The sequence below is a fragment of the Sorghum bicolor genome, chromosome 2 (assembly GCF_000003195.3).
Source record: "Sorghum bicolor cultivar BTx623 chromosome 2, Sorghum_bicolor_NCBIv3, whole genome shotgun sequence".
Taxonomy (NCBI): Eukaryota; Viridiplantae; Streptophyta; class Magnoliopsida; order Poales; family Poaceae; genus Sorghum; species Sorghum bicolor.
Window position 1 is genome coordinate 8,012,404 of NC_012871.2, and position 69,776 is coordinate 8,082,179.

Genomic DNA, 69,776 nt, shown 5'->3' on the forward strand with positions numbered 1-69,776 from the left:
TGTAGCAAAGTAGACAGGACGTGGAGCACGCGAACCTATCCTAAAGTGAAGACTTTATTTTCAGAGGGAAATAAACTTATGGATAAAGAAAATGCCCTTGTTCATCACATACTGATACAAGAAATGTACTGAAAATTGTCCATGATTATGTACATCCTTGGTGAACCTATCCTTCGCACTCATTAGTTAAAAAACATTTAAGCTACTAGGTTTTGTCAATCAATCAATTTCTCCCCAACTAATGTTCCATGAAAAGATATGTTCAATGGTACCTGATTCAAAACATTTGCCACTATGACAACATGGGGTAGTTCACTACATTATTATACAGGTTACGGAATTGCACACCGTGTATCTTTCATTTCAGGAGTGACAACTTGAATACATGACCTAATAACCTGGTTAACCACTAAAATTCAGGGTTTAGTACGTCTATGATCTCCGTTCAAAAATTATTGAGTGTGTTCAGAGACTATTTGAATAGCGGCGCACATCTTTCGCTTACTCTAAATAACTCCAATCTTTGCAATATTCTCATCATGTGCTTGTTCCTTTCTTTCTCATGGCCTCTCTCTTTTCTGTTATTCGTTGCCCATTCCGCCACCTGATGTGCTCCATGGACCCTGGTCAACCAACTTGCGCAAAATGCACTGCTTTTTGGTTTCAGCTCGTGATTGTGATTCTCTAAACACGGCATTAGCCGCAAGAGCCATAGCATTTTGAAGCCTATCAAGGTAGCTCATGATAAATTCTCTAAGACCAATGGACTGGTCACTAATGGAATACACTTTGGCTTTGTCCATCAAGAATAACTTACCCATCCTAGAATGCAGGATATGGTTCCCGAAAAAAAAAAGAATGCAGGATAATGGAACAATATTCACATTGTAGCTTGATTCTCAAATCTCAACCTTTTCAAGATTAGTCTTTGTTGAGAGGACATTGTGCCAATCTGAGAGTGAGGACTAAATTTTGGCCTCATAGATTGACCTTTAGCAATTTTGGTCCTTAGTATTCATCTAGACGTCTACTAATGTGTGTTTTCTTTCAACCTGCACAATCTGCTGTATGCCATTATTTCAGTATGTAGCCATGTAGGTGTTTCATACAAGCTCCACTCACAAAATTTCCAGCGAGCAGTTCTCTAGACCCTCCACTCTCAATATACTAGATTTGAGGCAAACTAAGCCTGTTTGGTACACCGTACATTGTTCCAACAGAATTGAACCGTTTCCTGCTAGATTCCAAACAATGTACAAATGGGGCCGTATAATCAGTATTCATGATCTAACACAAGTATCCTGTTTATGCTTAACCATAATCACCACTAGAGATGTTTAAGAAAGAACATGACTTTCGGCGCACCTTGATAAAAGGAAGCAAGTTCATCATTATAATTAATGGAAAACCCATTATGCCCAATAGGACAAAACAAACTTTCCGTGGCACCAAAAGAGCATGGGCAAAGAACGAAATTATGGTACTTTTTGGCCTTTTGGGATGGAATATCTAGGGTGAAGAGACTAAAAAGAGCCTCAAATAAAGAGAACATAATGGTGGACCATCAAGTGAAAATGCCAAACAATTGCAGCAGATCACAAAAGTTGTGTGGAGATACGAGAAAGAATATAGAACAATTGACCATACTCTTTTGTTTGTTTGGGAATAAAGACGATTTATGCTGTCTGGCTGGCATCGGGCGTATGTGCAACACCGCGAATAGTGGAGAGCTTCCAATACCTCACCGTGTATGATCACAGTACAAAACTCCCAAAAATGTAATGATCACATTGCAGAACATGGAACAGATATGGCGAAGACAATAGATGAAACGTAGTTCGATGAAGTAGGCAGTCAGTCAAAAAATGTTCAATTGATAGGCATAGCACATTCATGTCATAACTGAAGGTTGAACAAAATGAAATTGGTTAATAAATTATGAAGTGCATCAAGACGACCTGTTCTGGAGGTTGAATGTTGATACTTCCATGGAGCAGTTGTAATCACTAAACTGATCAGGTTACCAAGATTCGGAACGCAATTGCAATTTACAAATGTGATACATCATACCAGAATGAGAACATGATGCATGCTAAGGAGAAAATGAGAAAATTAGCATATCATTGTATAAAAAAATGGACCAAGAATAATGCAAAACAAAGATGATGTTACAATTGGAGAAAAAGAAAAGCAAAAAAGCACAAACTAGTTACAAATGAGATATAACTGCTACATCTAGCTCCATGGATCATCCCAGCCTTTGGGCCCCTCCCTCTTGACAAAATCTACAATGGCCCGAACTGCTTCTTGCACTCTATTGGACAGAGCATGGTTTCCCCATTCTATCTCAACTTTCTCTGCACCTCCCAGCGCTCTACATAGTCTGCAGTGCAGAGATGGCACGAGTTCAATATAATATGATATCACATTAGTACTAAGCATATTTAGGTTGTGTCGTTTACCTGTCTACTAGAGCCTCCTTATCAACATATTCAGGTACATATTCATCCCCCATTGAAAAAATAACCTGCACAGCACCTGAAGCTATTAAATGCAAGAGTCGAAAAATGAGTCAAAATCGAATTGATAACTGAAATGTATGCAATGCTCGAGTTTCAACGAATCGCATACAACTCACCATCATACAATACAACATGAATGAACAATGTTTAGTCACAAGTTGGTGGGATAGGCTAGAGTAGAAACCCAACATGAGCCACCAACAAAAAGGAAAAACAAAAAAAATAATGCAAAATTATTCTCTACATCCATGCAAAATTTCATGATCAAACCCAATTTGGTTTGTGAGGAAAAAAAATTGCAATAGCACAAAAAGGACCACAAAAGAACACTGTTCACACTAATAGAACTGAAACTTGTCCTTTTCCCCCTCATGCCAACAAGATTGAATTTGATCATAAAATTATGCATGGATCTAGAACATAATTCCACCTATAGCTGAGTTTTTTTTTAGAATTTATAGAATTCTACATATCTTTTTTGATTGATTGGCCATTTGCACCAGAATTGCACCCTATGAGAATACTAGTTCTATCAAATGAGATCTTTCCATGGCCTGTGCAAGGATTTTTGCAACAATAGAACTATCCTGGACAGCAAAGCCAACATAGGAGTAGAACAACAGTACATACCTGGCACTGTGTGGTTGACATATGACCAAGTCTCTGCCTCAGCTGATCTTCACTTAGATCTGAACTGAACATGTCATCATCACCCATATATGAACAAAGGGAGTGGTACCTATATATTTACTTGTATGCATTAGAATACCACAGATGAGGAAACATTTTTAGTCCCTTGTTGCTAATTTTTCCTTCGTAACTTCTTCGATTGATTATTAGGACACATGCTGGAAATCTTGAGCCTAGTTCCAAAAAAGAGGGTTGACGAATAAGTTTTTCTTAACAAGTTTAAACAACACAGACCTAAGCAATTCCTTTCAATATACTCCCTCAGTTCCAAAATGTGGCTTGTTTTAGTTTGTCCTAAGTCAAACCTTTCTAATATGACCAAGTTCATAGAAAAATTGACCAACATCTACAACATCAAGTAGTTTCATTAAATCCACCATGAAATGTCTTGATATCGCATGTTCGATATTGTAGATGGTTTTCTACGAACTTGGTCAAAGTTAAAGACATTTGACATAGTACAAAACTAAAGACATACATTTTAGAATGGAGGAAATAGTAGATTATGCTTCATTAGTTCATTGCTTTGTGGGTCATAATTGTATTAGATGGCAGTTGGTCACAGAAACAGGGGAAGGGCATAGTGAATGCTGGTCAGTTGACCACAAAAACAGGGGAAGGGCATAGTGAATGCTGGTCAGTTGGTCACAGAAACAGGGGAAGGGCATAGTGAATGCTGTTGGCGGTTGTGTTGGTTTCAATGATTACCATGGCTTCCCATTACCTATAGAGGAGCCACCCCACTACTAACTAAAGTAGGCAGGCTACTACTCCCCTGGTTCAGAAAGGCACTTAAGTTCAAATGCCAATCAATTACTGAGAAAGTGTGAATACAAAGAAATCCATGACAGATCTATCAATTTTTTGGATCAAGAAATGGGTTGAATTGAATCGCTAAGTGTGAATACAAATAAATCCATGACAGTTTTTGGATCAAGAAATGGGTTGAATTGAATCACTCAAAGTGGTAGTCTCATAACATCCACTAATACCAACTCTTATGCGAGCAAACTCGACAGCTTGACATGGAAAATTGCAAAAAGCATTAAAACACCAGAAGTTGACTGATCAGACACCATAATACAGTGACATTCATGGCCAATGATGCCACTAATGGACACGCTGGCCAATAAGAGCATCTCCATTATTTTGCTAAAACTACTCCCAATCTTAAGATTTTAGCAAAATGAGAAAAAAACAATGCTCCAACAACTCTCTATTTCTATTCCAAATCTTTCTGAGCTTTGGAAAAAATGAGAGCTTCACACATAAATATCCGCGGGCGCTGAGTGCTGCATATCCCTCGTCTGGTTCTTTTTTCCTCATTTCGCTCATGAACTCTCTGTGTTAGACGCATTGAGCTCCGCCGCCGTGGGCAACGGGCACGTCGCCAGCACGCAATCATCGCCAGCCAGAAACAGGGTTGTAGATGGAGCCGACTAACAAGTCATGGAAGCCATTGCCTTCGTCGCCCTTAGCCTCATCCTCCTTGGTGATAACCGTTTGAGCCTTGATGAGCAAAGCACCAACACCAGGCACCAACGAGGCCGGCTTGTCCATCTATAACCAGCTAGGGACTGCGGATGGTGACTGGTGGCCGCAGATGGCTGATTCTGGATGAGCATGAAGGAGCAAAACTACCAAAGAAAAAAGTTTGGTGGACTTCTTTGATTTTTTTAGAGAAAAATATTGGAAACAGTTGGAGACAGACAAAAAATCACTCCCTACACTCTTTTAGAAGTTGGAATAATCATAGGTTTACCAAGTGATTTATCAGGAACTCTTGGAGGTGCTCTAAGCACTATCTCTTGCAAAAAGAATAAACAAACTGCTTACATCCTTAGAGTCAATTTGTGGTCATTGTATCGTGGCATCTGGTTAATTAGGGGAACCTTTGCTAGTTCAAATAGGATTTTGGTATACAAATACGCATTCAACAACTGGAATCCATACCATTTTTGAACCAGGCATACCCATTTTCCATTAAAGAAACAGAAACAACTGTCTTAAAACAGGAAAAGCACCCAAAAAGCATAATATGCTAAATTAGAAACAATTAAGTGTTTTTGAGAAGCTACCAACAATGCTAACAAAACCTCAGTACAATCTCTAAATTCTGTGACTCAAATCATAAACATTGTACCTGTAGGCAGTAATAGGAGCATCTGGGTTTGCTTCTCTAGGCATCAATTCCATTCCGCGGCCCTCGCTAATCATTTTCGCTGCCAGGTCTATCATTTCAGCTGTTTCTGGAAGGGTTGCTCTATACTCCCTATCACTTACTGGAGCCTGAAGAGTGAAGAATAGAATAGGGTAGAAGTTACAAAAAGATATCACTAAAGATATTAAGTTAGTTCCAGCAAATGTAATCAGTTCTTTTTAACAGGTTGCAAAGTTGATCAGTAAGCTTTACATTGAGAGAGAGAGAGTTAGCACACATAAAATTTAAATAACTTTTAGTCATCTACCTGTGCATCCAGAACATGAGCATGGACTTCGTGAGAAAAAATAAAAACAATAACATGACCATGGACAGGGAGAATACCTGTAATATGACCCCAGAAACTGCTTTGGAACAAGCAAAGTTTGTGCGCATATAATGCACAATATCCTGGCACCCACGGAAGAGTCAGTGTACATTTTGTGACTGTAAAGTAGTAATCTCTAGCAGTTATTGGTAATAGTATACCTGGCATCCAGTACTATGACCAAGCAATATTACTCCTTCAGAATTTTCTTTATTTATTAGGTAACTGATGAGCTGATCTAGTTCCAATGCATCCTTCAACAAGACAACAAATATGAGCAATACAGAGATCAAGAATATGGAAGAAGTTAAAAGCAAAAAGGAAAAACTAATAAAACTGAAAATTTAATAAAAATAGGGGAAACAAAATCAATTATATAATTAATGGCATATTACTATATCCAAAAGGACAGCATAAAGCAACGGTAAATCTACGGGTTAAACGAAAAACACACTATCACTGACACTAACTAGCTTCACATGGTTAAAGAAATCTTCCATAGCACAGAAGGGGAATGACAATATAATGAGACCAATCATGGAATCCTAGGATTATCTATATTCTAATCCATAGTTCTTACGGCGTAAAGGCGAGGCACGGCGATGGGGGGGGGGGGGGGGGGGGCGCCTGGACGCCTAGGCGCCCGCCTTGCTCGCCTAGGCGCCCGCCTTGCCCGCCTAGGCGCCCGTTCTGCAAGGCGATGGGGGGGCGCCTGGACGCCTTGAGAACTATGTTCTAATCTAATGAAAACAAAGAAGGATGCCAACGCAAATCCGCTCTAAATCTACAAAATAAAGGTTTCTAAGAGAACCCTGTTAGTCTGGTAAGAATACAGAAGCAACATACTTGCAGGATCCAGATTTTGTCCTGTGTCCTAAAGAAGTACTTATGAATATGTTCTTAATTCTTATCACCTAATGTTTCAAAACTGCATTTCAGAACTAACTGAACTCAAAGAAACCTATCAACTTCAAATGCTATGCTGTAGCTAGTTATTTAGATATCCGTGGATTCTATTTATTTTAAGGACAGTGCTTCTAACCTTCAACTTTGATATCTGAAATATCCCACATAGTATTGATTATTGAAGGGACCTTAAGGCTCAACAGTTTAGGTAAGTGGAAGTAAGATAAGGAAATGCATAGAACTTTCCATAGCAAAGAAACATTCACTCAGAAGTCAGAATATTAAAAATTATGAATCATGTAGAAAATTAACTAAACTGATGCATCAAATTTCAAAGCATTAATCAGTTCTTCAGCATGATAAATCTATCATGCCATCATAACATAAGCACACCAAAGATATTGATATACAGCATGTTCTATTCTAAAGTCCCTCTCCTTCTCAGTACAAGAATAAAAGCTGATTTAAATTCCAGACTAAGGATCATACTTGCTCTAAGCTGGAAATTCCATATCCAGTGTATGATGAAGAAAGCAATGGCTGTACCAAGGACCATTTCTCAACCTCCAATGCAAGTGACAATGGTTCCAAGTAACTGTAGATTTTCAAAATTCAGTTAGCTGTAGTGAAATGAAATTAAATATAAATTAGCAATACAAAAAAACAGAAGGTATGCATCAAAAGTATATTTACAGAAGAGCAATAAGATGCATTGGCTTTGAAGTTATGTCACATCTTAATATTTTGATTTAGTTTCTCCATTAAAATTTTTATCAAATGTTGACATGTATCATTATGAGCTTAAAGAAACATACCCAGAGTGATGCTGGAAATTTGTAACACTCTGAGCATATGTTACATCCAGAAGAGTCATAGCTAAATTTTCAAAGAATCAATCTATTAGGTTTTCACAAGGCATGATTCAGATTAGGCCATTTGCAAGGTAACCAACCTTGAATAGGTCTTATAAAGATGAAAAGATTCAAAAGCTAAATTTACTTCTCAGCAAATCGTTTTTATAAGCACTATCTAAGTTCTTGCAATGATGGAAAGAGCTTAGCGCCTTAGCCATAGAAACATTACAAGAATCAAATTTTCAACTATAAGGTAGTATCATCACCTAGATGAACAAGGTTGTTACTCGTGTGTGCGCATGTTACCAACGCTACTAGCCTAAATTCCATAGCTTTTGAAATTGATTTGGTACTATTATTATGAAGTTAATTATAATACACAAGAACCACCAAATGATGCAAGAATACCAGAATATGTTGGCATGATACATAAATTCTTCAGTTCTCATTCAAAAGAATCAAGAGAAAAAACCCATTGCCCATTTCACATTTATCTTATTTATGGATATAAACCATGATGTATTGATGTGACATAGTTAGATCATGACAGCCTTTATTTCCAAATTCAATAGATGTTAAATTGATATATTATGACCAAATTTAGTGCAATCTCAATTATCAGGGGGGGAGGGGGTGCAGAAAAGACTATTTTGACTTACTCAGTAGCTAAAAGCCCATCTGTGAGGCCACCAATGAAGATCACCTGATGGTTAAAATCACCAGTCCTGAATGCTACCTGAAAGAGGAAAAGTGAAGTTATTGCACAAAGCTATTAATAATGCAACACTAGCAAAATGTATCCAAAAAGAAGTTAGTTTATGTATAGAACGGGTTTGCTCTAGATTTTTCAAAATCGATATTATAGAAACCACACAGCACTCAAAAGAACCAAACATAGAGGCTTCTGTATCATAACTTCCAGGGGATGCAAATGTATCCAGATCAAAAGAACATAATACGAGGTGTTTCCGTGAAGAATAAGCTTCCCAAGAATACTGCAGTCAGATCTAGTGGGTATGCTTGTCATGCTTAATTCTAAAAGCTAAGAAACAATTGATCTTATTGGGGTTGCAAATGGCATTTCAGGTATCCCAAGTCCAAAACTAGCAAAATTGCCAGAAGCATGTGTGAGGTCATCTTAGTATAGCCCTAACTATAACAACAATTAATTAATTAAAATACAGTTTTCTGCCAGAAAATAGAAGCACCAATAAAACCTATAACAGAAGCTGGTAATGGCAAGCCAGAATCTGCTGGAAAGTGAAAACTAAGCATGGTTACAAAATGTCATGGTGATAGGAAGCAAGCAAACCACAAGAATACCCATTGTGCCTAAGGACCACCTCTCACTGCCTATAGGGTCAATAACTAAAAGTTACATACCAAGTAGGCTTTCCTCAGCCGGAAATGTTACAGAAACTAGAGACAAGCAGCAAAAGGGTCATAGTCGTGTAACATCACCAAAGGAGAATTTAAACCCCAAATCCAAACAGCAAATTGCCAAGCAAGCCGTATCCATAAACGCAAAAATCGCCACCTTTTTCCGAGTTGTTGAACATCATAGAATCTTCCATATCCTATAGGAATCTAAACATGCACCGAGGCACGCTTTAGACATGCGTGAGAAGAAAACGTAGTATAGCCCCACTCGCTCAAAAAAGCAGAATTCCGCAACTGAAAAGGGAGATCCCGCATCTGGAATGTCGCAAAAGATCCCCCTCCTTACAGAGGCCGTGGCAGCACGCGGTCGACATTCTGGAAGCTTCCAGAACATCCCAGCCACGGAATTCCCCCCCGTCTAGCGGATTCTAAACTACTTGGCGAAAGCAACCGCGAAATGCGGTGACGAGCTCCATCTCGGATTCCAGAACTTGGCAGGGGAGAAAACTTCGCCTACAAACTGGCTAAATCCAGGCAGCATCGAACCAACGATCTCCAGCTCGTATCCGCGAGCGGCGGCCAGCGGCGCGACGGGGAGGGAGGGGGGAGGTGGGGGGACGACTGCCCGTACCTGCGCGGATTTGGGGCCGTACTTGAACAGCGCCCCGCGGAGGTGATTCCGCTTGCCTCCTCCGGGGCCGGCGCCGACCACGGACGACTTGGGCGCGTCGGGGAGGGACGCGGACGCGGAGGCGGAGGCGGGGGCGGAGGCGACGCCGCCGGCCATGGTGGAGGAGGAGGAGGAGCGCGCGAGGCCGGAGAACCAGGATGTGGGGGCCGGCGAGGTCATAGTAACGGCTGCGGCTGCGGTGGCGGTGGCGGCGGCGGCTGCAGCGGCGCGCCTCACGGGCTCACGGCGTGGGCATCGCGGACGTGGGGTCGGGTCCGGTGGTTGGCGGCTGCGACTTTTCTGGGCTTGTTGGATCGAGCTGTGTTGTCAATCAAGACGAGGATGGATGGAAACGGATTCATTTTTTTTTTTTTACTAGTACATACAAAGAAATTCGATTAGGTGCTGAATGATTGGCACTGATTGTCCTGTCCTGTGCGGTTGGCAAGTTTGGCAGTCATCTTCCTGTCTCTTTGCAATTGTTCGCTTGGTTTTAGCAAAAATTGTGGTCAAGTATATAGTTGAAGCTGCCATTTTGATTGTACTCATTCCCTTCCAAATTACAAGACATCCCAAAAATTTTGAAGAGTCAAAGCATTAAGTTTGACTAAAATTATGGAGAGAATTACGAAAACTTATAACATTAAATAGACATACTATGAAAATATAATTAATAGAGAATCTAACGATAGTAAGTTGTTATAATAAATATTATTATCTTATCATATAAATTTTGGTTAAATTTGAGATGTTTTGACTCTCTAAGATTCATATAATGTCTTAGGATAGAGGGAGTATAATTTTCAAGTTTATTTAGGCCTTGTTTAGATCCAAAATTTTTGGATTTTTATACTGTATCACTTTCGTTTGTATTTGACAAACATTGTCCAATCATAGATTAACTATGTTTAAAAGATTCGTCTAGCGATTTACAGGTAAACTGTGTAATTAATAAATTTTTTATCTATATTTAATGCTCTATGCATGTGTCGTAAGATTCAATGTGATGGAAAATCTTGTAAATAGGTTTTTTAGTACATCTAAACAAAGCCTTACTTTATTATTATTATATTACTCCTATATAGTAAATTCTTTGGTTGCTTTTGAAACCCAACTAAAGATCGTCCCGGGTCACCCATGAAATTAGGCCTCCGTCTGATCCTAAATATATAAGGCCTTGTTGAGCATCTCCAACAACTTGGTATTTCAACATGCTATCCTACCAAATTTGCTAAAAGCATAAAAATCCTCCTCCAACAACTCCTTATCTCAACTTGCTAAATTTCCCAAGTTGCTATCCAGAGGTTTCTACTGCCGAGATTTGTCAAGTTGCTATCCCAAGTTGCTATCCCGAGCGCAACTTGTTGGAGACACATATTCTTTTAACAAGTGAACGGGTCCCATCTGTCATCTTCTATTTTTACCAAGTGAGAATAGCAACTTATTGGAGACATATCCTTTTTTTCTTTTGCTAAACAAATTAGCAACTTGCTATAACTCAAGATTTGACAAGTGAATTTTACCAAGTTGTTGGAGATGCTCTTAGTTCCAAAATATTTTGCAAAATCGACACCGTAGCTCTTTCGTTTGTATTTGACAAATATTATCCAATCATAGACTAACTAAGCTCAAACGATTCGTCTCGTCAATTTAGACCAAACTGTGCAATTAGTTTTTATTTTTGTCTATATTTAATACTTCATGCATGTGTCTAAAGATTCGATGTGACGGAGAATCTGAAAAATTTTGCAAAATTTTTTGGGAACTAAACAAGGCCTAAATATAAGGGGCTGTTTGGTTGCTAGCCACAATTTGCCACACTTTACCTTAGGCAAGTTTGACCAAGTTGGCAAGTGTTTGGTTCACAACTAAGCTTAGGCATGATTCTTTTGGGCTCCACATGTCATAGAGTTAAAAAGTGTGGCAAGATTCCTTTATGCATGGTAAAGTGTGGCAACCAATTTGCTAGCCACACTTTTTGTGGCTTGCCACGCTTGCCTAAAGTTAGTTGTGGTAGATTGCGATTAGCAACCAAACATCCCCTAAATCAGCCGTTTGTCGAAGCACTGCCAAACGCCAACAAGAAAACCAGCTCCGCAGCCGAAGCTGAGAGGAGCCAGAGTACTTTTTGTGCTGCGGGATGGAGAAAAACAAAAATCAGTTCCACATGCACCGTCTGAAAAATCATGATTAAAATTATTATTGACTAATTTATTATGAAAGAAAAATACTACTAACTGCCAAAAAAGTACGGCGAGCAAACACTCTTGTCTCTGCTTCATATACGTGCGAGTGGTTCCGCGTACAGTGCCTGCGCGTGGCCCAAGCGGGGGCGAGGCCACTCAAGCCCGGAAGACATCAATATGGACAGCATCAGATTCTGGTACACTACTAGTCTACTAATCATCATCACCATATTTAAACGCTTAATAAAAACAAAGTATGCAAAGCAACGGATTCCTTGTACTGCTGCAAGATATCAATCAGTACTTGAACCTATGAAAGCTCGTGAAATTTGAAACAAAATCGTGATTCTCTTTTCCAACATTATACACATCTTCCATACCCTTTTACATTGCGCATTTACAACAACCATATTATAGCTCTAATAAAAAGAACCAGAGCCAGCCATCTTCGCTCACCTTTTGCACAGCTAATACTCAAAACTGGCACATTAAACAACACATCAAGCTATTTCAACATATACACACTATAGTCAGCCACCACAACAAAACACAGAATGCACCCAGCACTCTCAATCGTCCAGCTGGTCGTTCGTTTGCGCGATCGACCATAAGCCCTTGAAATAACCCGCAGACTGGAGGGAGAATTCCGACACAACGCGGAACAGCTCCGGCAGGTTTGACCGGAGAAGATTGAGGGATTTATCCCTTACTACCTTGCATTGGGTCTTATAACTATCTTCCAGGTCCTTCAGTGCATTCTCCAACTTATCCACCACGGCTTTCCTTTCAGCAGCTGGATCAGCACGGGGTGCGGGATTGTCGCCATCAGGAATACTTGCTCCTCTGTCCCAATTTTTCTGTGCCCAATCATCGAACTGCCTTCTCTTCTTCTCAAAGTCCCTCCTAGTCTCTTCAATTTTCATCCTCAACTTCAGTTCTTCATCCTGGTGAACTAGGATTGTGTGCACCACTTCCGCAAATGTGTGTATGGCCCTTTTCGTTGCATCAACAGGGAGCTTCTCAAGGATATCATGCCAAGCATGCAGCAGCCTCTTGATTGGAGGTGTGGTCTCATGTGGCTGTGACGAGTTAGGCTTCAGGTTGGTATCAATAGGGATCACATTTAGCTTGATCCAGCTGTAGAGGCTTCCTACGTACTCCTTCTGATATGCCATGAACCTGTCAAACTGCACATGCCACTCCTGAACAATGTTCCACAACTGCACAGTTCGCTCATTGTGTTGCTCACTTGTTTCCCGTGTAGAAACCGAGATATCAGACGCTTTGAGCTCTGTAATGATCCTGAGCTGCGCTTTGTGCTGAGTGTACATGACATCCCACATGTGTGACAATCTGTCAGTGTGAAACAAAATAATTCGTCACTTGCAATATGCAGAAGTGTAACATTCACTTGGTAATCTGGTTCTTTAGATTTAGAAAAATCAAAAAAAATGATAGAGTGTTAGACTGATGTTGGGTGGCTCAAGTCCTACTATTCAGTGTCACAACTAGCAGAATTTTACCATAACTGAAATCGTGCTGAGAAAATATGTGGAAGGTACACTATGAAGGATGTATAGCACTTCTTCAGATGCTCCTCCATTTCAAATTACAAGGCTTAATTTGCTTTGTTAGGGCAAGCAAAATTCATGAGACAATATTCATACAACAATGTTCATACAAATTTTTGAGACACAAAATTGATGTTCTTAGATTCCTAATAAAAAAACATTTATGACTGCATTTTTTGTGTCCCATGAATGAAGTACTAATAGAGTAATTGTCAATCAAAGCCTTGTCCCAATGAAATATAGTACGCCTTGTGAAAAAATGGAGGGGATAGTGATTTATGTAAAAGAATGAAAAAGCCTTGTCCTAACGAAATATAATACGCCTTCTATAATAAAAAAAAAGATAACGATGTCATTTGATGATATAGATCAAGATAACAGGGAATCACTTGTAATCAACTAAACAATGAAAAAAGAAATGAAGGTCCTACATGTAAATAACTAAAACAATGAGATAATAGCTACAAATGAAACCATATAATAAATGCAACAATAGAGGTTGGTGGTTGGTACTTATAAAAGTTAAAAGACCTTACCCCTTCACTAGTTCAAGGAGTTTTGGGTAAAGCTGTTGATCTCTTAGGCGGTCAATTTCTGCAACTGTTGACTCCATTGTTTGTAAATCAACTATATATTTTGTGTGCAAGTGACTAACAATGGACTTGGTTTTCTCAATTGATGAAGAACTAACACCGCGTTGCTTCTTTTTGTTAAGAACAGCTAGCTTTCGTTGATATGTCACTTTGATAATCTCAAACTCCTGTGCCAACGGTAAATATGTACCATCAAATGTATGAAAAAAACAGGTTAAAGCAATGAAGTATAATGATGAAGCCCAGCACATGGGTAGGAAATGATCATGGACTAGTACAAGGGTCCCTGACTTAACAATAATATGAATACAAATGTCCCTGGACCAGCTGAGGAGTATAATGATGAGAAGGTGACAAACAATTATCGAAGGTAAAATAACTGAGACATTAGTGACACCTTCATCAATTTTTGTGAAAAATGAAATGACATGTATGCATGGCTCTTGATATCAACGCAAACAAAACTGAAGAGAAAATGTATGAGAAACCAATAAACAACACATAAATCATTTTTTCTTTGTGGTGACTGGTGAGAGAGAACACAATGAAAAATGTGTGCTTCTAAGAGAGAACGACTGAAACAGTTTATGTTCCAAACTACTGAATAAGATTTACATATTTTACCTTCACTTCATGGCATAGTTTTTTCTCCCATGCAAGCAACTTATCAAGTACGGTAGCATGTGTTTCCCACTCATCATCATCCAACTCATTCTTCACATTTTCTGGTTGAGGGATCCCTTTAAATGAGCGGTTCCAAGTGATGACTTGCATCACTCTTGCAGAATGATCCACAAATCCTAATCAGACAAAAGACATATGCCATTAACTATAGTAATATAAATAGATATGCGATTCATATAGACTATTCGACATGCATATACCAACTGTAGCTGTACCCCTGAAATACAAGCAAGATACAGACTGCTCAACTGAAGTTTAAAGAAATCATAGGGTGAAGATAATCACCGCCTAAGTGTAGCCCCAACCCCTGCCTTTGTCCCCAAGAAAACCGTACTTAAACACTCCCCTGTGCCTCACTGAACCACATTCCATTAAAAAACACAGCATCCACCTCAACAAAGACATAATAGGAAAAGATAATCACCTCCTAAGTGTACCCCCAACCCCACCTCGGTCCACAAGAAAACTGTACTTAACAAACATTCCCCTGTGCCTCGCAGAACCACATTCCATTAGAAACACAGCATCCACCTCAACAAAGACACAATAGGAACACATAATAAAGCCAGAATACTATCCCTTTTAATAAATAGTTAACGATGCAATCAAGTAAGGCACTCAAAATATTGGACTATCATGTGGAACAGTTGAACTCCTCCGATATGCATCAAACAAACCATTTGCTACCTATCTTGCACGTCTCCCAAGAATCTTGTGTACTTTTAAAGTTTATTATGGCTCTATGATGTTTGTACGAGTGTTATGCAATGTTTGTTGAGCATCTTCATCCAGGAAAGATTTTTTTTTTTAATTAAAGAAAATTACAAAGGATTCGTCTTTCCTGTAATCCAATCGAACTCTAGCTCAGAGGCTGGGAGCAGAGCAGGAATGGAAGTTACCTCGCGTCTCGGCGAAATTGGAGTGATAATGCATCCTCGCTGCCTCCAACAACTTGGACACCTCGTGCGCGCTCTGGGACGCCTTGAGGAAGTGATCGTCGAGCCTGCGCAGGATGTCGCCCAGCCTCGTCTGCGGCACCATGACGACCCTGCCCTTCTTGCCCTCCGGCTTCCTAGCTGCCTTCTGCGTCGCCGCCCGACGCGTGACGAGCTCCGCCGCGGGCTTCTTTCCCTCGGCGATCTCCTCGGCAGAAGGCACCGGCTGCGGCTGCTGCTTCGGAGGCGGTGGGTCGGATTCGGTCGGCGGCGGAGGCGGCGGCGCGGGCATCCTCCGCTCGGCCGCCCACGACGACTCGGCGGCGGCGCTGGCGCTAGGGTCCAGCGTGGGCGGCGGCCCGGGCATGGCGTCGGGGGAGCCGAAGAAGAAGTCGTTCCACGAATTGGAACCCCCCTCCGCGGTCGTCTGCTCACGGCTCGCCTCAGCGGCGGCAGGGACAGGCGGCGGGGAGCGCGAGGGCGGGGGAATGTTCGCCGGCGGCAGCGGGGGAGGAGGAGGAGGAGGATCGTCGTCCTCCCGGCGCCGGCCCGCGTCGTCTCCGGGGGCGTCGCCGCCCTCGCCCTCCTCGTCCTCCATGATGGGCGCCTCACCAGAGCGGTCCTTCCGGATATGCTGCTGGAGCTGGATGTCGGGCGCGCTCATGGACCTGTGCAGCGGCGCGGCGGGCCCGCTACCGCCATCGCCGTCGCCGTCGCCGTCGGCGCCGCCGGCGCCCGGGGGCGGCGGCGGCGGCGGCGGGAGCACGGCGTCGAGCGGGGACGGCAGCGCCTTGACCACCGTGGCCGGCGCGGCGCCCGTGCCCGCGGCGAGCGCGGCGGCGGCGGAGGCGGAGCGCGGCACGACGACGGCGTCGTGGCGGTCGGTCTCGCCCGCCGCGTAGTCGGAGAGCGCGGCGCCGACGTTCTTGAGCGCCGCGGCGTGGCCCGCGTGCGCGCCCGCCAGCGCGTGGCGCGCGTGCACCGCCGCGCCCAGCAGGTGCTTCCGCTCCCGGCACCGCGACGCCGCGCCGCCCTCCGCGTCCTCCTTGGACGGGCCGCAACCCATCGGTGGCTAACCGCGGCGCCTGCTCTGCTCCTCCTATCGCTCACTCTCTCCCTCTCTCTCTCTCTCTCTCTCTCTCTCTCTCCCCCTCGCCAGTAGCCCAGTCGCGGCGCGCGCGCGCGTGGACGCTTTCTTGGCCGGGGCCGGGGGTTCCTTCGCGCGGGGGGTTTGCGAGGTCGGTCGTGCGTGCGGTCGTGTGTGTGGTGCAGGCGATGGATGGGCGAATTTGGTTTTGATTTGATTTGGGGGGTGGAAGGGTGGATGCTTTTGCGCTTTGGAATAAAGCAGGGGGCGCGAAAAGGAAAAGACCCCCAGCTCCGCCGTGTCGCCGTCGCCGTCGCCCAACCGGCCGGACCACCACCGGGCCGGATCGGATCTGTTTCGGTGGCCACGCCGACAGTCATCACTCTATCAGACTGCATTGCTCTGTGATATCTGGATTGAAGATTGGTTGATCTACAAACTTTGTGGGATTTCAATTTGATTCTTTTTCGAAAATAAATGAGAGCGGCTTTATCGATGAAGCCTCTGCAAATATGCTTACAGAGCTAGAGTGAGAAAGAGTTAAAAATAGTGACTTCACTCGGCTTCACTTCATCTTACAATATTTTGTCAAACGATTTACTAAAACAGCTCCAGCTCCACCAATAATTTATGGAGTTGAAGCAACATAAAACGGTTTTACTGGTGAAGTAAAGCCGTGACAAACAGAGTCTTAAAATTTTACAATCCCAAAAAAGAACCCAAATCTGATCCAAACGGTAGGCTTTGTACGAAAAGATTATATTAGGCGCAAGATCTGCCAATGGAAGGAAAGGAAAAGAACATTTTAGACATTTTTGTTGTACAATGAATCCACCGTCCCATAGTATAATCTGAGATTCAAACGGATTCGATTATTACTATTAAAAATCCAAATTTTCGATATCACCTTCTGTTATCCAAATTCTCATAATCCTTTCAAAATTCAAACGGGCCCTTGTTGTCACAAGGGCTTTATGTACGTCATGTGGGCTCTCGACTAATCAACATTAGATTATATATATATATATATATATATATATATATATATATATATATATATATAGGACCGCGTTTCTTTTACACGCGCGTGTAATTACTCTCATCTCTATATCTCTAGATTTAAGGTGTATATGACCGGACGAAATGTATATAGACAAAGTATATGATCATACTAGACCATCTAGAGTGATATGTATGTTAAGTATGCATACATACATAGAGTATATGGTTATACTTATTGTATATAATATAGTAGTGGCATTTTAGTAATATATTTAAAATATAATTTTTTTTGAAAATTTTTCGCGTGGTAAGATCTAGAGTATCTTAATATAAGTATATAAACATACTCAAACCCATAAACAAGTATGAATACATACACAATGTAGTTTATTGAAGATGAGAGTAACTACACGTACGTGTACAAAGGAATTTCCCTATATATATATATATATATATATAAATCGACGGGGAGGGAGAGAATCCCTCACCTGATACTTATTAATCAAGGTGACCCTTAAATAGCTACGAGCTTACAAACGTTTTGAAGATTGTTCTAAGGATTACATAGCGCTAATAATGACTGAACACCAGGTTGGTCGGCTGTACTTATGCAGCAACTATATTGTGGTTGCATTGCATGTATCAGTAGTAATCTACAGGTCATTTAGTTTGGATTTCTACTGCCTTGTTTAGATTCAAAAATTTTTTGGATTTTAACAGTGTAGCATTTTTGTTTTTATTTGATAAATATTATCTAATTATAGAGTAACTAGGTTTAAAAGATTCGTTTCATGATTTATAGGTAAACTGTACAATTAGTTTTTGTTTTTATTTATATTTAATGCTCTATACATGTGTTGTAAGATTCGATGTGACGAAAAATCTTAAAAAGTTTTTGATTTTAAGGTGAACTAAACAAGACCACAATCAGCCACAGCCAAAGAAGTGCAGCCGGTCACAACCGAAATCCTTTTATAGCTGTCGACCCATCATGCCGTTAAACACTATTTAGAAGCAACTCCAGTAGTGGCCCCCAAAACTAGGCCCCTACTTTTAATTTGGGTGCTCCCTCTATTTCTTGGGGCTCAACTTTTTTGCTTCAACTCCAACAGTAACACTCAAATTTGGACCCCCAAACCTATTCCAGAGAGAATGACAGAAGGGACTCACTCGTCATTGTCTTTTTCTTCTTCCTCTTTCTTCTTCCTTTGGACATGGACACAATTAGAGTATCGAGTTGGTTACCGTAGGATGTCATGCACATGCAAGGGAAGAGAGAGAGGGAGCATGCGCTAGGGCTAGGACACGCGATGGAGGATGGGGGCTGTCCTGTTGGGCCAACAGGAATGGGGTCTGGGGGAGAAATATGGGTGCCCAACCAAATATGGGGTCTGGAGTAGGGGCCCTGCTGGAGTAATGTTTTTAGCCGGAGCACCTATATTTAGCTATTGGGGCTTGAGTAGGGGCCCTGCTGGAATTGCTCTTATCAACCTTGGTATAATATTTTTGACTCACAACAAAACAATATTAACCAGTTTATTAGTGTGGGTGTCTGGACACGTGATCTAGGCACTAACGTGTAATGAGTCTGCGTGTCCCTAAACCCAGATAGTGATGCAAAAAGGACACAAGAGATTTATACTAGTTCAGGCTAATTATGCCCTACGTCCAGTGATGGGGTCGGATCCTGTGTTATCTTGCACCTGAAGTGTTTGTAGTAGGGGGTATAAGCTGGTTGCGAGAGAGAGAGGCGTGCCCAGGTCTCGACTTTATAGGTGGCAGAGCACTCGAGTGAGTTCTCTAGAGTGTGATGAATTGTGTGTTAGTTGTTGAGTTGATCGTGTTTCTAGATAGTGCTCTGCCTCCCCTTTTATAGCCTCAAGGAGAAGCAGATTTTACAGAGGTAAGTTTGAGTTTCTACTTCTAGCGCACGGTGGGGTTATAACGTTGGGACTGTAGTTACTGGTCATCACGTTCTCAGGTTAATGGCAGCAACATGGTCGCTCTAGTTAATCATGGGGGTCGTCCTTCGTACTGTGGATCTCCACGTCTTGTCCCTGTAATGCCTTGCCGGGCTCTGTTCCAGGTCGTGGCAACCCTTCCCAAGGCCTCGTCTCTTGTCCTGCACGGCGGATTGATGACTGCTAGGTTATGGCAATAGTGTCGTGATTTAACATCTCCTGTCCCGTCCTTCGTGCGACCGTACCCACAGTGGCGGAGGTAAGACGTAACAGGGGCAGGAGTTGTTAGAATAGTGGAGGTCATTCCCTGTCGCAGCATGGACGAAGGCGTGGTCTACGTTGTGTCCGTAGTACGGTCGTTGTGCGTAGAAAGCCAGACGCTGAGACTGAGACTCGGGCGAGGCGTTGATTGCGCTCGAGACCGGAGCTCGAGCGAGGCGCAGATTGCGCTCGAGACCGGGGCTCGGGCGAGGCGCAGATTGCGCTCGAGACCAGGGCTTGGGCGAGTCGTTGATTGTGCTCAAAACCAGGGCGCGGGTGAGTCGTTGATCCCGTCCGAGATCAGAGCTTGGGCGAGTCGTGGGTCGTGCTTCGTTCGACTGGGCCAAGAGGAAGTGGGTCTTGTTAATCTCAAGGCCTCCTTTTACTCTTTTTTCCTCTTAATTAGGTATCCCGGTATATAATACCCGACAATCAGCCACAGAAACCATCAACCGAACAACCCCTTTTGTCTCATAGTACTCTATATTGGAGCTCATCTCCTGGGTCACATGCTATCAGCTGTTTGTAAAGCTATATAGAAACGTACAGAATTAGTAATAGTTTGCCAAATAAAAATCAATATTTGTTTCGCTGATAAGTCATGGCAGAAAGTGTTGTTGGCTGATATATTGTGAGAGAAAAACACTGCTGAAATGGCTAGCAGATTCGACTGATAAGTCTAAACGAACAAGTTTCATTTTTTTCTTTTATTTTCTTTTATTTTTCTATTTTCATGTTTTGAGAATTATGCGTTCCAAAGAGACACTCAAAGAGATGATAAAGACAAGGCCAAATCTCGATTGTGTCTCAAGTTTTCACTATCTAACCTTCAGTAAAATTGAGCTAGAGAAGGTACAGACACAGGTAGGCCATGGGCATCTAGTGCAAAAAAGAATGTGACATTAGAGTAGTATATAAAGCTTCTAATCCTATGGCTAAGTAGTGATTCTCGCGGCCAAAGTAGATTATGCCCTCAGAATCACTAGACAATTCTTTCTTTTTTTTGAAACTCACTAGACAACTCTGGAATAGCACGTAGTCCTAAGTCCTAACACATGTCTACTCGGCAGACAACCAGATGCTGGTGGAACCTACTAGTACAATTAAGAGAGATTTGCTAGCAGAAGTCATTCCTCTTCTTTTTTTTCTTTTCTTTTTTCGTTTCTTAAGGCCCTGTTTAGTTTCCCATCAAAAAATTTTTCATCCATCCCATCGAATCTTTTGACACATGCATGAAACATTAAATATAGATTAAAAAAATAAACTAATTACACAGTTTAGTTGAGAATCGCGAGACGAATCTTTTAAGCCTAGTTACTCCATGATTAGCCTTAAGTGCTACAGTAACCTACATATGCTAATGACAGATTAATTATGCTTAATAAATTTGTCTTGCAGTTTCCTGACGAGCTATGTAATTTGTTTTTTTATTAGTTTATAAAAACCCCTCCCGACATCCTTCTAACACATTCGATGTGACATCCAAAAAATTTTCATCCCCAATCTAAACAGGCCCAAGGCCAAAGTAACACGTCCCCACTGAGAGTCCAAGCTACAGAGGTGACCGAAACGTGTTTCACTGGCCTTGTGGGTCCAGTGCTGTCTGCGCTCACTCCGATTATGCTAAGGGACCGGCCTGTTTGGTTCCTGGGCCCAGTTTGTTTCCCAATATTAAACTTTAATCCCTATTCTATCAAATATTTAAACATATATATATATAATATTAAATATAAATTATTTACAAAACTAAAAAATATATAGAGAATAGTTTGCAAGATGATTTTTTAAGTCTAATTAGTTCATAATTAGACATAATTGTTATAATTATAAATGTGCTATAATATTTATTAAGCTTTAATATTTTCAACTAAACACCCCTGGAGACTTTACAGTTCGGTTAAAAAATCTAACTGTTTCATTAGATTTAAATCCACTAAAATCTAATTAATATGTATGTATGGAAGAAATTTTAGGACTTTGAGATTCTTTTATGTAGATTCTAAAAACCATATAGAAAGATCCCGTTTAGTTCATAGGAGATTTTCAGAACCTGGTAAAAAGGTCTAGCGTGTTTCGTTTGATTTTGTGTCTGGCCTTGTTTAGATGTGAAAATTTTTGAATTTCGCTACTGTAGCACTTTCGTTTGTTTGTGACAAATATTATCTAATCATGGACTAACTAGGATCAAAAGATTCGTCTCGCGATTTACAGCTAAACTATGTAATTAGTTTTTTCGTCTATACTTAATGCTTCATGCATGTACCGTAAGATTTGATGTGACTGAGAATCTTGAATTTTTTTTTGTTTTTAGGGTAAACTAAACAAGGCCATCTATATGTTAAAATCTATTAAAATGTAACAGCCCGTTTGATCCCATTATTCTACTACTCTCTCTATCTTGTATACATGTATTCTATTATTTAAAATTTATCCTCAAATACAATACATTTTAAAGGACGAAATTCATTTTTTTATTAAATACTTTCCATTACCAATCAATCACTATATTAACCACGTTGATGATAACATCTTATTAGAAAATAAAATAAGGATACATACGTCTTTTATATATTAAAATTTCTAAAATACACTATATTACAGGACATGGTAGTATCTTGTTTAAAAAATCAATATACAGTACTCCTTCCATCCCAAATTGTAAGTCATTCTAAGAATCTTGGAGAGTCAAACTTTTCTAAGTTTAACCAAAGTTATATGCTAAAATAATTATTATTATGATACCAACTAAGTATTAGATTCTTTCTTAATTATATTTTCATAGTATACTCACTTTACGTTACAAATCTTAGTATTTCTCTCTATAACTTTGGTCAAACGTGAAAATGTTTTGACTCTCCAATATTCTTGGATGACTTACAATTTGAGATGAAGAGAGTAGCTTCCAAACAAAAGAAATATGTTAGGGATACAAAGAAATCTGAGCCCATGCAAGATTGTAACAATCCCATAATCCACTTGAAACTCGATAATATGGGATACTCCTTCCTTCCAACACATAAAAAGATAGTTATGCCCCATCTTGTCCTCTTGCTTTGATTATATGGACAATTCATTCTAACACCCATAAACCCTACGTAGCTAGAATCCTAAGATCCAAACATCATATCGAAAATCAGGATTCTAGAAATCCTACAAAGAATCTGATTATCATAATCTCTAGGGGATTCAAACGGGACCATAGGTACGCAAAAATGATGATATATATATATGCATTTCAATTGTCTCAACAAGAGGAATGCAATGATGAAGTCTAATTTATAATTTGAGCAAGTTGAAAAACTGACCTAGGTCAATTTGAAAACCAGCTCAGATTGTTTCTATGGGTTGAAGGGAAAACTTCCCTGAAATTGCATTTTCTTCGTTCGATATATGGTTTTAGATCATTTCAACAAGAAGAACGCAATAGTAGAGTTCCTTGTGCGTTTTAATAAGTTAGAAAATTGACCTACGCTGGTTTGGATACCGGACGTGCTCATTTTTTTTAGGTTGAATCATTTTCTTTTTGACAACTTTAGTTGTAGTCAACAGCGATGCTCTAAGATCGAAGATTAATGAACACACATCCAATCTAGATACAGTGGTCACACACATAAAACAAATAATCAGGCACCTGAGTTGGCCTACTTTTTTTTCTCCTCGGTTGCCCGTCTATTTGTTACTGATGTGCACCGTGTCTGGATGGCACCATGCTATCATCGCTCGACGTGGCTCTGTCTGACTGTCTGGGTGGCACCATGCCATCATCGCTTGACGTGGATCTCTCTGACTCTGTTCCTCGCGCTCGAAAACCACACAATCTAAGCCAATTCTATATAATCTTGAGACAACACAAAAAACAAATAATACAACAGCTTGATCCATTGGTAAAATAATCCATTGGAGCAAATAAACAATAATATTGTCCGTCGGTAAAATATGATGGCTCTTAGACTGTCTCCAATAACGCTACCTAAACCCAAAATGCATCCATCAGAGTGCAATAGGTCTCCAAAAACACCCTCCAAACGAAAGACGCAAACAGAGCATGCATTTTGGGGAAGGGACGAACCGCGACGCATATTTGCGTCGTCTCTCTCCAAAGACGCAAAATCTTCGTCGCTCGTAGTGGTGGGCCCGTAGCGGTGTGGTGTGGCCGGCTCGACGAGGCGAGCTCGCCGTCGCTGGAGCTTGCCAGAGAGAGGGAAGCTGGCTGCCTCACGGGGAGGGAACGCCGGAGGGAGGTAAGAAAGGAAGATGCACAGGGGATGAAGCTCGCCGGAGGGAGGGAAGCCGCATAGGGGAGGAGCTCGTCGTCCGTCCAGCGAGAGGGGCCCGATGATGACGGCGAGGCGCAGAGGGAGGCTGGTGGCGCTGGCAGATCTACCCACGGACAGTGGCGCTCGGCACCGTGGGCCTGCAGACGGAGTCGCTGGTGACCTTGGCGCTTGGTGGCTCGACGGGGAGGGAGGCAGGGAGGGAGGGAGACGGGCCTGCTCGGGGGGTCGGCGGGGAGGAAGGAAAGAGGCGGCGGTGCTTGCGAGAGGAGAAAACGAAGACGACGGACTCTTGCGTCGGCTGTTAGAGAAGAGATATTATGGGTCATGGGCTTTTTTGCTATGCGCAATGCAAATTAGCAAATGGGTCACATGTTTGGGTTGGGTCCGTTGGAGATAGCCTTACAACCAAGTTCACTAGCATCAAATAGACCAAGGACATAGAAAAACTTAAAAACTTAAAGAATAAGACATGGTCTGCAGTGCAACTAAAACTTGATCCACAAAAAAAAGGCTACTAGCATGAGAAGCTATTACACTAATGACGTACTTAGAAATAAATCTAGCATCCACAGTCTATCAATTTATTTAGCCACATCTCCTTATAATCTGCAGCCGTTGATGATACTTAGGTCTCAAGGAAGAACCCCCATATATTTTAATGAATGGTACCACAAACAATAATAAACAGACTGAATTGTTATATCTTACATGTAAAAGAAAGATGATATTGCAGGCACAACTAATTATTTGTCCTATTGGCAAACTTTTGCCAAATATGCTCAATTAACTATTTATTTTCAGTTGGGTATGTGTTGGTTGATGATAGAGATCGGTTCTTCTACGTAAAATTTCAGAGAAATTTAGGCCACCACCAGAGCAATTGATGATCCACCATATGGTCGTTCAAATCATTAGGAAATTTCACCATCTCCTTCTCATCTTCTACTATCATCATACTGTAGAGTATGACACAAGCTTCCATTATTCTCTCAATCCTCTTCTTTTTCCACAGCAGTGATGGATGATCCCGCAATCCTGCGTCCACCACTCATCACTCCCCAGTCCCCCCACTCCTCTCTCTCCTCCCCCGCCACCGCCAGTCCGCCAGCGATGGCCGCCTTGTGCGCCGCCGGGACCTCCACGGCCACGGCCTTCGCGTCGGGCCGTCTCTCGGCCACTTCCACCGCGCGGGCGCGGGGGGCCTCCGCCTCGACGTCGCTGCCGTCGTCGTCCTTCGTCGGCGCGTTCCCGCGCGCGGTCGCCGCGAGGAGGAGGCGGCGCCCGGCGCCGGCCCGGGCGGGCGTCAAGGTGCGCGCGGAGGCGGCCAAGAAGCAGAGCGTGCTGATCGTGAACACCAACAGCGGCGGGCACGCCGTCATCGGGTTCTACTTCGCCAAGGAGCTGCTCGCCGCGGGCCACGCCGTCACCGTGCTCACCGTCGGCGACGAGGGCTCCGACAAGATGAAGAAGCCCCCGTTCTCTCGCTTCTCGGTAACCTGCACTGCACCTCTGCCGCCTTGTCGGCGTCGTGCTCAGCTGCGTTATGGACTGGACTGTTTGTTTGTTGGAGGTGCAGGAGCTGACGAGCGCCGGCGGGAAGACGGTGTGGGGTGACCCGGCGGACGTCGGCGCGGCCGTGGGAGGCGCGTCGTTCGATGTCGTCCTCGACAACAACGGCAAGGACCTCGACGCCGTCAAGTACGCCCAATGTGCTTTTCGCTTCACGTACGCAGAAATGATGGTGACTGACTGACTGACTGTGCGGGCGCAGGCCGGTGGCGGACTGGGCGAAGTCGGCCGGCGTGGGGCAGTTCCTGTTCATCAGCAGCGCCGGCATCTACAAGCCGACGGAGGAGCCGCCGCACGTCGAGGGGGTAATGCATTGCCATTGCCACGCGCTCAGCCTCAGCGTGACATGACTGACTCACTGACTGACTGCCAAACAATGGCGCACGCAATACGCAGGACGCCGTGAAGGAGAGCGCCGGCCACGTCGCCGTGGAGAAGTACATCGCGGAGCAGTTCGGCAGCAGCTGGGCGTCGTTCCGGCCGCAGTACATGATCGGCTCCGGCAACAACAAGGACTGCGAGGAGTGGTTCTTCGACAGTAATAACAATCAATCAGCAGCCCGTCACTCCATTCAATCCAGTTGTTTTCTCTTCTCTTCTCTTCTCCTCCGACCACGGTGACGACGATCTCCAATTGCACTGCAGGGATCGTGCGGAACCGGCCGGTGCCGATCCCGGGGAACGGGATGCAGCTGACGAACATCGCGCACGTCCGGGACCTGTCGCGGATGCTGTCGCTGGCCGTGGAGAAGCCCGGCGCGGCGTCGGGCAAGATCTTCAACTGCGTCTCGGACCGCGCCGTGACGCTGAGCGGCATGGCGAAGCTGTGCGCGGCGGCCGCGGGCGCCGACGCCGTGGAGATCGTCCTCTACGACCCCGCCGCCGCCGGCGTCGACGCCAAGAAGGCCTTCCCGTTCCGCAACATGGTAATTATAATTAAGCGACTCTTACTATTACTTCACTCACCACACGCCGGCGTCTGAACTGAACTGCGCGGCGGCGGGCGCAGCATTTCTACGCGGAGCCCCGGGCGGCGAAGGCGGCGCTGGGGTGGACGAGCAGCACCAACCTGCCGGAGGACCTCAAGGAGCGGTACGCCGAGTACGCCGCCAGTGGCCGTGGGGAGAAGCCCATGAACTTCGACCTCGACGACAAGATCCTCGCCGCCGTCGGCAAGGCGGCGCCGGCGAGCGTCGCCGTATAAGCCCACCATCATCGTCCTCGTATATAAAGAGTCCATTGTTTTTTTTGTGTGTGGATGCACTAACAGCTCTTCTTGCCATGCACGCACGTAGCAAACGGACGCTACAAAATACGACAAACATTTTTTTTTTATTTTGCCTTGATTTCTAGTTCTTTACAAGGATGAAGAGAGAGAGAAAAAAAATTGTTTGTTCCCTGACCATGCCTATTGTGAAACGTGGTTGGGCAGATGGCTGTGGATTGATAGGATCTCCTGCGGATTCTTGTACAAAAATGGGGTGGTGGCGCAGTTGGCTAGCGCGTAGGTCTCATAGCTGGAAAATGCGAGTGATCCTGAGGTCGAGAGTTCGAGCCTCTCTCACCCCAGAGCGATGACAGATTTACGCGCTCACCGTGATTGGTTTGGGTCCATCACAACCGTCTGATTCTACAGACGACAAGACGCGCATCTGAGCTCAACTTTTTAATTTTTTTTTTGTTTTATTTCCTGTATACACACCTATTCGAAGCTCACAACGTACATCCTTTTCCACATGTTTTTAGAGAAATATAATTCCGTTCAGCTGATTATATGGCAATTTGTGCCATTTTAACAAACATTAGTGCGCTGCAACTGTCCTAATATTCATGAAACTATCAACTGTTTTCCATAGTCAGGACTCGGAGAAACTCATCTGGCCCAGGCATCCATCCAATCATCAAAACAAACATTTCTCCTCTCTTCCATCGAATTCCCTCGCTACATCGACAAAATCTTTAATGCTATGAAATGAAAACAATATAGGTTGTTGTGACTGCCCTTACTCCTCCATCTGAACTTGGTCATTTCACTTCTGCTTTGTTACAAACACATGGACAAAAAATCTAATTGAACAAGCTACGTAGCATTTGAAATTCTAATTTCGTAACATCAAACAGTAGGACGTAACCCTGAAATCTGATCCCCAAAGATTTTGGACGGGCATCAAACAATAGGACGTAACCCATGCCCCATCTCCACTGCAAGCCTCAATTTCTGCTCCCAAGCTTTGACCAACTCCAGTTCAGATCACATAACCCCAACAGGCCAACATCCTTGTGCTCTTGAAAATGTGTGATTTCAAAAATACCTCCCTTTTTAGCGATGACCTGCCTCGTTTGGATGCTCCAACACACATGGATTGATGGTGATATGAATGCATCCAAACAAGTCTTCTTTTTATCTGTGCATGAGTGATTAGTTAGGTCCACCACGTCCGACTGATTGTACTGAATACAGCACGCACATCTCATCTGAGCTCTGCATAATTTTTTTTCCCTATGAAATCAAATTCACCGGCTCATTAAGCAATACTCACAAGTATCACTTTTAAAATAAAAATCTAAACAGTAGCTCCAAAAAAAAAAATCAAACGTTCTCTATTTTGGTTCAGTTTTACAGCTCAATCCATTAGACACAAAATGCCTAGCGGAATACATACTAACTCTGGAAGGGCACAAAAATGCCTACATCCGAAGGGCACGGAAAATAAAATCCCCAAATAGACCTTTCAACGTAGAAATTCTCAAATTTGAAATCTTAACATTCCCAAGAAGATATTTCCGAGGGTAAGCAGAGTTGCAATGATCAACAAGAGGACTCCCGATATTGTCATTACAAACACACTCCCATAGTAAGGCAACACGACACATATGATGGACAATGCTTGGTGTGTCAAGACTCAACACAAGGGTAAAATAGCTGGCGACCACGAGAATCAGCAACTTACAATTCCAACAATCCTCGGGTCAGTTGAAGACACAGGCTAGATTGTTGTTATCCTGAGGATGGGTGAAGGAACAAAAGTCAACAAACTACAGAGCATCAGAGAGCCCTCATGTATTGTCAGGTTCTGGAAATTTAGTCCAAGCAAGATACAAAGGGAACACCAAGAAATAGCAGATGCTGCCCCCCTGATGCTTAAGGTAGGTGTCATCTTTCACTTCGATCCACACGGCCACCACCATTTCTCCAGTTCTCAAGCCAGGCAGAGAAGCCTGTCACAAGGGCTTCCTGCATCCATGGGTAACGACTCTGCTCTGCCGCCTCAGGAACAGTGAGCCAGCTCCTCTGCCGGGTGTTCTGTTCTGGCCAGGAGGCTAGCTCTTCCTTCACGTGCAGGGCAAAGATTGCAGCTCTGCACATAGCTTCGGGTTGCTTGCTCTTGAAATCATAGAAGCCCAACAGTTGCTTATGCACAGAACAAGTAGCCCAATCAGTAATATGTGATATCAGGACATATGAAAGCAAATAAGAGCTCTTTAGCAAGAGCATAAAAACATTGCTCAGGAAGACAGGAAGTCAAAAGTCAAACAAAACAACTATCGAAGTCCAGTTATATCTGCAGGGAATACCTAATAACTAGATGGAGACATGATGTTTGCCTGGAGCCCTAGACTTGCTAGGAATATAGGAGCCTAGGATGCAGACACATAAACGAAGGCAAGTGGCTCTACAAATGCAAAACTACAATTTTTAACTGATGATCCAAGTTCCAAATTGCCAAATAAATTCATCTGCGCTGTACTTTTATCCTCTGTCCCCTTTGTGTCTAATAACTGCAAACTATTATCAACAGCAACATATGGAAGTAACGTAGCTAGATAGAGAAATAAGCACTGATATAGTATTAGACGATAGAACGTGATATAAAAGCACGGTTCAGGTCTACATCATGTTAACTACGACAGAATCCTCCCTTAAACCACTAGTCAACTCCCACAATTTTATGGCAACCGAAGTGCAATAGTGCTTTTTTTTAAACTTAAGTGCAATAATGCTACTACCTCTAGACTTAATCGATGTCCTTCTACAATGTCTATTGTCTGAAGCTAGACTTAAAAACCTTAATCATTGCTACACACCAAAGTATTAAGATTTCACAGGAGAATGATATTAACTGAACCAATAGCAAAAGGTATCATATCACCAAAAACCTCCACTAAATTCAGTGGCCTACTACTCCCTATGTTCCAAATTGTAAGTCGTTTTAGCTTTAGTAGGTACATAGCTTTTGCTATGCACCTATATATACACTATGTCTAAATACATAGTAAAAGCTATGTATGTAGAAAAGCCAAAACTGACTTACAATTTGTAACTGGGGGAGTGAATAACAAATGAAATCAAAGAGGACTTTATATGCTAATAAGCTAAACTATGCTTGGCACTTAGTTCTTAAAGTCAATGGTCCTCGATTTGAAAGTGTTGAATTGCCAGCTCAAGAACAAGTGGGGACTAGCATCATCAATATCAACAAATGGGAGTGGGCATCTACCAAAGCGGACACATACCAGCTGTCTGTTGAAGATTCTAGAATTAAGGTTTGAGATCAATTCTTAACCATTATTAGCATGCCAGTACTGTAGTGTCAATAAACTTTTGTTGTGTACTATGAAGAAATTGTAGCAATTCATAGCCTGTAAGAGGCCGGTTGAGAGGGGGCCTCTAAGGGGCAGCGGCTATGGTGGAAGAGAGGTGGTGGCTAGGGTTTGGGGAGAGAGGAGAAGGAGATGGCGCAGGGAGAGAGGAGAGGGAGACGCTGGAGAGAGAGAGAGAGAGAGAGAGAGAGAGAGAGAGAGAGAGAGGGAAGCCCTTAGGCTGTTCTTTCTTGATTCAGATGTGCCTCTGTATTTATAGTTTCAAGTAGACTTGTTAAGTAATCTAACGAGGGAGGTCCTTATAGATTTGGACTCCTCTGGATCCTATCTAATCCAAACCGACTCTATTCCTATTCTCTTTCCTTTATTCAAGATCCTCCGGATATGGATGTTGGCAGTGCGGCGGGAGGTCGCCTCACAGGGCACGCGTGCCCCCTTGTGTGGCGCGGTTGCCCTGGGCCCCCCCTGGACCCTCCATTAGATGTATGACATAGCCAATAGAGGTGAAAGTTTAAGACTCCACACTAAGTTCTAGACTCCAGACTGTTTGAAGGATTCCAAACTAAATAGTTCTCAAAAGACAGACAATGGATCTGATCCTCCACAAAGTTTCTATTGCAAGTATTTTTCCATAAAAAGGCGATAGGCCATATATCAATAAAAACATATGCCACTTGAAGAGGATGGAAAGATTCACTTACCCCCCACCAACCTCCCCACACCTTTTCTTTTTCCCTTTTTTTGGGGGGTGAGAGGGGGACTAATGTTGTATCAAATAAAACATAGAAACAATGTCTCACCACTAAATCTCCTCGAACTCCAGCTTCTTCGATAGCTTCCCTTGCAGCTGCCTCTTCAACAGTTTCATCATTCTCCCAGCCTCCCTGCATCAACAAATTACAAATAATTAAGACCATCGGCACCTGTTTTCTTAGTATCTATCTAGTTAATCACAGTAATATGGGCATGATACCAAACAAACAAAAAACTCAACAGAACTGATGAAAAAATCTCTATAGCCTAACTAATTTCATATAAACTATTTTGTTAATCTAAATCACAGAAAAAATATACTCAAATTTCTGATTTTCCGTACACCATACTGGGACAATTATGTGAATGTATTTGTGATATATGTTTAGTTGTTTATTTAAATTAATCATACCTTTGGAAATAGAAGACCTGGTCCACTTTGGGAGCTGATCATGAGAACTTCAACAAGTTTCTTTTGTTCATCATCAGAAGCTTCATCATTAATATCTCTATATCTGAATGGTATGCACCTATATATAAACAAGGAAGAAGCATGAGACAAGTAAAACACGTTGCAACATTCACATTATTACAAGAAACTGGGCCTACAACCATAGGACTCGAGATTACAGAGATACACAAATTGTAGTCAACTAAAAGATATTGACAAAAACCCCAAGGTATATTTCTTGGTGCAGCGTACGCATAACCATTCGCTGAAGCAAAAACAGATGCTTTCTATATACTGTAGAAGATGGTGCCATTGATTACTTCATAGCAGTAGAAACTAGAAACTTAAGTCCTTCGTTTACAGCACAGTTTTGAAAATCGACGATTACAACTCGCCTAGTCGCGACTAGTCGCTAGGCTATGGCCTGGCGCCTGGACTAGGGGGGTAATCGCCCCCCTAGGCGGAGCCAGGCGTCGACTCAACGCGATTCAGCGGCGCCTAGGAGCCATAGACAACGAGGAATCAAGCGATTCAGTCGTGGCGGCGTGGAATCGCGGGAAATTTTGGCTGCACGGGCGACCGCGCGTGCGGGAAAGAAGCCGCGCGTGGGAAAGAATGCGCGCGCGGGGGGAGGATAAGGCCAGGAAGGGGGAAACGAAGCCGCACGCCTGCTCGTGCTCGCCTCGACCTCCACCTCCCTGCGACGACGCCCGCAGGGAAGTAGCTCCCGCCGGCGATCCTCCCCACCTCGACCACCTCCCTGCGACGCCGCCCGCAGGGTAGCACCTCCCGCCGGCGAAGCTCATCCCCACCTCAACCTCCACCTCCCTGCGACACCGCCTGCGGGGAAGGACTTCCCGCCGGCGACCGTCCTCCCCGCCTGCAGTGGCCCGCCGAGCACGTCCTCCTCCCTGCTACACCGCCCTGCCCGCAGGGAAGCAGCTCCCTCCGGTGAAGCTCATCCCCACCTGCTTCTCTCGTACTCCTCTGCTCCAAGGGCCAAGGACGAATGTATGTATGTTCTCCCCTGCTCCTCTCCTCTGTTTCCTTTCCCTGCTTCTATCCTCTGTCCCCTTTCCTGCTGAATCTGAAATTGCTCTGAAATCTGAAGCTATAAATGTTTATATTATATATTTATATATAAATTGGCAAAGCGCCTAGAAAAACGCCTAGCATCGCCTAGGCTAGCCTAGGCTGGACTAGTCGCTAGGCTAAGGGTCATCGCCTAGATTTCGCCTAGCGCCTAGCAAAACTTTGGTTTACAGTGCTGAGTAGACTGCAACATATGTTTGTATCAAGGAGTAAAATTAGAACTGAGTTCAATACAAGCAGAATAAACTAGTAAAATTAGAACAGAATTCAATACAAGCAGTGAAGCAGAATAAACTAAGTGATGGTTTTCCAGACACCTTTGTAAAATATTGGACTAGAGCTGCAAAAGATTTGCACTAATCTATAGCCACTTGAAAGAATATAAGTATAAAACAACGAATGCTTACATCACCAACAGGAAACATTAATGTAACAAACAACAGCGACATTTTGCCATTGCATTAATGGTCAGAAAACAATGAAGCAGCAAGAAGACAAATAAGCTGTTCTACCTGTTTTTTATGTAACCTCTCATAAAAGTACCTAATTGTACTCAGAGGAACAGGAATTCCCAACACACTACAGGGTCCTTTCCATGGTCTAGCTGATGTCTGTCATTTGGGTCAAGTTGCACACCTATCTATGTATTTTAATCTAGAAATCTATCTATTTCTTTCAACACTGTTTGTCCATCGCAAAATTTGAAAAAGAATGAGCTTCCTTCCTAAAATTTACTGCAGAATTTTAAATAAAAAATGACCAAGAAGGACGGAAAATGACATACTGAGCTTATGCCAAGCTTAAAACCAATCCAACTGTGCCAAACTAGAATAAGAATCCACTACAGGGAACATATGCCTACACTATCCAATATCTAATGGACTCTTCTGCGCAATACTTCTAATAAGCCCATCAGTCCACAAGTGATTCCTTCTACAACGGCGCAATTTTGGACAAAACAAATGTCCTTTATGCTGACAGTACCCTGTGATAACATGAAATTTAGTAGTGCACAAGTAGATAAGAATAAAATGGTAAAGAAGTGGTGAATGGGCGCTTGCATGGTAAGCTGCCAAGACACTAATGACTAATGACAGAGAAACGGGCTACTATTCACCGATTATGACCATTTTAGGACAATTAATCAACCAGAGAGGTCGACCCTACTCCCAACAGAAGCAGCAGTACAACACAGGATAATCGGAGCCGAACAAGGCCACATGCATCCCATTCCAGCTGCTACCCAAAACGATCCAAACCTTTAAGCTGCCCAACCAAGCAAGCAGCGCAACCGAACTAACCCAATCAGATCGAATCGAATCGAATCGAAAACAGAGAAATGCTTCGTTTCTTTGGCGGTGGGGATGCCAGAAGGTAGAGAGGGAGGAGAGTTGCGGTGGTGGTTGGGGGTGGGGAAGGGGGGCTCCCCTCCTCCTACGGACGCACCCGGCCACAAGGCGACGGCCGTTCTCGTAGCGCTGCAGGTGCCGGCCCGTGCGGGCCACCAGATCGCACATGCCCGCCTCCCGGCCTCTCCCTCCGATCCCACGGCGGGATACAGGCTGCCCTTAGCCCGTCCCCCCCAAGCTTCCTAGAGCCTCTTCCCTCTCGCGTCCGGACGGCGAGTGCCGGCCGGCGGCGCGCGGCAATGCGGCGGAGGCGGGGCCGGGCCGTGGGTGGCGGTGGCGGAGGTGGGGAAGTTGTGTTATCGTGGGGCTCGCTGCGCCGTGGGGCTTGGGGCGCTCGGCCGCTCGCTTCCTCTCGCTCTCCCTCTCTTTTCCTTTTCCTTTTCTTTTGTGTTCCTTTTGCTTTGTCCGTTGTTTTTTCCTTTTTTTTGTGGTGGTTCTTTTTATTATCTTTATTATATAGTTTTTAATGATTTTTATTTTTTATATTTTTTAATAATATATAAATACACAAATATACATCCACCTTTAGAAACATATATATATATATATACTTTATCTCCATAAGAACTATTGAGGTGATAGAGTCGAGAACCTAGATAAGATTCTACCGTAATGTTAAGGGGTAAATTTCTTTCGTCCCTCGTTCTCACTCTTTTTAGTTCTATTTTTGTGTTGATAATATTCGTCGAACCATCACCTCTCAATCCTACACTTCTAGCTTTTACTCCTAGAACTGATTATATTATTCTCTTACAAGATATATTGGAGGTGTTCTTAGTTACTTGAAATGTTCCTTGTATTCGAGCTATGATAGACACCTTATAGGTGTAGAATCCACACTCGATCCTCGTTGCAGCTTATTTGTCTGCGGTTGTTTCTAGTATCGGCTAATGTAGACAATAGCTTCTTTCTTACAATCGCCATCGGTCCTAAGGGCTTCCCCATGCTCCATGGTGGCGTGCTGCCCTGAACTCCACACGTACCTTGAGTATCCATGTCACCTCACCTAGTAGTCATGGATGATCCATTGCTTTGCCCACTTGGATGTGTTGGGCAAAAAACCAATATACCTTGTCACATGTTTGTCAGAAAATCACATCCATGTCCATGTTAGAAGCGTGATTTTAGACTTTGAAATCATACCAGAGAGGGAGAGTGCTTAGCGTATTATCAAGAGTTTAAAGACCCGTCTTGTTCGTTTGGTTGATAAGTCAGACAGAAAGTACTTTTGACTGATTTATTGTGAGAGAAAAATACTGCTGAATGGTTGACATATTCGGCTGATAAGCTGAAGCAAACAAAACATAACAATGTGTATCACTATTTTATATTAGGAGTTTGGAGACCATCAATAATAACAATGTGTAATCACTATTTTTTTGGCTTAGACTAACAGGCTTGTATGCCCTTGTTTAGTTCAATCTAAAAACCAAAAACTTTTCAAGATTTCTCGTCATATCGAATCTTGCGCCACATGTATGGAATATTAAATATAGATGAAAAACAAAAACTTATTGCACAGTTTACCTGTAAATCGCGAGACGAATCTTTTAAGTTTAGTTACTTCATGATTAGACAATTGTTTGTCAAATAAAAACAAAAATGCTAATCCAAAATAACTTTTTAGATCTAAACAGGGCCTAAAGTCTACGTTACTGCTGCCCAAAACGCAAGAAGCCGTTGTAAATAAAAAAAAAAAAGCAAAAAAGGCCAGCGTCCGGACTCCGGAGTCTTCTGCCATCGCCACCGCACTGCCCGTTGGCCCGTTGCCGGCCCGCAGCGCCTCCGCATGCCCGTGCGCCGCCCCCCGCTCACCAGTGCGCGCGACCATGGAGGACAGGAGGAGCGCCGCCCGTGCTGCCCCTGCCCCTGGGTGCGGCGGCCATGGAGGAGTGAGAGGAATCAGGTGAGTCCAAGTGGGGAGGGAAAGAGGATAGGATATTTTGCACGCTACTGACGCCACACGGCAATTTTGGTCATAAGGCTCCCAGCTGTACCCAAAAAAAAGAAGCCCTCTCCGACCGTCCTACCCCTCCGCTCCCCTCGCCGGCGCCGCGGCGGCGGCGAGGTAGAGGGCGCCTCTTCCTTTCCGACCCGGTTCTCACCGCCCCAGCCCGCTCGCCCCCATCGAGCGGCCCCCGTGGCCCTAGGTGATTCGCGCCTCCTTCCGCCGCAGCGGAACAGGACGCCTGGCCGTCGACCATCGAAGCGATTCCTCTCTCGCGGGCGTCCTCGTCTCGCCCGTGCCAGTGGATCGGAGTGGGGAGGGGATCCGTCCGGGCTTCGATCGGTTCGTTCTCCTCCTGGTAAGGACTAAGGAACCCTAACTTGGCTTGTTTTTTTCCCTATGCTGCGACCCGTGAGAATCAAATGCAGTAGCTTAGTAAATTTTCGAAGAAATTAAATGTGCATGCCAATTGAAGTTAGGGGCTGAACTGGACCCCTCACGGCTACACGTTCTTTGCTGTGCTCGTGATATATTTATTGTTCTTGCGGTGCAGCATCATCTTCATCTTATGCAGTGGTGGACTCAGGAATTGGCCAAGACTAGGGCCAAATCTTGGTGGCCAAAATCCAAAAACTACGGGATACAGTAAAAACCATATATATACACACGTATATAAAAAAACAAAAATTCTCAAGCAAACTTTGCAAATCCAGAGAAATTCTTGAACTATATAATTAATAGTACGATAAAATAGCTATGAAATATCAATGAACATTGAAAAATAAATACCTATTGTCTAGTGAATATTTGTTGCATTCGCCTCTTCATCTAATTAAAATCAAAAGTTTACAATTAGCAGTTAAAATCAAGAGAAAATAAGAACTGAACTACTGGAAAAATTAAAAGGATTTCGTACCTTCAGTTCACATTCACGGAATCACGGCTTCTAGACAACATGCAGACACGGACAGGCCATAGGCAGCAGGCGGACCCGGATAGGCTGCAAGCAGCAGCCGAGGGCCCCTGGCCGCGAGCGCGTCTGGCCGTCTGGCGGCGAGGCGCTGAGGCCATGAGCAAAGAGGGTAGGGGCCAGGGCAGGAGGCGTCGTCTCGCCGTCGCATGCGGGAGCTTGCCCCGACCGTCACTTGCGGGAGCGTGCTGAGCAGAGAGGATAGGAGGAGCCGAGGAGGGAGGCCGGAGCGGAGGCGACAAGCGAGGGCGCGAGGCGTGCCGTGTGGCGTGGGCGCGTCCGCGCGAGGATCGGTGGCTGAGCTGAGCGACTTCTCTTCCGTAGTCTTGGTCTGCCCTAGTTTTCTATTTAATGGGCTTCTTTCTTGGGCCAGAACTGAAGAGTTGCTTCTAAAATTTCTGGGCCACGACTAGGGCCATGGCCCTACTGGCCCTAGGCCTAGGCCCGCCCCTGATCTTATGTATATATATGATAGGCTTGCACTATATGTGGACGTTACTAGCAAAGTTCAAGAAGGCGCTGACCCATAGCCTAGCGCCTAGGCTAGCTCAGGCGTTTCAAGGAGTTTTTCTAGGCGTTTTGCCAATTTGCCAGTTCAGAGCACTTCAAAGAGAAAACAGAGGAGAGGAACAGAGGAAGGGAGCAGCGAGCAGGGCTGCAGGGGAGAGGAGCTGTGGTGGCGAAGGGGAGTAGCCGGCGGGGGAGGGACTGGCCTTGGGGAGGAGACTGTCACAGAGTGGTGCGCCAGCGAGAGGACGAGATCGGCGGGGTGCGCTGGCGGGGATGAGCTTCCAGGCAGGAGCGGTGCGCCGGCAGGGATGAGCTTCCAGGTGGGGATGAGCATGGCCGGTGGGACCAGCTTCTAGGTGGGGAAGGAGTGCGGCCTGTGTGACATCTGCACGGCGGGGAGGAGCGCGGCTGGCAGAAACAGCTTCCCGTTAGGGTCGCAGGTAGGTGAGCGGGCATCAGGGAGACAGCTGCGCGCGCGAGGCTTCTTCCCCTCCTTCTCCCTCTTATACTTCCCGCGTGAGGCTTCTCTTCCCGTGCTCGAAGGCAGCTGCGAGAGCGCTCCTGCAGGGGCGGAAATATTCACGCGCTCGCCCGCAGCGTCTGCCTCTGCGCTGCCAAATTGCTGCAAAGGCGTTGCCTTGAGCCGCCCAGGCGCTACGCCCGCCTAGAGCTCCACCTACCCCATAGGCCAGGTGGGAACCCGTCGCCTAGTGACTAGTCCCTAGGCGGACGCCTATCCTCGCCTTTTTGAACTTTGGTTACTAGTTTGGTACATAGTTAAAAGGCCGAAAGGATCGGTTTATGCTTTATTGCATAATGCTGCAAATTCTAGTTTCTGTTTGGATCCCTTCAATTTCGAGGAATTGAAATCTACTTAGGGTTTGTTTGGAAGCCCGACATTTGACCCAAACCATTGTAAATTATAGGTCCTAAATTTTTTCCAACCCAGAATGAAATTTACTGTTTGGATGACCGTTGAGTCTACTAAATTTACATCAGGTTTGGTCCAAAACCGTTGGAAAAAAGTGTTGCCTCTTTTGGTTTGGGAAATAATATGACAAGTATTGGGCTTGGTCTCATAGATGAATCGAACCTCCACTGAAATCATGCCGCCGCCCCCACCCGACACCGATGGTCCGCCGCGCGTGTCGCGCATGGCGCAGGCCTGGTGGGCTGTAGGATCCCTCGACCACGAACGCCTCATCAGTGTCTGAGGAGGTGAGGAGGACACAACGATGACATGCACCAGCGTCTTGCCGTAGGAGGCGCAGAGGCCGCCGATGTGGCGACGAACGGAGAGGATAGGCGGCCTGCTGCCGGCGTCGAAGAGGAGAGGCGGCCTGCTGTCGGAGGGCGTCGAAGGCCAGCTCCAGGGACTCGAAGGCCTCGAAGAGGGTGACGAACTGCACGACCGGGAGGGTGCTGGTGGACTCGCATTCATTTGGGAGCAGTTGTGGCTTGCTGGGATGAACGACAGTGCATTGAAGGAGATGGATGCCGCCGAGGCGTCGGGGAGCCGCGAAGGGCGGCGATGTTGTGCGCGGTGGAGACGAGTGTGATGTTCACTTCAGGGAAGGAGCGGCGGATGAGGCATCTACGCTCATCCTGGTGATGACTCGGGTGTGAGCTGATTTGGCAGGCGGCGAGTGAATTTGTGATACTGTGCTTCCAAACAATATTCCACAAAGCGAATTGTTATCCACTGGTGTTCTTGTGCACATCAGAATACAAGTGTAATCATTTTACAGGTGTATATGTTTTAGTCACATCCAAACAAGCCTTAATGGATTAGGCTATTTGGCTTGGAATTGAAATTCCACAACTTTCCAAAGTTCACATATATGCCTTAATGCCTATCTCAAATTAATAGGGTGGGAGATGAAAATTGATTCTATAGATCATTTGATATGTTTCTACTCTACAACTTATAGCACACTCTTTAACTCACTTCCCTATAGTAGAAATGCAACATATAACTATATCTCTTGCATGGCTAACAATAGTATACAGATATATTCCATATATAACCATATTAACTTAATTAAGATGTGCCTAAATTATAATTTATTAGAATGAATTTAATTCCAAGGATCCAAACGGGGAGTGGAATGTGTGTTGTTGTCCATGCCTGTTGACCTATTTCGTGACGAATCGCTTTGTTAATTCATTGCTCGATTGCTTTGGGGTTCAAATTAGGCCCATGTGCAACATTTGATACTTTCACCCTTGACCATTGACTTATTGATGAACAGTTTTAGACAAATCGTTTTGGCTAAAAATGCTTTGATAGGTAGTTTCATCGGGATTGTAGCATATATATGAGACACTAGTACTCCATTATTGTAATTACTCATTAATGAACTGTTTCTGCAATATCTATTTTTTAGTGTCCATGTTATAACATATTTTTGGTGAGTTGTATTGGATCCCATGTATGTTTGGATCATTTCTAAAGCTATATATTTGTGGTGTTCACATTAGTACATAACCTGATAATCGCGTAGCATACTTGATAGGACGAGGGGTCCTACTGGAGTTGCTGTGGAGGTTGTAGGGATGGAAGAGGTGAGGACGTGGTCTGTACTCTCGATGCCGGCGAGGAGCCGTAGCAGCAAGAATGCGGCTTCTGCTGCTGCTGCTGCAGCCCTAGTGCTCAGGTGAGAGAAAGAGGGCAAGGACGGCTGGCTCCCATGGGAAGCCAGCAACTTAATTGTTGCTTCTTGCTTAATTGTGTCAATAGAGTTTACAGATATTTATGTCCCTTCTACTCTACCTATTTTGCTAAATAACCTATCCGGGACTAATATAAATTGCAAATACAAAGATAACTGAGCTAACAAAGATAACTGGGCTGGGCTATTAGCCCATTAATCATGGCGCCGTCTATCCTAGGCACCACCTAGCCATCTGTTGTACGTCGGCCATAACAATACTCAAAACAATATTCTGTACTGTTCCTTTGCAACCACTGGTGCTGTGCCTGTGCATGGTCCAGATCTATGCATCAACCTTGTCACATCACTATGGTGAATGAGACTGTTTGAATCCTACACCCTCGCACGTAGATAATGGTTGTGAATGATATCCAATACTTTTGCAATGCATGGTCTATGAAATCATTGGGATTTACATTATAGTAAACATTCTTTTATTGCCCTAGCCACAGGACCCCTATCGCTGAGCAAAATAATAGAGGTCGGCACATTGTTATCGATTATATGATGGAAATCTAGAGTGTTAATGTTCCTTTATTTTTGCTCTAACAAACATTAATAGAGTTGTATGACATTTTTTTTTGTTTATTTCCTTTGATGTTATCTTATTTTTCTAATCACTAAAGATTTCATTTCTGGACTGCCAGCTGTCAAACTTGGAGTTAGACAATGGATCTGGAGACAGAGAATCGTCTTGCTTCTTTACTACTTGAAGAGGCCCAGAGATTACAATTAGAGGCTAACAGGGAAGTTGTTCATGCATATCTGCGGAAACCTAATGTTAGGCATCGTCCAAACTCACGGTTCCTCACAGCCACAGTCCGTGGAGTTCAGCAAGGTTAGCAATGTGCAGTGAATCATTGTTGTCACTTGTCACTTGTTTTCTATATTTTCTATTTTCTTTGAGTAGATCTTGTAGAAAAAATCAACTTTGAAAAAACAGTTGAGTCATGTAATCCTGTAAAAAGGTGAACTTGGCTCTTGTGAGTATGTTGACATACGTACTTGGGTAAAAATTATATTGCTCCCACGTCACTAATTTTGTAATGACATAACTAACCAACATTAGAAAAACATGTGGAGCCATTTAACCCTTGTGACTATTGACCTTACATTCTTGGGGGAAAAGTATAGTAGCCCTGTGTCACTAATTTTTTAATGACATCAAGTAGCACTTTCGTACTTTGTTCTGAGTTGAAATATGCTGTTTGTTGTGCAGCAAATCGTGTTGTGGAGGTTGATGAAATGTGGCGTGCCAGGGAAAAGGAACTAGAGTTGGAGTCAAAAATGAAAGGCAGAAGTAAAGATCGTGATGATTTTAGGGGTGAGAAGCGCAAAAGTGATTTGAGAAACCATATCTCCAGCTCAAGGGTTGAACAAGAAGGAACCACTTATAATAATTCCTACTCAGACCAGGAGGATGGTCTCAGGGATGATGAAATTGAAAGATTTCTTCATTCAAGGTCAGTTAGAATTTCATTTATTTTCTTTTATGCGAGAAATAGCCATTTCTTTCTTGTTGTAACACCTGGCATATATAACTAAATATTGTTTTTACTCCTGTTCTTGCATGAAAAATCACATGATCTGTGCCTCTCTTTGATAGTACCACATTATTCTATTGATTAGTGCTGGTATCCTATTATGTGGTATATTGAAATTTGTTTATGCTACAACCTTCCCATTTTTTTAACTATTTCCCTGATGTTTAGGTATCAGCAATTGTTGCTAATGTATTTATTGTTGCTATTCTGTTAGCGCAAAGCGAGGACGTGGGGCCGTTGGTTCTAGGATGGATGAGCCTGGTCCATACCTCGATTCTTTGTCCCGCCATCAGGACAATGGACCTAGTGCTGACATACGCGTGGAAGAAAAATGGGAGCGCAGAGTACAAGGCCCAGAGAAGCCTTCACTTTTGGGATCTAAATCTCTTGATGGTCATTGTCGCAAGGACACTTTGGATGGTAGGTCATCAAGCTCTGAACCACAGACCAAAAAAGAAAAGAAAAATAAGTCTGAGAAAAGAGAGAAGATAGAGAAAAAGAAGGAAAAGGATAAGAAGAAATCCAAACACCGCCGCCACCACCATCACAGAAGCACCAGAAGTGAATGAGTGATGTTGCCTGTTAGCAGAACAGAAAAATGTACACAAGGGGTCTGCCCTGAGACAAGCTAGCTGACTGTTGCGGTAACTTGAAACCTGTATGTAGAATGGACTATGGTTCTTATAATTGTTCTGGCGTTTGTTCAAGTTTTGTCACTTTGATTTAGCATGATTAACATCTGCAACAACTACTAACATTGGGCGTCTAATATTGGAGTTGGAGGAGCCTGCTCTTCAAGCAGGGCAGTGCAGGACTATCTCTTGATGTATGCCACTGAAGTAAATCGTATGTTTGTTCTTGTGTGATTGCACAAACACTTTCAGCATTGCCACAAACTCAAAAATCCCAGAAAACAAAAGAAAATCCATCCTCTACTTCTGAAGGCTGAAGCCACCAACCAACCTATGGTCTCTGTACATATAATGCCGTGTATGAAATGTATTGGGACGAAAAATACACTCTCTGGCTATCTGCAACAAGGGATAGATCATTAGGTAAAGTTGTAAATGCAGATATAAAGAATTAACCACCTGTAAATAAGCATAAATGAAAATGAGATGAATAGAGGATTCCCTACTGCACCGTGTCTTTTATTTTGTCCTCATGAACCACGCTTGATCATGATTAAAAATACCTAACTATCATGTAAAAAAAGTATTTCTACTTCAAGTAGCATTCCCAGTAAGATAAATGACAGTGCATGATCATAACATCTATTTTATTTTATTTTTGGCGACGAAATTTATCACCTCTAGTTCAGCTGAACGTAAATGAGATGCAACATTTCCCCAACTAATGGAAACATTTGAAATGTCAGGATAAACAACAGAAGAACTGTGAACAAGAACTTACGGATTCCTGGATAGCACAAATTTACGCAAGAAAAAGGGGAAAACAAATGGGACTAGGAAGACACAGCTGATCACCTACCTAAACTGTAAGAACAAGTGGATCATCTAGCCGAATAGCTCAGCCCACAATGAAGGGGCCCAATCTCAGGGGCCTCGTCGGGTCCGGCCGTTCGGACGGAACGCGTCGTCCGCCAGACTCCCGCGCCCCAATTCCCGCCTGGCGCCCACGACGATTCCTCTTTTTCCTTTAGGAGATCAAATGGCACCGTGCACTATATATTTAATGAACCTTATTAACTGTTTGTTGGTCGAATTATTTTGACTGTTTTTCTGAACTGTTTTTTTAGAGCGAGCTATACATTTTCTAAATAACTGCTATTGAATGAATTAGTTGATAATGGTTTTAGTGCCGAAAATTACATTTACCTCTGCAGCGCACGTCGTTTTCAGGCGGTTTCCAAATTAGACCTTTAATAATGTACTTTTTCTATGGCCGGTGCTGGTACGTATTTATTCTCACCCATAATAATTAATTTTGGCTTGTGGCTTTATCATGCGCAGCTAGTGCGAGGAGATAGTGCAGCAACATATCCATGTTAGTTACGACGCATGCACATAATGACTTTTAATGAAAAAAAGTCATAACTCTTAAACAAAATATCCAAATTAAATTTCGATTACACCATTTGATTTCTTGTAATAAATCCTTCAAAACAAGATCTCACATGGATATATTTAGATAAAATTTTAATAACGAATAATTATCATATAAAGATAGAACATTTTTGTATTGAGCTGAGACGATGTTTAAGGTTTAAAAAATAATGTTCTATCTTCATAATAAAATATTCTAAGAACCGTATTGGTATTATAAACATGGCGACGATGTTCCATCTTCATTAAAAAAATAATGTTCCATCTTCATAAGAGACGATGTTCCATCTTCGTTATAGTTAGCAAATCAAGTATCCAAATTAAATTCAGATTGCACTATTGGATTCCTTATACTAAATGCTTCAAAATAAGATCTCAACATGAATATATTCAGATAAAGTTTTATTAACGAATATGTATTTCATAAAGATAGAATATTTTCTTTTATTATTGAATAAAGGTGGTGTTCTAGATTCATAAAACAATATTCCGCCTTCACAGAAAAATGTTTTAAATTTAGAAAAAACAATATTCCATATGAAAACACACTTAAATGATTGGTATTATAATACCGATAAATAAATAAAATAAAAATATAGAATTATATAATAAATAACATTACACAAGTAGAACATCATGTGTATAATATAACAAATGAAACATGGGAAAATACTACATAACATGTTGTATAAATACTACATAACATGTTGTATGAATACTACATAATATGTTGTGAAAATACTTAAAGATAATCATAAAGTATCTCATTCATCATGTGTATACCATATACAATGGAATATGGAAAAAATAAAAGGCAAACATCACATGTATGTTAAGTGAACATAACTAAATACATTACGGAACATCACTAAATATATTATAGAACATCACAAATACATTACATGAACATCACTCAGTACATCATAGAACACCACATGTATACTAAGCGAACATCACTAAATACACCATAGAACATTACTAAATACATTATAGAACATCATATATATATTACCTGAACATCACTAAATATATCAAAAAAAACATCACATGTATACTAAATGAACGTCACTAAATTCACTATCGAACATTAACATGAACATCACTAAATACATCATAGAGCATCACTAAATACAATATAGAACACCATTAAATACACTATAGAACATCACATATATATTACGTGAATATCACTATGTACATCATCATATATACTAAGTGAACATACTAAATGAACCATCGAACATCACCAAATGCAATATAGAACATCGCCAAATACAATATAGAATGTTGCATTATCAGATATATATTACACGAACATCACAAAAAAATCGTAGAACATCACAAAAATACCACATGAACATCAAAAAAAATATCATAGAACATTACATGTATAACACATGAACATCATAGAAAACCATAGAACATTACATATACTACATAAACATCATAAAAAAACATCAAAAAACATGGCATTGTATACCACATAAACGTTGCAAAAAACACCATTTTACATCACATCTCATGAAATATAGAAAAGAAAAAAGTAAATATAAAAAATAATTAAGTAAGATAAAGTAGAAAAATAAAAAATCTATACAAACATAAAGACAAAAAAGAAATAAAAAAGAATAAATAAAACTAATTAATGATAGTAAATAAAAAATAAAATAAAAATAATATGGAAAATTGAATGAAACAGAAACAAAAAATAATATCACTCGCTTCCTATGATATTAGTCCACTAAAAAAATTAAATAACCACCATAGGATCAATATCAAGACGTTTGTAGCGTTTCAATCACATGCATGCATGTATTCCACAAAAATAATCTAATAAACACCTTTGTAACCAGCACTAAATTAATGTGTTGCCAAAAGAAACAAAAAAATAAAAAGATGAATGAAATAAAAAATAAAAAAAAGAAAGGGAAAAATGAAGCGCAAAAAGGAATAAAAAATAAAGAGGAAAAAATAAAAGAAAGATAAAAATATAAAATAACATAAAAGAAAAATAAAAATAAATTGAATCTATAAACATGAATTAGGGAAAAAAAAAGAAAAAAAACAAAATAAATAAAAGAAAAAATAGAAAAAACAAATAGGAACAACAACGGGCAGGAAGGAAAATGAAAAGATAAAGAAAAATAAAATAAAATAAGAAAAAAGAAAAAGAAATAAATAAATAAAAAGAAAAAGAAAAAGAAAAAAAAGAGAAGAAAACTAACAGGGAGGGAAAAATAAATGAAACATAAAAGGAAAGAAAAGAAGAAGAAAAGAAAAGGAAAGAAAAAACAAAAAAGAAAAAGAAATTAAAAAAAACATACGTACCTGGCAGCCCCGTCGTGCGCGCGGGAATGATTGAGCGGGAACCGTCGGACGGCGTCTCCGGTCCGAACGTTCGGACCTGAAGATTTCCGCCAATCTCACCACTCCGCATGCTGCGGGACATTGTCATCCTTGCTCCCTCCCCAGCCATGTCCAAGGAGGAAATTCCCCGAACACCATCCCTGCAACCAGGAAACACCAACAAAACAACCATGGTTGAGTTGAGCCTCGGAGGATATCGACTGATATTCCAACAAACTGACAAGCGATTAGAGGAGAACCCACCTCTTATCTTGCCGAGTGCTGACTAGCAAATTAGTGCCCGCCCTTAAAGTTCAATCAACCATGACCATGAGAGGGAATTAGCTAGGAGCCTAGGAGTTTACGCACCAACGATTGGCAAGAAAGATTGGTCCACAAGACGTTGCTTGACAAAAGGTTTGGATGGATTTTTAGTACCACGTTTGCCAATTAACCCCCTTTTCCCTTTCCCCCACTGTTTCGCCGGCCACCGAAGCTGGAGGAGAATCAATACGATCAGGATAGGGACATAGATGAACTTTTTGCCAAAAACCATCACAACTCCGGCTTGCTAGAGCTAATCAGCTGAATCTGCTAGCCATTTAGCAGTGTTTTTTTCTCTCACAACAAATCAGTGAACAATATTTTCTACCATATGAAAGTCAATGATAGAAAGTACTATTTGCTGATTTGTCAATGCTGAATGACTGACAGATTCGGCTGATAAGCCGTCCAACATAGATTCTTTGATCCACTACGGGTTCTTTGATCAGGAGTTCAGGACCAAACTTTTTCAGCGGACAATTAAATAGAGTTGAGGCTTTTCCTCCTTTATTGCTTGATTTCCACATATTCTTTTGCACTATATGTTTTCTTTTGCTAGGTACGGTTAAAGATTCAAGAAACAACTAGTAACTACTCCTACCACATAAGAACCAACTGGAGAATGCCAAAGAGCTCCGTTCACTGTCTTATAAGCCATATTTTTTTTTCTGCCTATAAACAGTGTTTTTCTCTCACAACAAATCAGCGAACGGTACTTTCAACCATGACTTTTCGGACAAGCGAGCATTTTACTCTCAGAACAAAGGAGAAACAGAGGACTAACAAGCATACAATCTATTTTTGCATATTTATAGACTGCATGACGGACATCATGTCTAATTGCTTCTGCGCATTAGTTTTTTTTAGATAATGGAAAATTCCAGCTTCAGCCTTTTTCTAAGAAGAAAAAGAAGCATCAGTCCAAATTTATTATAGTAGCACATCCATAATTAAAACTTATTATAGGTTCAGAATTAATGTTTAAGACGGTAAATGAAGGACCATCCATGCGATGCGAAGAACTTCATGGCTCTCGATTCTAGTAGCTTGCAAGCGTCACGAATCCGTTCCTTGTCGTCATCCGAGCGCTGCAACAGAGCCCAAAATCGTAACCAGTGTGTCCCCCTGAAAAGAATCTGTAAAAAAGTTTTTGGGTGACCTTTGTCAAAAACCACATCGTTCCTTGTGATCCATATTGCCCAGCAAAACGCCGCAGCCCCAGTTAATAAAAGATGATTATGATTGGATCCTCCTAGCTTTGACCAACTATTGAAAAGATGGTTCATGTTCCTTGGAGGAAAAATACCAAACAAAATAAATACAACACGCCAAAGAAATCTGGCATAATGGCAATCAAAAAACAAGTGTTGGATAGTTTCAGGTGTGCTACAAAAACAACAAGCCTTACTCCCATTCCAATTTCTTTTAGCAAGGTTGTCTTTTGTCAGTCCCACCCTTTTTTAAGAACCAAAGAAAAATCTTAATCTTCAAGGGCACTTTCATATGCCAAATTTCCTAGATAACCTTAATCCTATTATTAACTAAGTATTTGTACATGGATTTAACAGAAAATAAGCCATTATTATTTAAGTTCCAGACGAAAGTATCCCGACCCTCATTTAGATTAATAAAAGAAACTCTCGCAACTAGACTTTGCCATTCCAACAACTTGTTTCCAACTAGTGCTCTTCTAAAAGACACATTGAGAGGGGTGGAATTAAGTACATTAGCCACTGTTGCTTGTTTCTTACGCATTAGTAGACTATACAGAAGGGGAAAGAACATAAAGAGAAAATGACACTAGGTGGAGGTTGATGTCAGCATCTTGCAGGGAATTTTGGGGCCCATGTCATAATCTTGCTATGAGTATCATGTCATATAGCTCACAGCAACGACTCACCTTTTAAAACCTGATCCATCTTGGGCAATTTTGTGCTTAGGCCTTGTTTAGTTCCGAAAAGTTTTCGGATTTCGCTAATGTAGCACTTTCCTTTGTTTGTGGCAAATATTGTCCAATTATAGACTAACTAGGATCAAAAGATTCGTCTCGCGATTTACAGGTAAACCGTGTAATTAGTTTTTATTTATATTTATATTTAATGTTTCATGCATATGTTAAAAGATTCGATGTGACAGGGAATCTTAAAAACTTTTTGGTTTTCGGGGTGAACTAAACAAGGCCTTAATGGGATATTGCACAAAGTTGGGTGGAGGGAGACACATTTACCAAGGCTTTCGGATATGCCAAAAAGATCAACAATATAAATGGATAGGATTTATAAGTTTTACATTTCTAAGCTAAGTACTGATTGTCAAGTCTTTCAAATACAACATTACTGCAGGGAGATACCATATACTGATATATCCTCCCTTTGGGTCTATTATTCAATACAAGTGCTTTTGTATCTTTGACTGCACAGTACACACTTTGAAATGCTTGATGCAACATAAATAAACTTACACTTATCCGTTGATTATTTCTTCAGGTGTATGTTCGTGAGAAAGTGAGACAAAAGGTGGTTTGTGGAGAGCAATTTTGTGATAGACGTCCTGCATTTCTGGCCTGAACTGAGGAGAAGTTTGTAGGCAAGCAAATGCAAGTTCGACTAGCAAAGAGATTTCTTTCTTCTCCATGATTGTTGGTGATGATAAGCGTTGGTCCAACAAATCCTCTATTGCAAGTTCATGATGTTGTTCCATCGAAGCAATGGACTGTACCTCTCTGGGGTATCTTCCCATCACAATCTCCAGCGCGACGACACCAAAACTATAGACATCACATTTTGTTGTCACCACTGATGTGTAAGAAAGCTCTGCATCAAAATAAAGAACAGACAACAATCAAACATAGTGACGAACCACAGTGAAATATTTCATATTTGCAAATGGTAACAAGAATATATTTGCTATATGCAAGAAAAATCTAACTGACCACGTACCAGGTGCTATATATCCATATGTTCCTGCTAGTTCGCTCCAGTTGGATGAATCCGGTTTGAGCATCCTTGCTATTCCAAAGTCTGAAACATAAGCCTTGAAAGTTGCATCTAGCAAGATGTTGTTGCTTGTTATATCACGATGGATTATTGGTGGGTTGCATTCATGGTGCAAGTAGAGGATAGCTTGAGCCACATCTCTCACAATAGCAACTCGCTTCTTCCAGTTCAACTCCTTAGCCAGATCCTCATTTTCCAAGGTAATATGAAGGTTTCCTCTCTCAATGTAATCATACACTAAAAATTGGTACCTTGGATGGGAGCAAAATCCATACAACTTGACGATGCTTCTATGTCGTATCTTTGTTAGCACTTCAATTTCGCTAAGGAATCTCTTCTCGTCACTAATCCCTTCTTCAGTTGGGTGAAGCTTTTTCACTGCAACTAATCTCCCTCCTTGAAGTTGTGCCTTGTAGACTGTGCCAAAACCCCCCTCTCCAATGATGTAACTATCACTAAAATTTTCTGTTGCCCTGGTGATGTCCTCAAACACTAGTTTCCCATCAAAATTCCAAACCGAGAGAACATCTCTTGTATTTCTAACTGCTGTAATTTGAGGTCTTTTCCTTCTGCGAAGGATCATAGCTAACACAACAATTGAGAGAATAATAACTATGCACATTGGGATAGAAGTAACTAGGACCAAGTGGTGAAGACTAGATTTGTGATATTCCTTTATTGGAGTTGAAGAGCATTCAGGCAGGCCTGAGATATTACCACAGAGGCCTTTGTTGTGGAGGAACCATTTTGCCGAAGCATTGTTGAATAGTTGTCCTGTTGGAAGAGGCCCTTCCAAGTCATTGTATGACACATCAAGTGCTGACAGACTAGACATGCTACCAATGGAGGAAGGAATGCTGCCACTGAATTGATTATGGGAAAGGTTTAGGATCTCCAACATCACCAAGTTCCCAAGTTCCACAGGTAGCTTGCCTGTGAGTTTGTTTTTGCTTACATCGAACAACATCTGTAGCCCTCCCAGACTACCAATAGTTGTTGGTAGAGGTCCACTCAAGTTGTTGTCATTAATACTTAAGGATATTAGCTTAGTACAACCGCTGAGCTCTTGTGGTATTGATCCACTCAATTTATTTGCAGATATATCGAGGTATTGTAAATTTTTCAATTGACCAAATTCAGGTGGTATATTGCCTGAAAGTTTGTTCTTTGATAAGTTGAGCAAGTACAGGTTGGCAAGATTGCTAAATGCTTCTGGTATACTGCCAGTTAGGTTGTTGTCATGTATTGTAAGTACCTCCAGTTTTTCAAGGTTTGAAAACTCAGGAGGCAAGCTTCCGGTTATCATGTTTTCTTCCATAGCAAGAAAGGTCAAATTGATGTTTGAAGCCCAGGTTTTGGACAAATACCCAAAAAAGTTGTTTTTGTAAAGTGTTGCTTGGACAAGTCGTGGGTATGGCCCGAAGGATGATATATCTCCTGTCAAATTGTTGGAACCAAGGCCAAGAAACTTCAGGCTCCTACATGTTTGAAGGCTTCTAGGAATTGGGCCAGTGAACATGTTGCGGCTAACGGCGAACTTTTGAAGATTCCCGCCTTTGCATACATCAGAGGGCAGTTCCCCTGACAAAGAGTTGTCTCCCAATTCCATCCATCTTAAGTATGTGAAATTAGTGAATCCTCGCGGCAAAGGACCTGACAGATTGTTTATGAAAAGACGTAGGTCTCCTATGCTTGTGAGGTTCATGAAAGATGCTGGGATGGAGCCCGAAATCTTGTTCATAGATAAATACAAGCTGTCGAGATGCACCAAGGCCCCAATCTCTGCGGGGATGGATCCGACGAGTCGGTTGTCACCGAGGTTAATAAGTTTTAGCATAGTAAGGTTCCCCATGCTTGGGGGAATGGGGCCGCTTAGCTGGTTAAAATGCAAATCTAGCTTCCTTAGATTTGGAAGCAAAGAAATCTCATGTGGAATGGGCCCTGAAAAATTGTTACTATCAAGGTGAAGGATATTTAGTTTGGTCAAGTTGCCAAAGCTTTTAGGTATCTGACCTGTGAGGTTGTTCCGGGAGAATCCCATCTGGTTAAGGCATGGCATGTTGCCAAACTCAGATGGTATGCTTCCATGGAGCCAGTTGAAGCCGAGATCGAGGTAGGAAAGTGCTGTTAGGGAGGTGATGGACAGCGGAATCTCTCCATGGAGGCTATTGTAGGAAAGATCAATGTGTGTGAGCAATGGGAGCGTCGAGAAGTTGAACTCACCAAGGTAGCCGTCGAGGCCAACGTTTGTTAGGGAGAGGTTGCTTAGTTTGGTCAAGTTGCCAAGGATTTTAGGTATTCGACCACCTAGAGAATTTTGGCCTAGGTCCAGAATTTCAAGACTGGTGAGCTTCCCAAGCTCCTCAGGGATGGGTCCACTGAGCAAGTTTTGTTCTGTGCTCAGAGTAACTAGTCTTGTTAGGTTCCCAAGGGATGCAGGGATATGGCCTGTGAGGTTGTTGTAGTCTAATCCCAGGTAGCTAAGGCTTGCCATGCTGCCCAACTCAGATGGTATGTTTCCATTCAGCCAGTTGCCCCCGAGGTCGAGGTAGTTGAGTGCAGGTAGGGAGGTGATGGACAGTGGGATCCCTCCATGGAGGCTGTTGTAGGAGAGGTCAATGTGTGTGAGGAATGGGAGCGTCGAGAAGTTGAGCTCACCTAGGTAGCCGTCAAGGCCGGCGTTCGGCAGGGAGATCTTGGTCACCGTAAGGGGTGCACGGCGGCCACGGTGCACGGCGGCGCACGCCACGCCGGACCAGTTGCTGCTGCACGGGCTCGTCCCCTGCTGCCAGGAGTCCATTGCCGGCGGCGAGTTCCGCAGGGTGGATTTCCACTGGAGCAGGGCTGCTGTCTGGGACCCCAGATGCACGCCTCCATGGTGCCCTGCTGCGTCCGCGTGCAGGAAGACAAGGCACGAACGGAGCAAGACGAGTATTATTAGCTCTATCATCACATGTGTGTGTGTGGTTTTCTTCCTTTCTTTTGGGGCTACGGTGTGTAGGAAGAGAAGGCACGAACGTAGTACGTATTCAGCTTTGCTTCAGAGTGATGTATATATAGTTTTGATTTTGGGGCTATGGTGTACTACTTAGTCTATTCCACGCCACTACGCCGCAGTGGCGAAAGCACACAGATCGGTTAATATACTACTAGCGGGTCAGCCGGCGGCGAGTGATGTAAGTATATAGTTTTGATTAGCTTATGCTTATTATGCACGCGCTGGCTGGACTTGAGAAGATGGGCTTCCATCTCAGAGCTCCCTTGGCCGGATTTTATATCCTTTATCTAAAAAAATCTCAGAGCTCCCTTCAATTCCTCGCTCGCTCGGGCTCCGCGCATGGTCGTCGTCTCATTCTCATCACCTGAGACTGAGATGGACGGTGCGAGAAGGAGTTGGCCAACACAACAACAAGCTATATACAATGATTAGGTCAACTGATGGAGTGATATATGATCCGGAAGGGCACTACATCCATTCCTAGTTTGTCTCCTCATCTATACCACTTTGTTAGCCGCCAGGGAACCTTTCGAATGTCAACTTTGTCGTTGCCCCAAGCCTCACCCATCCCTCAATCGCACATGCTATTGCAGTCTCCGTGTAAGAAGTTTTAGTAAATGACACATACAAAAGTTACCCTTGTATTTTCTACATTTATTCTCCATCTTGTATTTGCGAAATAATTTTCAAATACTCCCTTTTATGGACCCATCTTGGTGAATCTTATAGTATTTAAATAAGCATAAGAAACACCATCAAGATAAACTTATGTAATATCTCTATTGCTTTGCTTATATAGTCAACAAGATAGAATGATAGACAATAACCACTTATGTAATATCTCTATTGCTTTGCTTATAGTAATTAAGTTTGTACATCTTCTTATCTTATTATGATCATGAGATCAATGGTAGATAATAACCACTTATGATTTTCTTAGTTTATCATGGAGAACTTATTGTCATTACCCTTTAGAGTCACATTTAGGTTACGTGGACTCATAACAGCCTACTATTTTGACTCCATCTGGAATGTCTTATTATCTTCAACATAAACAGATGCTAAAAGAGAATTTATGTTTATGGATGCTTAAAAGAGCATACCTTATTATTAACTTATTGACTTAAACTTAAAAGATCACATAATGAAGTGGATTAATTTAAAACTATAATTCTCCCCCTCGAAATGTGAACCAAATTTAAAACAACCGTGTCACATTTTGAAAGGATGGGGTAATTCTCAAACTGGACTTCGAAAAGGCATATGACAAAGTTAACTGGTCCTTTGTGCAACAAACGCTTAGGATGAAAGGCCTCTCCGACTTGGTGCAAATGGATCGAGGAGGTAGTTAGTCGAGGAAGTGTGGGCCCGGATTAAGGTAAATGAGGAGACCGGCCGCAATTTTCAGACGAGAAGAGGACTTAGACAGGGCGATCCTCTCTCGCCTATTATTTTCAACCTGGTAGCTGATAGGTTAGCTTCTTGTCTCAAGAGCAAAAAATTCTGGGCAATTTAGGGGGCTGGTTCTGAACCTGGTGGACGAGGGGCGCTCTATACTGCAGTACACGGACGATACAATCTAGCTAGTGTCTGGAGGACAATCTAGAAGAGGCTAGGAATCTTAAACTCGTGTTGGGAGCTTTCGAGAAGCTTTCAGGTTTAAAAATTAATTTTCACAAAAGCGATCTGTTTTGCTTTGGTGCTGCCAAGAAACGGGGGAATGAGTATAAAGAAATTTTCGGGTGTGTACAGGGAAGTTTCCCCTTTAAATACCTAGGAATTCCAATGCACGTCCGGAGGGCTTTCTAATAGACACTGGAATACAGTGGAAGAGCGTTTGCAGAAAAAACTTAGTAGTTGGAAAGAGAGATTTCTTTCCTCAAGAGGTAGACTAGTGCTGATTAACTCAGTCCTCTCTAGCCTACCAATGTACATGTTGTCTTTTTTTGCTATTCCTAAAGGAGTGCTAAAAATATTGAATTATTATCAGCCTATATTTTTTTTGGTAGTGCGAGGAACATGGTAAAAAATATAGGTGGAAAAATTAAGTATTCTTTGCAAGCCAAGGTGTATAGGGGGGATTGGATTTTAAACCTAGAGACACATAATATTTGTCTTCTTAGTAAGTGGCTGTTCAAGCTCCTTAATGAGGACGGCATGTGGCAAAATGTACTTAGAGGAAAATATGTTAAGAACAAATGTATAACTCAAATGGGGAGACGACCAGGGGATTCACACTTCTAGTCAAGTTTAAATGGAGGTGAAGAATACAATGCTTAAGTTTGAAAGCTTCAAGGTGAACAATGCCAATAGGTTAGGTTCTAGGAAGATGTGTGGGTGAGTCATCAACCGTTAAAACAGAGGTTCCCTAACCTATATAACTTAGCCAGGAAAAGAAATGTGTCGGTAGCCAAAGTACTGGACTCAACTCCACATCCACTGAATATTTCTTTTAGGCGGGGCGATTATTATGGGTGAGAGGTTGGAAGAGTGGCACAGGCTGGTTGCTCTAATAGTACCAATTTCTTTAAACAACAACAAAGATAAGTTTGTTTGGCGTTTAAAGAAAGACAATGTGTTCACATAATGAGGGAGGAGAGAACAGGGGGAAGGAGATTTTCTGGAAGACAAAAATACCTCTGAAAATTAAAATTTTCCTTTGGTGTCTAAAGAGAGGAGTGGTTTTAACAAAGTATAATTTATTGAAGAAAAGGTGGAAGGGCGATCCTAGTTGTATGTTTTGTGGTTTAGAGGAAACCATCCAACATCTTTTCTTCAATTGCTGGGTGGTCCAGTTTGTTTGGAATCTGATCTCAATTGTCTTTAACATTCAACCACCTAGAAACACGACTCATTTGTTTGGATCTTGGACAAGGGGATTTACTCCAGGGGTAAGATGTCAATTAATGGTGGGGATAGCGGCCATGTGTTGGGCATTGCGGTTGAATAGAAATGATGTGGTATTCCAAAAGACAACTGCTAACTCTTTTTTGCAGGTGATTTTTAGGGGGGGTTAGGGGGGGCATATTGGATCAGGCAATAGTCCTAGTTGTCTAAAGAGGAAGAGAGAGGCTCTGATGGAAGGTTGTCAGCGTCTTTGAAGTAGGGGCGTTGCATCTTTTTAGTGGCCATGCCTGGACGAACCAGAGAAGAATAAAAGGATAGCCCTTTGTTGTTGTTTGTCTTTTGATTAGTTTAGAGGCTCCGAGCAGTAGGATCTCTGTTCTTTTGCTGCCACGATTGTGGTCTGAACCTGTTGAGCAGTGGACTCTCTGTTGTTTTGTTGTTTTTTTGACACCTGCATTGGTGGGCTGTAATAGGGCTCCCTCTTGCCTCCATGTAGCGGAGGTCTAAGTACCCTTTTGTAATGTTGTGCCATAAGCGTTCACTTGTGAGCATGAAGGCCACTAGTACACAGAAGCACTATACAGGCGGTTCCCAACCCCTTTTCACAGGCGGTTTGGAGAACCGCCTGCGCTGGGTGCCTGTGGAAATCAAGAGTTTCCACAGGCGTGTAACCTAGAACCGTCTGTAGAAATAGATTTCTACAGGCGGTTCAGCTATGCAACCCGCCTGTAGAAATGAACTTTCTACAGACGGTTCTCATTATATAACCGCCTGTGTTAAAAATTTTAAATCTCCCGCCCAATTCTAAATTATCCCACCAGAACCTTTTTTTCATTTTATATTTTAATATGTACATACAACATATATATATATACACACACACATAATATTCAAACTACTGAAGCCTAGAGATCATGTAAACCATTGCAACATGCAATTCATTTATATATACTGTTACTTTACATAAGGTTACATTAATTACAAACATGATCACACATCAAGTTTTTTCTGTTACATGCATTAGAGGTTTCATCTCTGAAACCTCTGCTCTAATAACCGGATCGAGTTAGCTTAAGCCTACTAATCTCCCTTAGCGCTCCGTATTCAGGCTTTGCTAGGGCGCTGGTCCGATCGTGATATTTCCCTTCGCTGGGAATGACTTCTCGCAACATGAATTTGCAGAGGTCCTCAACTATGTTGTATAAAGTGGTTTCACTCATGCTCTTCGCCTTTTCAAAGTCTTTTTGCTGCACAGGAAGTTAGAAAACATCATATATTTAATGTTCATAATACATAATTAACAACCTTAATTACTTAGAGCATTAATTACCTTATAAGGGTTAGTCATATATCTTCCACCCTCTCTCATGAACTCACATACGTAGAATCCACAGTGGACCGATCCTAGTGGTTGCTTGTGACACTATATAAAGAAAAAGAGCATATTTGTGAGTTGCAACATGATGCGTATTCTATGTATATAGCTAGCGAGAATAACTTGGTAAACTTTCATACGTACCGGCCACTTATAAAAGAACCTCAAAGGCTGCCCCTGTATTCCTGACTCGCACTTTCTCCCTTTAATCTTATAATACCTATAGGCCCTATGATATCAAAAACATTCTGCAAGTTATTGTCAAACTCTTATAAAATTTTGTATGCATATTTTACTTAGCTTACCGTTCTAAGAGAGAAATGAATGGTGCATAAGTTGTTGGTTCATAGTCTGCGGAGTCTAGGACATGCACACGTCCATGCTTGGGATTAATCATTAAGCAGATCCAGTGGTCCCTGAGAGAATGAACTTTGTGATCAAAGTGCGCATTTTAACTATTAATACGATGCATGCAAACTGACACTTACCTAAAGTGATATGGTGCGAATATTAATTCCCTGTCTTGAAACTCTAGCATTGTCATGGCTAGGTAGAGGCCGTAACTAGCTATTTGTTTCTTTTCCCTTTTCTTTATTTCGTCCTCCTGCTCTTTTGGATCCAAACCTTTTAAGGAGTCATGATCTTTTCCGATCCTAAAAGTGTGCTCGTCCTCACATATCCTCATTGGGCTCATATACGCGACCCTTTTATTCGTATTAGTGCTTGGATCCGGACCGTACCGCATCTGTTGCTGTTCATATTGCATTCTGTAACGTGCACTTGTATGTTAGTATTAAAATTTAATGTAACTCACAAATAATAACTCACAAAATTAAAGCATTGCATAAGTGACACTTACAATGCAAACACAGTTATGAGCTGCACGTTGAGTCTTTGTAGGTTCATCATTAACCACATGTCCTCGAAGGTCACAATTGCTCTTGTATGATCACTATTAAATGCCTCTGCTGGTATATCTACACTGATCGTGTCAATGCCAACAGAAGCTGCTCTCATATACCAGTCATGGAACCTTTTTACACCAGCTGGGACCTTTTTAAGTTTATCCCAAGTGAGTAGAGGCCTACCCAACTCATATTTCTTAGGGACATATTTATAATCATCTTTAGTGGGTGGCCTAATATTTACAAAAGCTGGTTCAGACTTCTTCGCTGCCTTCTCGTGCTCAGCCAAGTCAACTAATTTTGTCGTGCGGCTCATTGCAATTCCTGACAAAAATAGGGCAGTACCAGCAGACTTCCTCTTCTTTGGCTCGAACGGAGAAATCAATTTGGACACCGAAAATTTTAACTTTTTTGGTGGCGGTGGTGTCGTCTCGTCATCTTTGGTTGGTTGTGGTGGTGTCTCGGCATTTTTGGGTGGTGGTGGTGTGGAAGATTCTGGTGGTGCTGGCGAAGGTTGTGGTTTAGGTGATGGTGGTGGGGATGGTGGGTGAGGCATTATAGGTGAGGATGGTGGAGCGAAGATCGGAGAGGGTGGTAGACTCGGAAGAGTTATGTTACCACCGACATCTGGAAGGGACGACTCCTGAGTGAGTGGTACTTCTTGGGATGAAGGTTGTGGTACCTCAGACAACAGGACGTCTCGTCGAGGCCAAAGAATGAAATTCTTGATAGCTTGTCCCAGCTTCTCAATACCCTCAGGACCAGGAATGTCTAGCATGTCATCCTCATATCCTTGGACAACTGTCTGCACTTCCACCCTACAATAGTCCTCTGGAATTTCGCTACCATGAAACTGGCGCCCCGGGATTGCAAGTCCTGTGGCTACTTCCCTTGTACGATTATTGTTAAGACCGTACCTTATGACTAGGGAGCAACGAACAGGACTTTCAATCTCGTCAACTGGATACCGGTCCATGTTTCCAGTAGACGCCACACTACTTGGGACAACTGGAGCCTGTTGTGATGTTGTCGGGGCGACCACTAGCTGCATCTGGCGAGGCTGACCACTCAATTGGCTAGACATTGCAGACGCCAGTCGCTGCATCAACTCAGGAGGAGGATCGGAGAGCATTTTATTCATCACCTGTTCGACTTCTTTCTTAGCCTCCTCCTTAAAAAAATTAGACAATTCTTCCTTGTAGCGATCGCGTTTTCTATACATTCCTTCCCACTCTGGTCCGAATCCTTCTTTCCATCCTTCCTTGGATGAGATACCACGTACACGACCGGGATGCTCTGGGTTACCCAGAGCAACAGTAAGAACATCCTTCTCCCTTTGTGGCTTAAATTCGCCTGCTTTCTGCTTAGCTGCCACCTTAAAAATATTCTTCGCAGCCTCTTCGACCATTGGGTCAGCAAATGACAAGCCAGAATTGGCTTTCTTTGCCGGTACCCGAGCACGAACCCACCGCGAGCCCCTGCGACCAAGTTGGTCAGGGAGCGCCGGCAAACCCTGAGCCCTCTGCGCTTCATCCTCTTGCTCCCATTGGGCAAGCTTGCGCTGGTAACCACCTGTGCCTAGGTGGTGGTGGTACTTGTTCCTTTTTGCGAGTTCAGATTTGGATTCGCTCAAAGCTTTGAACTCATCAGAATTCCTCTGCTCTAGAAACACTGCCCACTGACCAGCCGTGATTTTATACCTCTTTGTCGGGTCCAACCCTTTCTTTGCCCACTTTGAATTCAACTCAGACTTGTAATTCCTAAACCTGATCCCCCATTGCTTCAATGTGTGCTCTTTTACGAGGTCTTCTGAACCCTGAGGTAAAACAAACCTCGTAAGCAGCCTGTTCCACATTCTTGTGATCTCATTGTTGTCCACATTTTTCCACTCCCTGACTGTGATGTCAAGATGGTCCCTAACTAAGAAACCGAGTGTGTTACGCCACTTAGGTAAGGTCTCCGCTGGAGCTAAGGGTTGTCCAGTCGCACTGACATCTGTAACTCTATAAGTTACTTTTGGGAACTGATTCAATCCTCTTTCACCTCGTTTCCTTTTGTTCCCGGTCTCAGTGGTCGTCTCCGTCGTCGGCTCAGGTGCACTTTCATGTGCAACTTCTTCTTGGGATAGGATTTCCTCCATTTCTTTCAATTGAGATAGCACCTCCTATTCATATAGAGACATGTAATTATGAATGAGGCGCATAAAAGTATAGAAACATATAATTATGAACGAGTAATTCACCTCTTCTATCTCTGGGTTGTAATCGGGGTCACGTGCGTACTCACGACGGGCGTTCCTCTCTATGCGAGGATCAGGAATGTCGTTTACCGAGGTCTCGTACGAAGGAGTTGACTCACGTGACCCTTCTGCCTGCTCCGTGTTGTGGGATCCTTGTTCCTTCTCTGCGTGCTCGGGCCTTTTTTCTTGCTCCGTGCGGTCGGACCTCTTTTTTTGCACGGTGGGGCTAGACCCTGGTGCCTTCTCGGTGCAGTCTGACCCTTTTTCTTGCACCGTGGGCCGGACCCTGGTGCCTTCTCGGTGTGGTCTGTCCCTTTTTCTTGCACGGTGGGGCCAGACCCTGGTGCTTGCTCCATAGGGCCGGACCCTTGTGCCTGCTCCGTGTTTTCACTTGGAGAAGTCGTCATTGCAAGATTCTAAAGCATATATGTTATCAGAAATGTTATATAGTATAGTATGAACATTGAAGATAATACTCTAAGTCAATCGTTGACTAATAAATAGTTGACTTATAAATAATTAAAAGTGAATATTTGCTACATCTTTTCTAGAAAGCTTACTAAATTATGAACTTTGTTCTAAACATTACTTTAAAATACTATAACTACACATGTGCTTAACCAAAAATTGTGTTGTTTAGCTTTTGGGAAAGCTTATGAAAAGTACTACAACTCATATATTTACCTTAAGGCAAGATTCACATCTTAACTGAGTCAAACAATATAAACATGCAAATCTACTAAGAATAAGAGCAAAGCAACACATCTTAACTGAGTCAAACAATATAAACATGCAAATCTACTAAGAATAAGAGCAAAGCAACATAGGGCATTAGTTATTTTTATATCTCTTAATCTATTATTCCTAAATTCATGAAACAATTACTAGACCTCCAATATCATATGAAAAGCATATCACAATAATTTCATATTTATTTGAGCACTACTACTACAGTTATGAAAAAGACAAATACAATAAGCAATTAAAACCTAACTGCCTAAATCTATTTTTAAAGCTAAAATTTCAAACTAAAACATGACATATTATAGATCTACTGGATAGACAATTTTACAAGGATTCCAAAAAGTCTATATTTGCTATTTTACGATTTTTCTAGCATTTACTATGATTTTCCAAATATCATTCCAAAAACAAATCACATGGTCGCTGACGTGTGGGCCCCACACGTCAGGGTCTTCTTCAACCTCGCGCAGGGGAGGGATTCTGTGCCCGTGCTGCGTAGGGGAGGGTGGGGGACCTTCTCGGTGGTGCGCAGGGGAGGGGAGGGGGTGGGGAACAGGGAGGTGGGGGTGGGCGGCGGCGGCGGCGGCGGCGATGGGGAGGCCGTGGGGCGCAGCGGTGGGGCGGCGGCGGTGGCTGTTACCGGAGGCGGAGCGCGGACGTCGGAGAAGAGAGGGGGGGGGGGGCGGGCATACCTGCTGGGCTTGGGGTCGGGCGCGGAGCAACGGCGGCGGAGACCGGAGGCGGAGCGGCGGCGAGCTCGGCGGCGGCGGTCGCGAAAATCGGCAGCCTGACGGCGTAGGTTTGAAACTTCATGGCGCCAGGGACTTGGAAAATTTCAGGGGCTGGACGCGGCCCTTTATATGCGCGGCATTTCTACAGGCGGTTGGCATTGACCACCGCCTGTAGAAATGATTTCTACTAGCGGCGGTCAATGCCAACCGCCTGTAGAAATGCATTTCTACAGGCGGCTGGCTATGCGAACCGCCTGTAGAAATGCATTTCTACAGGCGGTTTGCTATGTGAACCGCCTGTATAAATATTGTTTATAAATATTTTTCAATTATATTGTTTGTACATTATTTGTTGTAACATAATGTAAAATAACTTGTATATTATATTGTTTCTACATTATTTTTAATGTAAAATATATTTGTATCATATATTTAATGTATATTATAATATGATTATAATATGATTATATTGTTTCTAAATTTCTTTTTAATTTTTAGTGTTATATATTCTTTGTATATTGATATTATAATATGATTATATTGTTTCTAAATTTCTTTTTAATTTTTAGTGTTATATATTCTTTGTATATTGATATTATAATATGATTATATTGTTTCTAAATTTCTTTTTAATTTTTAGTGTTATATATATTATTTATGTATTGATATTATAATATAATTATATTGTTTCTAAATTTCTTTTTAATTTTTAGTGTTATATATTCTTTGTATTTTGATATTATAATATGATTATATTGTTTCTACATTATTTGTAACATAATTATGTGGCATTTGACAAAGCGTTACGAAAGTGTAGTTCTATATCGAAATCGAAAGGTCTCACATATAGTTTCATAAATTTGAGTGAGATTACATGATGACTAGAGTTTACATGATGAATGACAAATACAATCTAGGCAGTTACTATTCTTCCTTGTCCATCAGCGCGCACCCAAGGCAAAGAAGAACTTTGTGAGATGCTTCGCTCAACATTTCTTATCTTAGCAGGATAGTCATCCACAAAGAGGGACATGTCGCTGAACTGGTTAAAATCCTCCAGATCCGCTACACCATCAACTCCTATTGCTTGTTGCTTTCCTAGAAAAACTACATGCTTCAGCTTGTCAGTAGTTTTCTTCTCATTCTTAGAAAGGATCTGTTCAGCATAGAACACCTGTGCAGCACGGTTACCAAGGATCCACGGGTCATCTTTGTATCCCACTTTACTTAGATCAAGAACTCTGACCCCATAATTATCCACTGTGACATGTTTATCTTCTACCCATTGACATCGAAACACGGGGATCTGAAATGTACCATAGTCTAGTTCCCATATGTCCTCGATGAAGCCAAAGTATGTAATAATATCACCAGTTTCGTCGTCTATGGCCTCGCATCGAACACCACTATTTTGTGTCATGCTCTTTTTATCCTTGGATTTGATATGAAATGTGAATCCACTTATGTCATATGTTTGCCATGTTGTCACTTGGCGTGATGGTCCAGATGCCAAAGCCTTGATGGTTTGTTCCTCAATTGTTTCCCCAGATGGAATATCCTGCTCCCTTAGCCATGTGTACAATTGTTTCTTGTGTTCCTTCATTATCCAATCATTCGTTTGCCCAGGATTATGTTCTCGAAGCTCATTCAAGTGTTGACCGAGCAAATGCTCCATAATCGAGAGCTGATGTAAGATGCTGTGATGTGCCTCAAGGACTGTATTGTAATCTGGCGGGATGAATGATTTCCGTCCAATCCTCCCACTTCCATGCAGCCTACCCTCATGCCTTGATGGAGGCAAACCTATTGCGACCTGGTCTTTTAGGACACTATTGCAGAATGGTCCTCCGGACTCAATTGCCTCTTCAGTACAGTACCCCTTTATCATGGATGCCTCAGGACGAGCACGAGTTGATACATAGCCATTTAGTATTGCCATAAAACACTCGTACGTCCACATTTCATGCAGGTACATGGGACCCAATGCTTGTATTTGAGGAACTAAGTGCACCACAAGGTGCACCATGATATCAAAGAATGATGGGGGAAAACACATCTCAAACTGTGACACTGTCTCCACTGCGAATTGCTGAAGGGATTCTAACTCATCACGGTCAATTACCTTTTGTGTGACCTTATTGAAAAAATAGCACAATCGTGTGACTGCCATCTTCAAGAACACTAGATTGATAGCCCTTATTGCAATAGGGAGGAAAGTAGTCAGCATTACATGACAATCATGTGAGTTGTAGTTGGTGAGTGTAAGGTCTTTCATTGACACAATACTTCGTATACTAGAGCAGAATCCAGAGGGGACTTTCAAATTCTTCAACCACTCACACATCACATGTTTCTCATCTATGCTGAGGTTGTAGCTTGCTGCTGGGAGATGGTACTTTCCATTTTCTTGAAGAACAGGATGAAGCTCTTTTTTTATACCTAACTGTACCATGTCGAAGCGTGAATTGAGTCCTTCCTTTGTCTTCGTCTTGATATCTAACAATGTGCCAATTAGGCTTTCAAACACGTTCTTCTGGACATGCATACCATCGATCGCGTGTCGTATGTCCAATTCTTTCCAGTATGGCAAATACTCAAAGAAAATGGACTTCTTCTTGAATGTTGCCCCTGGAGTTGGTTTGACATCCTTTCTTGGTTTTCCATCCTTTGTCTTCTTTCCGAACACAAAGTTGATGTTGCTCACTATTTTGAAAACTCTCTGGCCTTTGCTATTACCTGATGGTGCATCTGAGTTCCTTTCATCATTATTGTCGAAGTACTTATCCATCTTTTTTAGGCGGTACCTGTGCCCTTTTGATAAGAAGCGTCTATGCCTCATGTACACTATTTTCTTAGATGCATTAAGGGACACATAATGGGTTCCATCTATGCACACCACACAACCAACCTTTCCCTTGAATTGCCCTGACAATGTGAAGAGAGCAGGGTAATCATTGATCGTAACAAAAATAATTGCTCTTAGTGTGAATGAATCTTTGCGATACTCATCCACCATTTCAACACCTTGTATCCATAACATTTTCATCTCCTCCATTAAGGGCTCCAAGAAAACATCCATGTCAACTCTAGGTTGGACTGGTCCAGAGATAAGTATGGTTAGCAAAAGGTATTTTCGCTTCTGCATCAACCATGGAGGAAGGTTGTAGATGGTGAGAATCACCGGCCATGTGCTGTGCTTGCTGCTCCTCTCAGCAAATGGATTCATTCCGTCGGTACTCAGTGCAAACCTAACATTTCTTGGTTCGCTGGCAAAGTCTTGATGCTTCTCATTAAAATCTTGCCACTGCTTTCCATCGGCTGGATGGCGAAGCTTGCCATCATTTTTGTGCTCATCCGAAGCATGCCAACTCATTAGTTTTGCATCGTCAGGGTTAGCAAACAAACTCCTCAGCCGATCTATCACTGGAAGGTACCACATCACTAAAGCAGGAATCTTTTTCTGCGCATAATAATCAACCTCTTCTTTATCTTTGCTGGTGGGTTTTGAACTCTGCTGGGTCTTCTTTTGGGTCTTCTTTCGCTTCTTCCCTGCTGTACACATGGAGGCAGCACAATCCTCATGTTGATAGTCTTTATTTGTCTTATACCGACTTGCACCACACTTTGGACACTTATCCAAGTCCTTGTATTCATCACCGCGATATAGGATACAATGATTCCTGCACGCATGGATCTTCTCGACACCCATAGTGAGCGGACTGATCAGCTTCTTTGCATGGTACGTGTTAGCAGGCAATTTGTTCTCCTTGGGAAGCATGTCTCCGATAATACTTAAGAACGTATCGAATCCAACATCAGACAGACCATACCTGGCTTTTGCCATCAGTAGTTTTAGCACAGATCTCAGCGTCGTGAACTCTTTGGTACAACCCTTGGACTCATCATACAGAGGCTCTTCAGCCGCCTTCTTCAAGGCCTCCATCCCTTTCATTAATAACATTGAACAACATTGATGGTTCAGTATGACGATGCAACATTGTCTCTAAGAATTCAAAATCTTCCGTGACTGTATCATTTGGTAAGACATGAGTTCTGTCATCAGCATTTCTCCCAGCAAAACCACCAGCAGTGACATTTGGCACAACATGTTCACTTCGGTGTGTGTCGTGCAAAAACTGAAATCCTTCATCAGGCATGTCTGGACCGTCGACATCAATATTCGCAGGGTCCCCAATTGTATAAGGTGTCGAGCTACCCTCTCCATGCTTTGTCCAAATCAAGTAATCCTTCATAAATCCTCGGCATACCAGATGAGAAATGATTGCTTCAGTATCTTCAAAAATATTAATATTTCTGCAGTCGATGCATGGACAATATATGTGCTTCGTCTTTGTTCTCAAAGCATGGTTCTTAGCAGCATCAACAAACCTATGGACCTCAGGTATGTATGATGGATCTAGTCTTGATAAGTTATACATCCAGAAGGACCGCTCCATCATGAGCTGTGCAAAAATTAGTAAATTAATTGATCTCAATGCAAAACAGGTAGTTTAGGAAAATTGTCATCTAACCTTTCAAACAACAACTTGTGAAGATGAAAACCTCGAAGCTAACATTAAAAATAAAGACAAAACCCTAAGTAATAATAAAAAACTAACAACTAAATCAAATTGACAAGGTAGAAAACACCATTGATGGAATCAACTAAATATATACCTTGATTCACTATAATAAATTTGATAAGGAAACATGGAAATATATAAAAATACATATTGCATAATGAAATCAAATTTACATAAAAATGAACATCCTAAACAATAGAAAACTTATCTTTCTCTTTCTTCCCAAGCATGGAAACACCATTCATGGAAAACACTACATATATATTTCTTGGATTCACTAATTAGAGAAGAAAACATAGAAAAAAAGAGAGGAGAGACATCATCTAACCATCTTAAGCAACCTCATTTGAGCAAATATAGTCCATACCTAGCTATTCTACTCTCTCTCTCATGGTGAAACCCTAGATCCAAAAAGTAGCTCTAATTGAGCAAGAGGGCACAAAAAGAGCCTTTAGAGGCATCAACTAACCTTTCTTAGCCACCTCCTTCCAAGAAATGAAGATCAAAACCTCCCCCTTTGTATTTTGGAAAAACTGGACCTCCAAGATGTGCTCCAATGGAATGTGGCTGCTACCTACAGTTCTGCCCGAGGAGGAAGAAGGGGTGGGGTATTTATAGAAAGAATAGCACAGGCGGTTTGCTTAGAAAACCGCCTGTGTAAATCCTTTAACACAGGCGGTTTTCTTATGTGAACCGTATGTAAAGACCTGTTTACACAGACGGTTTTTAAATCTTGCCGTACAAATTTACAACACAGGTGTGTAACAAGTATAACCGCCTGTGAAAATTTTTTGCCCCCGCCGGCTTAGAGCATCTGTGTACTAGTGGGCCATGATGTTTATCCTGTAATCTAAAACAATATATTAAATGCACTTCATTATGTTATTTTTATTTTTTAGCGTGCACATTTCTTTTGAGCTTAATCTTAATACTGAAACTTAAAGCAATTAATTAGAGTAATTGCTCCCCCTGATCCTTACCATCATGAAACCCTTTATGATGAGAACTTAAACTTTTCTAATAAAGGGGTTCATATTGTGCATGATCTTTCCGACACTAGACAAACTCTGCCGTCTCCGTTACTTACCGTTGAGGCCCATTTTTCTTGCCGAGGGTTGTGTCAGCACTCGGTAAAATGTTTGCCGAGTTGCTAGACAAAAGACACTTGGCAAACCCGGCTTTGCCGACATACGGTTTACCGTGTGTGTCGTATGCCGCAAACAAGCCGGATCCGATAGTGTGGAGGGTCTCTTCCTACCACCTTTCTTTCTGTTTTGTTGTCATTAGGTTCCTTACCACTATCTCTGTGGTTGTTCTATAACCGGCACTATATGGGTTCTCCTATAGGTGCATTGTGTATGTTATTCTTTCAGCACCCCTTCTTTTTAATGGAATATGCGCGAGTCGTGTTCTCGAAAATAAAGATACCTGTCCTAGAAAAAGCTATTGCACATGAAGGATTTAATTGGGCTAGGTGTTGATGTAGATTTTAGGGCTTGATTCGGCGAGTAGAGTGAGGTCAACACAATGTTTTAAATAGCGCGCTATTTTCACGCTATAGCGCCGCTATAGCGGCCAGAATAAGTCGACGCGAAGCTATACCTCATTTTTACGCTATCAGCGCTATTGGCGCTATAGCGCGCTACAGCGCCGCTAAACTGAAATAGCGCCATAGCGCCGCTATTTGCGCGCTATTGCTGTTTATCTGTGATCATGTTGTCATGCACTTATTTGTTGTGTTCTGCTTATGCACTTGTGATTATGTACTATGCAGTCATGCATTATGCTTATGAGTTAGTTATGTATTAAACATTTAAACTGTGAAACACCTGTGATTTGTGATTTGTGATTTGTGATTATGAAATATGATGGTTGTTTGAACTTGTTGTTGTCTATTATATATTTTGCCTGTTTCCAAATAAATAGCGCGCTATAGCGCCGCTATAGCGTAGATAGCTACAACACGCTGTTGTGTATAGCAGCCGCTATAGCGGAATTATAGCGCCGCTATAGCGTTCACTATAGCGCAAATAGCGTCTGGGTTAGGAAGACGCTATTTTCTATAGCCCGCTATTTAAAATATTGGGTCAACATAATAAAGTCAACCAAGAAGTCGGCTATGTACTTTTCATACTCGTCCATCGCTCGAAAAGCCTGCGAACACCTTCTAGGAAGACCTATCGTCGAGGAGGAGCATATAGCGAGAGTGTTCAAGCTAGGATCGGTATAGCCATCTAAAATGCTTGCAGATCTCATCGAGAGAAGTGCTAGGCAGCAAAGGTATATGCCACATACCATGGTCGTCACTACAACTCGATAAAAGGGGAAAACGAAGGAGAGCCACTGCCAACATTTGCATGCATCTGGCTTTACAAAGACGCTACCGATTTAGCTAAGATCTCGCACAAGTTATTGACTTAATCCAAAATAGACGATAAGGAGCCCAACCGAGCAAGGTTTACCTATCAGTATTTGCTTGACATCTTGATTGAGCACCGTAAAATTATTCTGTGCTAGCGTGGCATATCCATTCCCCTATATCTTCACCATGTTTAATTAGCTGGTTATTTATATGAATCAGTTTTAATCACCGATTGTCATATATCCTTGCTACACCACGCTGATCGAGAACAACCAAATAACATCCTTTTTCTCTCAACACCTAGGTCACTTTCAAATTAAAGAAAATAACAAGAGAGAACTGCTTGTTCCCCGGCCTTATTATTATTCATTGCACACACCGGCATATACATTGAATTTACGGGAACCTAATCGGATGTCGTTGTTCCTTCAGCTCCGAGCGCGTAGCAGAAGGGCCGGCCATGGATGGTCCTCAGGTTGCACTCCGCCTCCGACACGAGGGTCGGGGCGAATTCAAGCAGCCCGCCCCAAGAGCAGGTCGGCCTCATCTCGTAGCCGGTCATCATGCTGTCCAGTGCCGTCCTCAGCGCGCTGCACCGGCAGTAGGGAACGATCTTCTCCAGCTCCGAGCAGCACCTCTCCTTCAGCACCGGCAAGGGGACGACGGGGCCGATGCTGACGCCGCAGGCCCGGCGAACCATGTACGTGCGGCAGCTCGGGAGCGGGTTGAGTGGGATGACTAGCCCTGGCTCGCACCAGTTGGCAGCGGCGGCGGTGGCGGCGAGGACGGACAGCAGAACCGCAGCCGAGAGGAGGATGTAGCTGGAGGACCTGGTTGACGCCATTCCTGTTCCTCCCTGCTTCAGATCAAATTCTTTGTGCAAATTAAAAGGTGCAGCAGCTTGGGAAGATACATACTTTATATAAACTGAGAGAAATAAAGCTAGAAGCAAGCTGGCTTGTGACGTGCTAATTATGTTTGTATTTGTCATTTTGTATTACAATTGGAGTCTTCTGGAACTGAAAATGGAATGACACCATGCTTGTATGACTCAGTTAAGCTTTGTTTGTTGAAACAAAATTTGGGGGTGTCCAGCAGCAAATAGTGTTCTACACTCAAAGAAAACTTTTGGTCTGTCGTAGGTACGATGTTCTACACATAACAAGACAATTATTGTTTAGCCGCTTTACTCTTGGGTTCTCTCAATATTTATGTCGTTGATGCTCAAAGTTTAAGTGTCCATATTTAGTATACTCCCTTTGTTCCAAACTATTGTCATAGCATGTGTTCGGTTGAGAGGTTAGAGTCGGTCGGAATGAGTTGGACCTTTTTTTTTGAGTGTTTGGTTCGCAGGCTACTCGAGTTTGGGGTTATGCCACGGAGGGAATATTCTGCCCATATGCGGGTTCACCATATTCCTCCAAATCGGAGAAACCGGGGCAACACACTTATGGTGGGCATGCCGAAGGCGCATGGGGTAGGGAGCACCTGCGCCGAGGAGCAGTGCTGGCAAGTGACATTACAATTGGAGTCTTGTGGAACTGACAATAGAATGACACCATGCTTGTATGACTCAGTTAAGCTTTTTTTT

General features: G+C 42.5%; 8 protein-coding genes across 10 annotated transcripts; 3 read left to right on the forward strand and 5 right to left on the reverse strand.

The window, feature by feature from the left end:
• LOC110432940 (UPF0613 protein PB24D3.06c) lies at positions 1,910-10,109 on the reverse strand. The gene is made up of 9 exons (XM_021454228.1): positions 9,512-10,109; positions 8,160-8,236; positions 7,136-7,241; positions 5,902-5,994; positions 5,758-5,823; positions 5,356-5,501; positions 3,153-3,261; positions 2,463-2,527; positions 1,910-2,383 (listed from the first exon to the last, which is right to left on the reverse strand). Exons 1-9 carry the CDS (start codon positions 9,728-9,730, stop codon positions 2,236-2,238), a joined length of 1,029 nt encoding a protein of 342 aa, XP_021309903.1. The 5' UTR covers positions 9,731-10,109; the 3' UTR covers positions 1,910-2,235.
• Positions 12,018-16,808, reverse strand: LOC8069100. Its single transcript, XM_002461635.2, has 4 exons — positions 15,484-16,808; positions 14,525-14,700; positions 13,844-14,067; positions 12,018-13,089 (listed from the first exon to the last, which is right to left on the reverse strand). The coding sequence occupies exons 1-4, from the start codon at positions 16,583-16,585 to the stop codon at positions 12,306-12,308; spliced, it is 2,286 nt and encodes a 761-aa protein (XP_002461680.1). The 5' UTR covers positions 16,586-16,808; the 3' UTR covers positions 12,018-12,305.
• LOC8078434 (chloroplast stem-loop binding protein of 41 kDa a, chloroplastic) lies at positions 25,108-27,102 on the forward strand. Its single transcript, XM_002459503.2, has 6 exons — positions 25,108-25,598; positions 25,684-25,805; positions 25,879-25,981; positions 26,073-26,214; positions 26,322-26,602; positions 26,686-27,102. Exons 1-6 carry the CDS (start codon positions 25,125-25,127, stop codon positions 26,878-26,880), a joined length of 1,317 nt encoding a protein of 438 aa, XP_002459548.2. The 5' UTR covers positions 25,108-25,124; the 3' UTR covers positions 26,881-27,102.
• LOC8069101 (nudix hydrolase 16, mitochondrial) lies at positions 28,390-34,349 on the reverse strand. The gene is made up of 4 exons (XM_002461636.2): positions 34,021-34,349; positions 31,444-31,561; positions 31,079-31,162; positions 28,390-29,088 (listed from the first exon to the last, which is right to left on the reverse strand). Exons 1-4 carry the CDS (start codon positions 34,089-34,091, stop codon positions 28,831-28,833), a joined length of 531 nt encoding a protein of 176 aa, XP_002461681.1. The 5' UTR covers positions 34,092-34,349; the 3' UTR covers positions 28,390-28,830.
• Positions 35,680-42,398, forward strand: LOC8078435 (protein FAM133). Of its 3 annotated transcripts, none has more exons than XM_021454161.1 (4): positions 35,680-35,889; positions 40,773-40,963; positions 41,345-41,588; positions 41,884-42,398. In XM_021454161.1, exons 2-4 carry the CDS (start codon positions 40,795-40,797, stop codon positions 42,236-42,238), a joined length of 768 nt encoding a protein of 255 aa, XP_021309836.1. In that variant the 5' UTR covers positions 35,680-35,889; positions 40,773-40,794; the 3' UTR covers positions 42,239-42,398. The 3 variants fall into 3 exon arrangements, with proteins under 3 accessions (XP_021309836.1, XP_002459549.1, XP_021309835.1); XM_002459504.2 differs by having other exon boundaries at positions 35,681-36,289; XM_021454160.1 differs by lacking the exon at positions 35,680-35,889 and adding an exon at positions 39,916-40,068.
• On the reverse strand, positions 48,869-52,351 carry LOC8069102 (probable leucine-rich repeat receptor-like protein kinase At1g35710). The gene is made up of 4 exons (XM_002461637.2): positions 51,203-52,351; positions 50,821-51,133; positions 49,345-50,541; positions 48,869-49,218 (listed from the first exon to the last, which is right to left on the reverse strand). Exons 1-4 carry the CDS (start codon positions 52,349-52,351, stop codon positions 48,869-48,871), a joined length of 3,009 nt encoding a protein of 1,002 aa, XP_002461682.2.
• On the forward strand, positions 60,926-61,300 carry LOC110432594 (ctenidin-3-like). Its single transcript, XM_021453351.1, has one exon. The coding sequence runs from the start codon at positions 60,926-60,928 to the stop codon at positions 61,298-61,300; it is 375 nt and encodes a 124-aa protein (XP_021309026.1).
• Positions 68,471-69,096, reverse strand: LOC8078437 (alpha-amylase inhibitor 5). The gene has a single exon (XM_002461639.2). It carries the CDS (start codon positions 69,027-69,029, stop codon positions 68,592-68,594), a length of 438 nt encoding a protein of 145 aa, XP_002461684.1. The 5' UTR covers positions 69,030-69,096; the 3' UTR covers positions 68,471-68,591.

What these genes read in the sequence shown, in the direction of transcription:
- LOC110432940 (XM_021454228.1), bottom strand. Translation starts at nt 9,730, where the DNA reads ATGACCTCGCCGGCCCCCACATCCTGGTTCTCCGGCCTCGCGCGCTCC. An exon ending in GATGGGCTTTTAGCTACTGA is followed by an intron (nt 7,242 to 8,159) that starts GTAAGTCAAAAT and finishes GAAAATCTACAG; the next exon opens with TTACTTGGAACCATTGTCAC. An exon ending in GTCATAGTACTGGATGCCAG is followed by an intron (nt 5,824 to 5,901) that starts GTATACTATTAC and finishes CGTGGGTGCCAG; the next exon opens with GATATTGTGCATTATATGCG.
- LOC8069100 (XM_002461635.2), bottom strand. Translation starts at nt 16,585, where the DNA reads ATGGGTTGCGGCCCGTCCAAGGAGGACGCGGAGGGCGGCGCGGCGTCG. An exon ending in CAATTTCGCCGAGACGCGAG is followed by an intron (nt 14,701 to 15,483) that starts GTAACTTCCATT and finishes TTGTCTGATTAG; the next exon opens with GATTTGTGGATCATTCTGCA. An exon ending in CTCCTTGAACTAGTGAAGGG is followed by an intron (nt 13,090 to 13,843) that starts GTAAGGTCTTTT and finishes TCACACTGACAG; the next exon opens with ATTGTCACACATGTGGGATG.
- LOC8078434 (XM_002459503.2), top strand. Translation starts at nt 25,125, where the DNA reads ATGGATGATCCCGCAATCCTGCGTCCACCACTCATCACTCCCCAGTCC. An exon ending in AAGGACCTCGACGCCGTCAA is followed by an intron (nt 25,806 to 25,878) that starts GTACGCCCAATG and finishes GTGCGGGCGCAG; the next exon opens with GCCGGTGGCGGACTGGGCGA. An exon ending in CCTTCCCGTTCCGCAACATG is followed by an intron (nt 26,603 to 26,685) that starts GTAATTATAATT and finishes CGGCGGGCGCAG; the next exon opens with CATTTCTACGCGGAGCCCCG.
- LOC8069101 (XM_002461636.2), bottom strand. Translation starts at nt 34,091, where the DNA reads ATGTGCGATCTGGTGGCCCGCACGGGCCGGCACCTGCAGCGCTACGAG. An exon ending in CAGGTCTTCTATTTCCAAAG is followed by an intron (nt 31,163 to 31,443) that starts GTATGATTAATT and finishes TTGTTGATGCAG; the next exon opens with GGAGGCTGGGAGAATGATGA. An exon ending in GAGTTCGAGGAGATTTAGTG is followed by an intron (nt 29,089 to 31,078) that starts GTGAGACATTGT and finishes TCTGTGCATAAG; the next exon opens with CAACTGTTGGGCTTCTATGA.
- LOC8078435 (XM_021454161.1), top strand. Translation starts at nt 40,795, where the DNA reads ATGGATCTGGAGACAGAGAATCGTCTTGCTTCTTTACTACTTGAAGAG. An exon ending in AGTCCGTGGAGTTCAGCAAG is followed by an intron (nt 40,964 to 41,344) that starts GTTAGCAATGTG and finishes TTTGTTGTGCAG; the next exon opens with CAAATCGTGTTGTGGAGGTT. An exon ending in GAAAGATTTCTTCATTCAAG is followed by an intron (nt 41,589 to 41,883) that starts GTCAGTTAGAAT and finishes CTATTCTGTTAG; the next exon opens with CGCAAAGCGAGGACGTGGGG.
- LOC8069102 (XM_002461637.2), bottom strand. Translation starts at nt 52,351, where the DNA reads ATGATAGAGCTAATAATACTCGTCTTGCTCCGTTCGTGCCTTGTCTTC. An exon ending in AGGAGATATATCATCCTTCG is followed by an intron (nt 50,542 to 50,820) that starts GGCCATACCCAC and finishes GCAATATACCAC; the next exon opens with CTGAATTTGGTCAATTGAAA. An exon ending in ATATGGATATATAGCACCTG is followed by an intron (nt 49,219 to 49,344) that starts GTACGTGGTCAG and finishes ATTTTGATGCAG; the next exon opens with AGCTTTCTTACACATCAGTG.
- LOC110432594 (XM_021453351.1), top strand. Translation starts at nt 60,926, where the DNA reads ATGGTCGCTGACGTGTGGGCCCCACACGTCAGGGTCTTCTTCAACCTC.
- LOC8078437 (XM_002461639.2), bottom strand. Translation starts at nt 69,029, where the DNA reads ATGGCGTCAACCAGGTCCTCCAGCTACATCCTCCTCTCGGCTGCGGTT.